The sequence below is a fragment of the Topomyia yanbarensis genome, chromosome 3, assembly GCF_030247195.1.
Source record: "Topomyia yanbarensis strain Yona2022 chromosome 3, ASM3024719v1, whole genome shotgun sequence".
Taxonomy (NCBI): Eukaryota; Metazoa; Arthropoda; class Insecta; order Diptera; family Culicidae; genus Topomyia; species Topomyia yanbarensis.
The window spans coordinates 39307111-39378334 of NC_080672.1; the positions used below are offsets into that span (position 1 = coordinate 39307111).

The window sequence follows — 71224 nt, forward strand, 5'->3', positions numbered from 1 at the left end:
TTGTTTTTTACCGTGTGCATGGGACTAGCTCAGGGAAGCGGCAGCTGATAGATAGTTATTTAATATGACTTTTACTCAACCAATTAGGATCTTGGAAATATTGACCGCCTTCTTTAGTCTGTGTGATCTTTTCGAGTCTCACCAGATGGACATTCGGATCCAGCACATTTTCTGAAGATTCGTTGATAAATATTACTCTTTTTATGAAGAGATATTTTTATGGAAGTGTAAAATGCCTAGTCTAGTTATTCAGCGTAATGGTTACAGAAAATCATGTTGAGGATCTGCCTTATCCACATCCTAGCAACTACTAACAGCACAGCAATATAAATAAAAATGAACCGAGCAAGGTTTTGAACCACTAGAATTATTTTTCACGCGGAATATAATATGGATGTATTTGCATTAGTATACAAGCTGGAGAATCGTTATTAACTAACTCGACACGCGATTTGCGGTGTGCGCTAAACTATTATAAACTATCATTTAGTTCCCAACTATGCTTACGATCTACTGAGATAGCCCCGGCGACGACTCTATTCTGCTTCGACGACTTTTCTCCAGATACAACATTTCACCGACTTTTTGGTGCTCTTTAGAGTAATTGCGTTCTTGTCTATTACTGCAAGCTAGCCCAAGCGGGACTTCCCACCTCAGTGTCGACCATAAAACATTAGCCAGAAGATGACTTTTGCTTCTTTTTGGCCCAGCGTTGTTCGGTATAATTCTAGCTAAAACGTTTGGTCGCCATAGCGCAGGTATAGGCGATGTGAATGTTAGAGTTCAGTCAGTTATCGATCATCACCCTCACTGCCCATAATCGCAAGTCAGTGCCATGTTCTATGAGATTCCCTATCTACATGCGACTGACTTGCGATTATAGGCAGCTCAGTTGTTTCAGCGCGCATTTCGAAACTATGTCACGTTCTCCGCCAGTGATTTCTGCCCGTTGTAGTACTTAGCACCAGCTGACCAGTAGCATTTCAGTTTTGTAGTTGTAGTTATCTGCAACTTCACGCCTTGTATTGTCGATCGCCTCCATCGTCAGCATTTCCACCTCAACCGGCCTCTCTCCCAGCACCCAGTATTATGACATCGTCCGCAAACCCGACCTCTAGGCAGTTATCCCGGCACAATATTTATTTCTCTACTTTGTTTGAATTCACCGCCCGAGTGGAATTCTCTTTCCGGATACAAAAGACTTCCCGTTCCAAAATCCGAACTAATTCTGACAAACAGTGATCGCCCTCCGTAAGTGTTGTGAATTGAATGCTTGATAGCATGCTTTGGAAAAAAATGCGTTCAACTTTGTCACAGGTTTATTCTTATATAGCATTCATTGAACTCTAAAAGAAGAAAATCAGTCGATTTATTAGATTATCACGTGACGTACCGTCATCCGATACTAAAATATCCGGTGACCCGAATCGAGCAAAAAAAATTACTAAGCATTTCAAAACATTGCTGTAGTCCGTTCCTCTCTTGATACATTCTACTTCAACCCATTTGGAGAAGCTATCCACCACCAGCAGAAAAATGTGATGCGTAAAATAAAAAATTTCAATGTGTATGCGACTGAACGGTTTAGTCATTGGAATCCATTTGAAAGTGATTTGATTCCTTACACCCTTTATTCATCTAGCCACTTTAAACGACTAACCACACACACGCGCATTGCCACATGGTGATGAAATCCCTTAATAATATGAATTAATCAAAGATACCAATCCTTTTTCTTATTGGTATCTTTGTCTGTATGTATTGAACAGATCAAACCTTGCTTGATCGACATAGGGTTGCCATCATAAGAGGTTCATCTTGCGCGGCCGTTTTTGCAGCCTCCAGACAAAAATGATACTTCTTATTATATCTGGTCTTTAAATACTGTAAGCTGTATCACACCAACAAATCGCTAATAAACAAGTAATGATTCAGTTTGTATAATGTTAGTACGATAAAATTTCGATTTTGTTTATGTTCAAGGGACAGGATTAGTCACTTTGTTTTGGAAAGTCAGATTCATCCCCAAAAGTACTAGTAACCCTGTCTTAACCCCTGTTGATCTCTACAGAAATGATCGTGGACAAACATTTGTAATGAGTCAACCGAATTTTTCACCAGTAATTGCGTTTTGATATTTAGCTACTTATATAGACGCATAAGAGATACAATATCTTATCAGTAGCCACAGAATACGTATATATTGTCACAATCCACGGAGTGAAGGCGGCACACGACAAATTTTAATATTAGTCATCGGCATCGCAAGCTACCGAAACATGGAAGTAAGTGCCCTATACCTGGCGATTATAATCACCGTCCTGGTGTTGATCTATCGTCGGATAACTAGAGACAATGATTACTTCCACGATAAACCCATTCCATCGTTGGCCGTAAAACCACTTCTGGGCAGCACCGGTGATCTGCTGGTAAAAAAGTATTCATTCAATGACTATATCAAGAAGATTTACGACCAGTTCGCAGGGGTCAAGTGAGTACCACCTGTTGAATTAGATAGAAAAAAAAAACTTGTAAACCATACGATCTTCTGTTGCAGAGTGTTTGGATTGTTCGACACTAATGTGCGCTTTTTCGTTGTTCGGGATCCAGAGTTGATCAAGAAGATCGCGGTTAAAGATTTCGACTATTTTGTTGATCGACGGCCAGTGTTTGGCGATGCCGCTAATGATAACCCGAATGTGCTCTTCAGCAAGACACTTGTTGGAATGAGGGATCAGAAATGGCGCGATATGAGAGCTATTCTGAGTCCGGCATTCACGGGAAGTAAAATGCGCACAATGTTCCAGCTGGTCACTGAATACAGTGAGCGCATGATACGGGTTCTCAAGGGTGAAGCTGCTGGAACGGGATACGTTGAGTATGAAATGAAAGACCTATTTTCTCGGATTTCTAATGATATCATCGCAACCTGTGCATTTGGGCTGGAAGTAGATTCGCTGAAAAATCGAGAGAATGAATTTTACATGTCGGGCAAGAAAATGATTAACTTCAATAGAACGATAATATTGCTCCGAATGATGGCATTTCGGTTCTTTCCTCGCTTGATGTCCAAACTGGCGATTGATATTATCGATGGAGACCTGATCCAGTATTTTTCCGAAATTATTCGAGAAGCGGTGCGAACACGAGATGCTCATGGGATTGTTCGCCCAGATATGATCCATTTGCTGATGCAAGCGAAGAAGGGTATCTTGAAGCATCAAAATGAAGCACCGGAAACCGGTGAAGGGTTTGCAACAGTAGAAGAATCCGAAGTGGGAAAGGCATCTACTAACAAAGCAATGACTGAACCGGAATTTATAGCACAGTGTTTGATTTTCTTCTTGGCTGGATTTGACACGGTATCTACTGGAATGATGTTCCTGGCCTACGAGCTAGCTCTGAATCCCTATATTCAAGAGAAACTGTACGAAGAAATAGCAAAAACGGATCAGCTACTGGATGGGAAATCTGTTACGTATGATACTATCCAATCGATGAAGTACATGGATATGGTCGTATCGGAGTCTCTACGAATGTGGCCGGTAGCAGCAGTCGACCGTCTGTGCGTACGGGACTACCTACTAGATGACGGTGAAGGTCTGAAGTTCACCATCGATAAAGGCGCTTGCGTGTGGTTTCCGATTTATGGTATCCACCATGACCCGAAGTTCTATCCAAACCCGCAGAAATTTGATCCGGAACGGTTCAGCGAAGCAAACCGGGCAAATATTAATCTTTCCACGTATTTGCCATTTGGAATCGGCCCAAGAAACTGTATCGGCTCACGTTTTGCACTGATGGAATTAAAGGCTATCACGTATCAATTGCTGTTGCATTTTACTTTTGAGCGGACCGAGCAGACACAGGTTCCGATTACGCTAACTAAGGGATTTACAGCCTTGAGTACCGAGAAGGGGGTCCATTTGCGGCTGAAGCTGAGAAAGTGAAAATAATTCATTCGTAATAAACATTTATTTCTTGATTATCGCCAGAGTATTATTTAACTTTATTTTTTTGAATATGGCAATGTCATGTGTTATTTACTGCTATGTTAAATATTCGAAAGGTTCCGAAATTCTCGCCTGGATGGAGAACCGTGAATTAAAAATTTGTCCGGACGCCAGTTGTCTGATACTGTCTCCAGTGAATAAGTTCCTCCGTACTGTTAGCTGTCGTATAAAAATAGTTACCCACGGGCTGTTGGGGTGTAATTCCTGACCTTCATCCCATTTGATTACCAGACCCGCCACATTCCATCTCGTCGAAACCAGCTTAGTCAAGCTAAGAATTTCACCAATGTGAAAACCGATTAACCCTCTAGTTCCCAACACCGTCTCTAGGCGGTCTCTATAAAAATCTAAATAAAACTACTAGAACATGATTGTATGTTGTCATCCGCACTAGCATTTCTTCCCAACGCTCACACCCTTCATACACACACACACACACACACACACACACACACACACACACACACACACACACACACACACACACACACACACACACACACACACACACACACACACACACACACACACACACATTATTTTAATATTCGTAGCTTTCTGTCGAAGGCATTTGAAGCTCAAAGTTGAAAATTTGAGGAAAACGTGTAAAAAAACTATTTTGTGTTTAGTGGTAACCTTCATTAATTAAATTTTAACTGTTTTTGGAAATTTCAATAATTAAAAAAAATATTTTTGAGTAGCCTGTTACTAGCATTTCACTGTAGATATGAATTAGTTTAGTGGAATAATTGGGAAGTTTAGGTTTTTTGGTAAAATACTTTGCCCGCCTAGAGGCGGTGTTGGGCACCTGAGCGAAAAAAATTTGCTGGCAGTTGGCAGAATCTGTTTTTCTCCTTTTGTATTAGACATATGGCGCTGTCTCTAGTTCTGCACTTCAAGTACTATTTAATCCATTCTCCAATGTGTTTATGTTGCATTAAATTCTGTTTCGTACACGTTGTAAGTGATATTGAGTTTTCGAGCGTATCAGAGTGAAGAGCCTACTTTAGTCGTATTAGGAAGGGCGCCTCACAATTTCATTAATTACTCGGAATACAATTGATGCAATGCGTATGAATTGGCATCAATATCTTTGCTTTCTTCTTATGAACCATTATGATATCAAAAATCTCCATTTGAACCAATACGTTGAATAAAGATGGCTAACGCCGCTCTAACCAACGGTTTTATATTGTTATGACGAAAATAGGCTCATTACCCTAGGTAATGTTCTTAAATTTCAGCATTTTTATTTATTTAGTTATTTAGGGCTAGTTCAAAGCTATTCCACGAATGACTAGATTTTTCGATAGCGCGGGAAAAGAACTTTCCTTGGCCGTATATGTAATATACGTAACCACAAGTAAAATGTGTTTTTTTGTTTGTTTACTTCGGAATTTCACCTGAAAATTTTCGAAAATTTAGCTTTTGAATACAGATTGTGCGCCGAAATTAAAATGCAGGAGCCTTGAGGCTAAAAAATAATAACATGTATCATTGATTTGCAGTTTTATTCAAAAAACATCTCACGCGATCCATACTTTAGCATCAAAAGTGGCCAGGTGGCATCATTGTGCGTATAGTCGTAAATTGGGGAGATTTCCGCGTCACATATTTAAAATTCTGTAATGCAGATAACAGTCCGCTCTTTTATGCAACGTATTCACTTTTACACGATCTTCTTAAATTAAAAACATAAAACATGATAAGGAAACCATCGCCAGCAGACCCTGGACTCCCCTACTATAAATTATAAGTCAATAATTAAACAACCAAAGCACTAGAGAAATACTCCTTACAGTTTAGATATTTTGCGTTCTGATGAAGTCCAAAATATAAGAAACCATCTGTATTCGCTTATGTTAAAGTAACTAGAAGAAAAAAAAGTTTTTGTTTTTTATTCGCCCAGGTGCCCAACACCGCCTCTAGGCGGCCTACTTATTTTAAGGCCTTAATGAAAAGCCCATTACTTCCAAGAATTTTCAACATTATTTTCGTTTTTCTCATCACGAGACCCATCTCCAAAAGTTTTTTCAAGCCAAAAAAAAATTTGGGCACTAGAGGGTTAATTGATTATAGCGGCGCTGATCCGACCGAATCCAAGACAGCACTACTTCTGCGTCCATCCAGAACACCACTTTACTGATCGGAATGTTGTGATTCTCCTCGATAGCCCGTGACAATTTCACCACAAGAACCGCTGCCAGGAGTTCTAGGCGCGGAATCGACATCTACTTCAACGGTGCTACCTTCGCTCGACAAATCACTAGTGAACACACCATCTTACCACGCACGATTGCACGGAAGTACGCCACGAATCTGTAGGCCGTCTCGCTGGCATGTGAAGCTAGACTTCTTTGACCTCGTCTAATCTCGCATATCCGAAATAACTTCGAGATAGCTTAAACGCCGGTACGTACGTCTGCGAGAATGTTGGTTCCACCGTAATCACTTCCTGAACGACAGCTCATCGATCGCATCATCCCAGTCGCAGCCTGTCCGCCAAAGATCCTGAACCAGGATTTTTCCAAGAAATGTAACTGGAGCGAGAAATTCTGCTGGATTGAATTGTGCCATCACAATGCTGAGAACGATTCTTTTCGTAGTTGCAGCATTCCAAACCAGGCGCACCTTACCCGGCTTCTTCGAATTCACCACGACATTCAGTGGTAGGTACCACGCAGCGGTTTGTCGCGTATCCTTCAATTCGGCATCACTCGTCTTGAGCGCGTAGCACTTGACTCGATTTGCTGGCACAGGTTTTTTTTTAAGTCTAAATTCCTGTACAGCTTACAGTTCAGAGCTTTCATCCAGCGTACAGCCATCGGATAGCTCTCAGGGAATCGTAGCGCGTCTTTACGACACTACAACCAACGTTGCTACAACCCCGTTTCAAAGTGAGTGGGTGATCACTTCGTCGTCGTCTCGAGCTCTTTTTTCCTCCACGGGCTTCGGTACAGCGAACGTCGTAATCGCTGTCTCATCCAGCATGTATTGTTCTCGCATCATATCATGGAGACGTACGTTCCGCTTCGGCAGCACCAGCTCTGATACTGCTTGAACAGCGGAAACTTCGAACCCTTCGCCGATATCATCAATTCCACCTTCCTCGAATCGTTCTCAAAGCGGTTGATATTTCCCGTCCACATTACTATCAACGGCTCTAGACTATCTTCTACTTTCATCCACCCATGTAGCCGACGACGCTTCGTTGAAAATCCAGTTGTATCGAACTACCGTTTGCCTATAAAGTATCACCGACATCATGCGGGAAATCACCACACTATCTGCCTTTTCGGTAGCATCGCTCATTGCACTCTGCCTTCTGCATACGCACCGATTCCTCCACTCGATGCAAAAGAGGATGATGGCCTCCACGACAGTTTTGCATCAAGCATCGAATCTTCGAGGTGCATCTACCGTTTCCGTGCCTGTTCAAACAAAGCCCACACTGGTTTTGTCGCTCAACCTCTCTCAACTTGGCGGCAATGTTCATTCGCTTAAGATCCTCACAGCACCTGATGAGACGATCCGTTCGTTTATATGAGCGACCGAAAATAAAAGTCGTAAGAATAGAACATGCTTCACAAAACCCGTTTCAAACATATTAGAATATAAAAATCGGAAATAAACTTCTAGCATAAAAATAGGACAGAAATCCTTCAGCCTAAGAATCGCCTAAAAAGTTCTCACCCGTAAAACTCGGCAAGGATGAAACTCCAGTATAAAAATCGTTTAAAAATAAATAAATCGCTCGTAGGAGCATCCGTATATCTTGATGTTCAAGATTAAAAGTCGGCTAACAAGATTTACTTTGTAAGAATCGAAAGTATTTCTTTCCGGTTTTTTTACTGAAGGTTTTTTTTACCCGACTCTTACAAAGGAATGCCCCAGTCCGATTTTTATGCTTGAAGTTTATATCCGGTTTTTATATTCTAATATATTTGAAACGGGTTTTACGAAGCATGTTCTGTCCTTGCGACTTTTATTTTCGATCGCGCATATATCCTACGCTGCTTGGTTACTGTCGCTCTTTGAATTTCATCAAAATTCAACTGGGCCGCGTCATGAAGATGGACAAACTCCTTCTTTTGGGAGCTTCCTTTCCCCATCCGCGAAGGCTCTCGTTCGCTTAGCGATAACGTCACTTCGTCACCTTCGACACATCCGAAACGATATCATTTATGAAGCTCGTGAACATCCACAACGGACTTCCCGCACTTATACCGGACCCAATCTAGTTTGTAGCTAGGTGGCAACTTGTCAACCAACTCCAGCACCAGCATCGCTTCAAGATGTTCGCATAGCAGTAGCACGAGCCGACTCCTGACCGCCTCAAGTGCGTCACCCTGTAGACAGTCCTGCAAACGCTGGGTTTGAGAACCCACAGGCAGCAGTCGTGTACTCCAAGTTGCTGATAAACAACGTCAAATTTTTGCTTCCCATTTAAATATAGGAAGGTTCTGTGAAACCGCTTTGCCAACAGATAGCTGTTCTCTTGTAATGTGACCAACGATACACCCCGGCCCGTTTCCTTCTCCGCAGATTTGAAGACTATTGCGACTGGCTTTACTCGGCAGACACCTCCAAAATTTCACCCTCACTCACATATTCGTCGTTTCGATCGGATTTGACGGCTTCGACAACGAACGACTTATCTAACGGCATCTGATAGCCGACCTGCTTCGTACACGCGAATTTATCAGCCGTCTGCCAATATCCTTGCTTTGGATAGGTCCCGCGGTAATTCAGCATCCAGTCTTCCAGTTTCTGTTCCGGTTTGGAGGCAGAAGTACCGTCGACAGCTCCATGTTGGCTCTTCAACGCAATGACCTTATTAATGCTATCAGCGAGCTGTTTCCGAATAGCATCCTGCTTCTTTCACGTTCTGCGGCCAATTGGCAGTCAAGTATTTTCTGTTCATACTCTAGCTGCCGCTGCTCTATTTCATGCTGGACTTGTAGCTCCTGCTCGTGCATTTCCCACTCTAGCTTCATCCGCCCCGCCTTCCAGGACAGCTGCCTAGCAAGATTCTGCTTCAGCAATTCCATCAGTTATGCAAAGGCCATCTGCTAGCTGTTCCTCTTCCAACTGCTGCTCAGTCAGGTCTAAGACGGAACCAGCTCCACGATCGGACCCTGTATCGCTATTCGGGGCGGACTTCTTCCCCGCTTCTTAGCCGCGTAGTCTCTGGAACTTTAAGACGCCGAACGCTTTGCGGAGAGCATCGCGGACAACGCCAAGCAACGTTCGCCACCTCTCGGTTGACACCTGCCATTTTTCTCTTGTTCAGTGCTTCTCAATCGTTTTTTCTCTTGTTCAGTCTAATTTGCATCAAATTAGAAAAAAATGCATTTAATTTCAATTTTTGCAACAACTTTGCACTCTCTCGTAGAAAATTTTGTTTAACGAACGTCCTACGCCGATTCACTTTGTTCGACGTTTTGTTGAATGTAGGGCTAATTTTTTGTAGGGTTTTGACGTCTTACACGCAACGCAAAATACATTGCACGCAACGCAAAATACGTTACGAATTTCTATTTTGATGGAAAGAAATGCATTTAATTTAGCTGATTTTTTAAAATCTGCCCCATAGTGTTCAGTGCTTCTCAATCGTTTTTTCTCTTGTTCAGTGCAAATCCACGACGTCGGAAGTAGTGCGCATTATAGCGCATCATTATACGAAAAATGCACTCAGAACCAGAGAAAATACGATTGCCGCTAGTTGGTTTTTCAGCTTTCAACTGCTACCAAACAATACTAAATGGTGTTCTGTTCAATGTTATTAAATATGAAAAATTATGCCAAAGGTCCGTTATGCAAAACGCTTTTATGCCAAATGACTCAGACCGCGCTTGAACGTCATAACATATATACATATACACGGTTAAATAAAACAACCTGCAGAAAAGTTCTTTTAACTTACTTTTGAGTTGTGCGTCGCTTTCGCACTTATTAGTGTTGTCAAAAACAAAAAGAGAGATTCGACTCAGTCGAGGTCTTCCGTGGAGGAAGGTACTTTTGAGTTGTTTGGGGTGAACTCAAAATTAGGTAAATTCAACTTAAATTTGAGTATAAAAAACCTATCAATGAGTTGTAATTTTTGCCGTGGTTAAATGGAAACTACCTTCAACACGGTTTACCTAATTTTAAGTTCCCCCACGATACCACGAGATTGAGTCAAAGGAACTCAATTTTAGGTAGTTTTTCGTTTCCGTGTACATACGCATGTGTATTTATGAATTTATGTAATGTAAACAGCGCAAGAACTGTCAAATTCTCCCATAGTCACTACCAAATACATTCACGGTCTACGAATTTTATTATTTTATATTATCGTGAAGAGTTACATTTATTTTCATTTTGTGTCTGTTAAACAAGTGATTATTCGTTTCGTAGCCATCTTTATCAATCGCTAATCCTCTTTCTTACTCTGAGCCGGCGAGCATTTCGAAACTCTAATCACCGGCTGGAGTGTGATGAGTAAGAAATTGAATGGGACAAGCGTATCATCCCACTTTACCTAGTTACTTTCTTCGTTTTTTTGTCAATCAAGATTAATCCAGTGGGTGACGAGTTGTAAGGTTTCAATTATACCGGAAGTTACTGGTCATGGATGAAATTGATAATATTATTTTTCACTCGCTACGGCAAATTGGTTGGTAAGTGATGAATTATTGATTGCTTTTAAAATGCGAATGAAAAGCATCGGATCTATTGCAGCAATCTTGACGAGGAGGTTAGCAGTTTTGATGAAATTAGTCCCTCGCAACTGGTTCCCATTGTATCAAAATGTATCGCACTGATAGACCCCAGTTTAGATCTGCCAAAGTCATTACCTCCAGGAATGGCTCAACGCTTTACGACTACCGCGAGTTTAGCGGAAGCATGTCGGGTAAAACATTCGCATTAACATATCAGAAAATAAATTAATCAATTCGTTCCACAGACAATCGGTTACCGAAGGGAAATTGGCTATCAGACGTTTCTTTACTCGAACGTGACTGAGGTACGTCGCGTGATGATGTTTTTGATCGAGCGGCTTCCCAAAGATTCCTCGGACAAAACCGGAGGATCGGGTCAACCAGTAGATTGCACAACAGAGTTGGAAACTCAAATCACTGCTAGTTTACAAAGCCAGCTGCAAGCACCCTGGATGCCGGAATTCTGTCGATTTGGAGCTCTGGAAAGTTTACCCAGCACAAGCACCAATGCATCACAAGCACGAGTTGCGTTCCGGCAGTTTGTCCCGAAAAAAATCAATATCCCGTTTGTGACCCATAGCGACGTGGTGGATGGTTCGTACACTTGTTTGATAAAAGTCTGGTAAAATGTCATAATTTACTCTTTGTATCGGTAGAACTTAAACAATTTTGGTCTCTTCACAAACTGGAGTCTCTAGACGATGACAACATGATTCCCACGGTGATTGCAGCTAACGATGGAGCGATCAAATCTAACGTGTCTGGCGGAACTGATGAAGTGGATCGTCATGTTGAAATGTCGACAGCATCCGAAAAGTTACTTGAATATTACGGCTCAACCAATAAGTCAACTCAACGAAAATCTCCCCAGAAAATTTCTTCCGCCAGTCCTTCGAACACAACAGGTCCTACACAGCTCGTTGCATCAGCAACAGCCAGTTCAAAAACAGGAATAAGTCCACTAGAGTCACTGCATACAGAAATGGATCAGATACAAGTGGAAATTGAACGAATTGTGGCACAGTGCGATGAACTTGAAGTGAGTCGCCAACAGCTCAACGACACGATAGAAGAACACCGGAGAGCATTAGCCACACTGAGAGATGAAAAAAAGTTCAAAGAACGCACTCATATTTTACTCGAAGATCCGGAGGTGAACGTTAGAAAATTGGAAGGGATTATAGCGGCAGGTGGCGAGCGAATGCGTAAACTGCAGGATCAGTGGAATGCACACCGAACACCGCTGTTGGAAACTCTGGACGCCTATCGGGCGAGGGATTCCAATAAACAGGTAAGCTTGAAATTGCTAAACACTAATAATTAACATTGCCTACTATTTAAATTACAGTCGAAAGTTCAGCCGCTCTTGGATCAGATCGAAGCGACCCGATTGAAATGCGAGCAAGTGGTCACCGACCTGCAAACCAAAAGTGCCATGCATCTGCGCCTTCAGCAAGAGTTTGAAAAACTGAACAAAACGGTCAGTCGTACAGCGTACACCAGCCGCATCCTGGAGATCGTTGGTAATATTCGTAAGCAGAAGACTGGCATCGATATGATTCTGCAGGATACGCGAACATTACAGAAGGACCTCAACACCATCACGGGGCAACTTGATCGTCAGTTCACCGTGACGGATGATCTAATTTTCCGAAATGCAAAGAAAGATGAACATTCGAAGCGAGCATACAAATTGTTGGTCACACTGCATTCGGACTGTGCGGAGTTGATCGGATTAGTGCAGGAAACGGGATCGATAAAGCGGGAAATCCGCGATCTTGAAGATCAAATCGAAAACGAAAAGGGCAGGAATACGGCAGCAAATCTTGCCCAGATAACAAACGATTTAACCGAAATGCAAAACGAGAGCCATCGTTTGGAGGAAAGCATACGTAGACTGGAGGAAGCCTCACGTGAACAAGTACAGTGAGTAGTTTTTATCTTAGCAAGTATAATTTTTTAAAACAATATTCACACGTAAGACAACAATTTTACGAAAAGCGTTACGTAAAAGAACGAATTGTGATTAGGGCTAGATTTAAAATCGATCAAAATAGATTAATTGTTTGCGCGGAACCTTCCAAACACACATACATTCGGTACGAGATACTCAAAAACACTAAAGTGCCCATTAAAGCCAGCTTTATTCATTTTTGCACTTGGATTGACTGTTGAAAGAACTACATGGCAGTAGTAAGCACTACTGTTGACCTTGTCGTTGGCGTACCTCTGGCGGAATGTAACCCTCGTCAACGACCCGTGGCTTCTTCTTCTTGCCGAACCACCGCTTCGGATAGAACACTTTCTTGCTATCGATTTGCAGGTCAAGTTTGTCCTCATTTTCAAAGAACCACAACTTTTGCTCTTCTTGCTCCATCTCGCGGCTCATTTTTTCCATTTCTTGTATACGCTTAGCGCGTTGCAATCGGGCCAACTCTTCCTCAAGACGATGCTGTCTTAGCTCGCACCATTGGATGTAGATCTGAGAAAATACAAAAATATAACTGAAACCATCTGATTCAAATGTGTCAAACTCACAGATTTTTGTTCCTCTATTTGCCGCTCTTCATTGTCCTCCACACTCCGATTTATCCCATCAATCAGTAACTTCTCGAAACTGCCACCGTCCACCTTCATCCCAAAGTTTGCAGTTCCTAGTAGATCAACTAACTTTACATAGTGTTCATCATCCTTATGCTCATGCTTCCCTAAAAAGGTTTTCACTAAACCTAGAACCTCTTCATTGATTTCGGTTCCTGCACTGGTTTGAACAAATTCGACAGCTTTGGAATACTTTTCGTATAGAACCAAACCGAGCAGTTTGGAACTGTTACCGACAGCTCCCTCGCTGTTCAAGCCTAGCAGGAAGAACGTTTTACCCAGCAACAGTTTTGTGTCTTTTATATCGAAATGGTCATCAAAGAACTCGTTACGGATGAAATTAACTCGTACTTTAATTTCGTCCTTCTTTTTCTTTTTACCTTCGGTCGGTTCTTGCGGTGGCGGAGGAATCAAATCATCAAAATGATCGATTTCACCGGACTTCACATACCGGTAGCAAGCGTATAATGCAAGCGAGCGGGTAATTGGGTTTGTGAAGTCTTCCTGCAGCCCCAAGAGAGTGACGATCCGAGCTGCCCACTTGAACTCATTAGTGGTTATCAATCGATCAAGTGTAAGATTTGAAGTAAAATCGTCTAGAAAAACGCCGTATCCAAGCCTATTATTCAGTAATTCGATCAACTCCGAGTAGTGACTGTGTTCGACATAATTCCGGACAATTGCGTGATGCGTGGAATCTAGGGTGTTGGAAGTTTCTTCGGTGAGACGGAATTTGTGCATCAGGTCGGCCACTTCTTCAATGTGGGAATCATCTACCATTTTGTTGGCGTAGATATCGATGTCGATTGCGGACACTTTGGCTTTTTGGTGTAACTTTTGTTCCAGTTCGTAGTATAGAGAATCGTGGTTAACTTGTGCTAGAACCGGTGTAGTCAGTCGAGCCTGCCATGCCTCCCGACAGGAATATGCATCCGATAGGAAGGTACGATGTAGGATGCCGAGCCTTCTCAGGGAAAATCTGGACATCAGCACCTGTTTTAACATTTTTTATCGGAATTGTCTAAACTTTAATCAGCTTTAACCATGTAACTCCTCGATATTAAATTGTGGAAAACTTTGAAAGAATAATGCGGATTTAAGTGGTTTTGTTATGATTTGACAGCGTTGATGGGAATATGACACAGGCAGTGCAACCAGATACTCGATTAGTAACTCGGGACCGAGGGGATCCACAATTCATACATGATTTGCTATTGAAATCCCGACAAACATATGATTAGGGCGCATAACTGTGAAAATCCACTTTGAAGAGAAATTCCGCATAAACCGTTACGCTGTTCGCAACGCTGACTTATTATACATGGGCTGTTCTATTTTACATTACCGACTAAAACAGATCGATCGCAATGCTGAGATGCAATTTTATTTTCCGAGCACTTTTTTGAATTAGATTTAGAACAGCTCGACTATTCTGTTTTAAATTTGTCACAATTAAAAACACGAATAGAACATTGTTTTAAATATTTTTCATTAGTATGTGAGACAACTGACAGCAGAAAAAACAATATGTATCACATAAGTGACAAACAATAACAAAATCAAATAAACAGGTGGCTAAATCATCGCATTGGCAACCCGGTGTTGTAGATGTATTTTGACAGATCCAAATTATACGATGGCTTGTCATTTTCAGTTCAGAAAACCTGTTAGGGGACTTGTGTCACTGTGTATTTTAAATGGAGCTCGGGACTTTAAATCTCGTGGTGGGAAATGAGTCCACACAAAAATGACAGTTTTCATTAAGTGTTAACCCAACCGCGGAAAACATCACGGAATTTTAAAACTCTCCATACAAAAATCCGCCCGGGAACAATTCAAACTAAATTGTTTCCTACGGGAAAATAGTTTTTTTATAAGACTTGAAATTCGGTGCAAGTTTGATACTGATATTTTTTAGAAGCAGCAGAGTTTTTGGTTTGACAATTTGAAGAGATCTCGGCGGAAAATTTTCCCTGATCAAATCGCGACACAAACCCCGGGCGAAACCCGCATAAATCTGTACCATATGCATACCATTGCATTAAACGTCTCAAAACCGTTTTCAATATGGTTCGTACAACAATAGATTAACCATTGCTTGGTACAATATCGAACATAACCAGTATCGTTTTTCCATACTCGACCATACAAACAACGGGTTGTTAAGAACAGTCATCTTTTGGAGAAAGCTTCGTTGACACTAAGTGGACTGACGTTTTGTCCATTTGAGCTATCGCCTATTGGAAGACGAGGATTTTTGACCATGTTAAACTACAGATTTTTGAAGTAGTGTAAGCAGATATACGAATAACAAAGACCACCTAGAGCAATATTAACCTCTGGCACAAAAGTATAATGTAGTAGACAAATCTCCAATATAGTATACGTGGAAGGTATTGGAAATGGTAACTAAATAAGTATGGTAGTATAATAGTTGAATTACAATGATGGAATGAATCAGAAGTATGGTGGGTATTATATGAATAGTTATATAATGGTGAGTATTATATGAATAGTTAGGAAATGGTTCCGAAGTTTTCTGGAATGGTATTTATTTATACGGGAATCCCGTGACCCATTTCCCGAACCACAGAGAACAGCCGTCCATCTTCAGCATTCAACTTGTGTAAAATCTCTAACGGTTTGAAGGTAGTTGGGATATCCAAACCAGGTGCGCTACTGTCGTCATGTTTTTTGTGGCTGAGTTCGACAGAATTGACAGCGGTTATTCCTCTACCCAGTCAGACCCTAGTCCGGAACCGGTTGGGACTTCCAGCATGAATTCCAGCTCAAATGCAGAGCATCCAGCATGAATTCCAGCTCAAATGACGTTTGTCAAACAAACTTTTCTGCGAGGGAGTGCATAGTTGTTGCAAAAATGGAAATAAAATGCATTTTTCTAATTTGATGCTAATTTGTTGTACATTTCTAGAATGATCTGCCCCTAGGTATAAAGTGTTTGTAGTTTGGGACATCCATAGACTTTTCTACGGTTCATGCAACGACACGACTAGACACTGGTATTCCAAAATTGTATCGCAAATATGACTACCCCTCAGTGACTCAGGTAACTGGTACTGTCAAATATGACATATCGTTACAAAATGCATGAAACTAGCAGCACTGAATAATCTGTTACTTTTTTCAAACAACCTGTAGCAACCCCTGGTTACGCAGGAAAGAATTTGTCAACAAAATAAACGATAAGTTTTTCAAAACTTTTCGCAAATTCTCTGTGATTGGCAAATTAAATTTTCTATTGCGCAGTATGGATACAACATTTAATTCATGGGTAATCCCGTGTAGCAGACTACCGTCTTCATCATCGCAAACTGGTTATCTGTTCCCAAAATCATAAAAACTATCTCGGTCGTATTAATGCGTAAGCAACTCATCCTGGCTACCACACAACCCAACCATTTACGATGATATCACTCCAGTTGAAACATACTTCGCCAGTACGACCAGTGTTGCCACAATTAAATCTGTACCGGGAGTTGAAAAATCTTTTCTATCTGTACTCTTCTATAGAAAAATCTGTACCGGATTCTGTACCCAAACAATAACAAGGTTGTAAGAAAAATCATTTATCTTGTACATATTTTTCATTCGGGGAAATCAAACCAGACATTTTGACTGGGTTGTTTTATTTGAGCTGGAATTCCACAAGAAACCAGTTAGAATTCCGGATGATGAGTTTGACTAAGTAATGTAAATATCAGCTCCTGCTCAAATTCTCGTTGCCACTTTGTTTGCAAACAACAGAGTGGTGGCGAGAAGCTGAGATGGGGCTGGTAATATCAATAGGATGCGAGAAACTTGCTTGCAGGAATTCAAATGGAGCAGGTCAGAGTAAACGTATGCACTTCGAGAAGATTCGTTCGCCTTTCACTTAGACATCATCCCTTTGATTTGCTAGAAGCAGGTATCTCGCATTCTATTGTCAGCTTCAGCTCAAGCTCAATAAGTATCAGCTCCACTTCAGATTCTTGCTATCACTGCTGCCTGACTCAACGTTTACCTGCTGTTTAGTGGGATGCATCGCAGGGTTAAATTATTTTAATTTGCTGTCTTGTAAAAAATCTGTACCAATCTGTACTTTTTTACAAAAATCTGTAATCTGTACCGTACAGAATCTATACCAAGAATGCTTCAAAAATCTGTACCTTTCTAGATAAATCTGTACTTGTGGCATCACTGAGTACGACATCGATTTGTTTGTTTTCCGAGAAAACGATCGACGATCTTGGTAGAAGCTGAATTGTGCCCTAGTTCAGCCGAAGGAAGACACTGCCTTTCAGAATATAGATGGTGCAAAGTTGCATCCGAATCACTCAACTCGACGCTGTGTTTCTCAATGAGTGCAGTAGTGCTATAGAACCTGCTACGGGTTTAGCACGTTTGGAAAAGATTCCTACCAGTGTGATCGCTGCTGGTGAACTCTATCGGATGACAGTATATTACGACAGCTTCCTAAAAGAAACAATGTGTTCCCCATTATTATTGTTATAAAATGAGAGTGATAAATTTGGAATGATATCACTATAAACCGCAAGCACAACCGCTACGTCAAATGAGTCTACGTGAACTAGCCCTCGGTCGAGATCAGGCCCGTTTAACATGCGGAAAATGTCATGATAAGCTCAGTCGCTCCAAAAGGTGTACCTGTTACAGCAATTCGATGTCCTGCGTTATCCTGGAGAAGAATGCGGTCTAGGTGATGTTTTGTTGCTCAAGAATCATACAACTTGCCAATTGGGTCATTAAGCTATATATAGTTTTCCGTTCCATTCGATAAATTTTAGGTTCAATATACATAATATAACATTACTTCAAAAAAAATTCGTTGTAATACGTAAAAACGATTTTTTGTTTTTTTTTTAAATAAATCTTATGTAAACTTGGCAACCATACATAGGAAAACTGCGGTTGTTTACATCGCCTATCAGGACAACACCCAAAATGAAAAAAAACTATATGCAATGGATGGTGTTTATGTCAAATAACAATAACCCTCCGGGAAAACCGAGAAAACAAGCCCTATTTTTTTCTGCCAGGGCATCATTTGTTGTGAAACTCGATATGTCAAATCCTTCCTATAGTGTCAAATCCAGACTGTCAACATATTCCTTTATTTTAAATTTTAATATTATTTTCACGTTTCCTGAGTTGGAAAAAAACATTGTTGCAAACACGAAAATCAGCTTTATCGATGTAAGTAATAAAAAACGACTTTTTTTTCTCATTTAATGACCCAATTGCGTGTAGGACTACAGAGGGCTCTCAGCAGCAAAAATGCTTCGTTAGCGTTTCCCACAAGGCTAACAAACAGCGATTAATTATATCTGATTCGGCGCTTTCATCCGGATTTTTTCGCTCGAAAGCATTGAGCATTGCCGTCATTTGATATCCTGTTTCATCTCTTACACTTTCATTTAATGGACCAGTGTATAACAGATGTGTTACTGCCTGCAAAGCCAGCGCTAGAAAAAGAGCATGTGCGTAACCTCATCACAATAGAGCTACTCAAGAATTACTTAGTTCGCTGGATGACACGGAACTACTTGGAATCACTTAGAATATCAACCAAATATACCAATTTGAACAGGTTATGTGTACAACACGAGAATTACGCAATATGCTAGCATTAGAATTATACATATCCAGATATTACAATAAAATTGCATTTTTGAAAGGAATTTGCAATGGTTTATAATTTTTCAAAAGCAATATTCTCTGACGACAAAAAAACTAAGCCAACGCGGCGCATACTATTTTCAACACATAACATCAATTAGATGTGTCATACATTTTGTTTCGAATGTATCATAATGAAAAGGAAAAGCAATTCATATTGTAAGGGCATTTAAAACGAAATACATTCATAACATTTTTATTTTGTTTTATTATTTTCTGTTGCATCTTCACAAAAAGATCCAGTTGCGATCAATTGGAACAAACCATCATCAATTGCGTGGGTTATTGCCGTTTGCAGCACCAGGTAGATGAATCAGCTGTTTGTTTTCTTCATTCTCGTCCAAATAATCACGAAGGATTGCGTCCAGAAAAAAGAATTGAGCTTACTGTTATAATTAAAAAATATGCCTATACTAACATTTTTATCCATCTTCGTTCTATTGTTGAAATGAAACAATAGGATTGCATCTTGAATCAGCAGCGCTGACTTGTATATGAATAACATTTTGTTATCGTTTAAAACCTGGTGATAATGCGTCGAGTAACCAAAAAGGACATCTGTTCACTTTGGCAATGACGATCTGTCAAAAAATGAAGACAAGATATATTTTTGCTTCAATACCAATATGGTTTCGTTTACCTTCACCGATCGCATTAGCACCTTATTTGGTCAGTTGGTTTAATTTTTCCGGGTACCAACGCGAGCGGGACTGTGTGTCATCAGATACTCCTGCAGAAGGAATGTTATGTTTCAAATCACGAGTACAGATTGATCCACTGAGAAAATGTATTCTAACCAACCGATGCTTGCTTTTCCAGCACCTCGTGCTCCAATGTCATCTTTTAACCAACATGAGCGAGTTTTGATCTCAGTCCAGGTGTTACTAACATGACAAACAAACCAATATTTAACAGATCACAGCTTTCCGATAGTAACTTATTTTATGATACAAATCCAAGAGCATTGCTTCGTTGAAATTCACTCATGCCCATGCGTTAGAGTTCCTAGATGGAAAACTGAGGTAACCAACACTGAAATTTTCGTTTAAAGATTTCAGTAGGAGTAATTATTGTTCGCCAAGGAGGCCAAAATACTTTATTATAGGCTCTAGATGATAGCCCCTCTCTTTGTATTCTAACTGACCGTTTTGTAGTTTTTCACAGCCTGGTCCAAACTAGTTAGTTTATATTGCAATAAAATTACCAATATTATCAGGGCCAACAGAAAATTCCACCAATCACATTCTATTATTGCTGAAAAAAATCTGCTTCATAAAAAAATTTTGAAATTAGGATTAGGCAATCAAGCATTGTTATGAGTTTACCTTGAATTTCTAAGTTGTTGATCTGCTGAATATGGTCAAAATACCACAACAGTGGCCAATCATTTTTGCCATCACCGGTAAATCCGACTAGAAGTTACTGTGAAAAACAAAACATCGTTGCTACATAGCAACTGAAAATCAAAACAAGAAAGTGTTGCTGGAGAACCTTTTTTATGTCTACTTCGAGGGGTCACTAATGTCGTTTTCGCTTGAAGCAGAAACTAACTCAGTTTCGGATCTAACTGCTGTCAAACCGTTTGTTTGAAGCCAGTTTCCAACCTAGGTTATGCGCCAGTGAACTGAAAACCGGGTTGGGTTCCAACCTGAAATATATTTCGGGTTTGCTCACACCACCGCTGTTTGGCGAGAACCCAACTCAGTTTCATTAAAAACGTTCGTTTGAAGCAACTAACCTGGGTTAGTTTCTAGGTTCTCAATCGAAAACGACATAAATGTATTGGTAACTGGCAAGCAATAACACGCACACCTTTTCTTCGGGAGATTTCACTAAGTTTCAGGTCGTGTCGTTGGTTCATGTACGTACACGTCACGTAACACAAATACTACATCACTAGATGGTGGAAAATAATAAAAAAGACGGCAAAGCAAATGGGATTGTTTTCAACCAAGAAACTAGAAACCGGAATAGAAATGCACAACAGTATTACAGCGTTTTTTATTGTTACATTACAACGAAAAACAATATTATTCTGGAAAATTTACAATGTAAATATAATATAATTTGTTGTTTCTACATTCAATTTCATTGTAAACTCGATTTTTACATCGAAGGAATGTAACAATGAAGAAAATGATCTTTTCCCATACATTCTGAAATCAAAAACATCGATTTACATTGTTTTTCCGTTATAGATTTTGGAGGCATGAAAGACTGCATCATAAGTACATTGATGTTACAAGAAAAGTTGTTGTTAACAAATAAAACTGTTGTAAATTCAACGTTTCTACGATCAATTTCGATATTACTTTCTGTTCGGGTAGTGTTCGTGAGACCGGCCGAAAAGAACTCAATGTACTTTTTATCCGTGTATACATTTGCCGACTAAATTCAATCCATCGACAGCCCCCTCGGTTAAATGTTTGTTTCGTAAAAAACATCGCAGCAGACTGCTGAACTAAAAACAGATGAGTGTGAAAACGGGTGCAAATGTTTGTCCGACTACGGAAGAACGGTCCGGGAATGTCCGTGAGGTTGGATCTCAGGCGGTTTGGAGTCTTTCATCTTGCAAACCTGGTATGCTCCTCTCACTATATCATCTGGCTATTGCATCGGCTTCAACAGTGTTGCTTATTTCCGCAGGCTTTGGCGTCGAACAGCTTCGTGACAATTCCATGGAAACGTATTGGCAGTCGGACGGCCAGTTACCCCACCTCGTGAACATCCAGTTCCCACGAAAAACTACGGTAAGCCAGATCTTTATCTATTCCGATTACAAGCTTGACGAGAGTTATACTCCAAGTCGAATCTCGATTCGCTGCGGAACACACTTCAACGACTTACAGGAAGTTGAAGTTGTTGATCTATGCGAACCTTCCGGGTGGGTTTGTATACCTATCAAGGAGGTGCGGGACATTCCGATGCGTACGTTTATGATACAAATCGCAGTTATTAGTAATCACCAGAACGGGAGAGATACGCACATGCGACAAATTCGCGTTCATTCACCTACGGAAGGGACTACTTATCCGTTGGAACAGTATGGACCTTTTAGTACAATAGAGTTCCAACAGTTTAGAACAATACGATAGACAGATTATTCGTTAGATTAAATAAGTTGTTTATTCTTTAAGATGGAATTTAAAACATCCGAATAGTCCTTGTACGTATTATCTATGAATACAATTTTAACACATATCTTAAAATAAGTTGGAGTGAAACACGATCGTACCAGTGACCGGTCGGTCGACGCCGTTGTAATTGATTTTCTTAGGCATCAACTCCATGACGACTTTGGCAAACGTTTGTGCATAGCTATCCGGGTCTATGTTCAGTGCTTCTGCATTTTTCCGATTCTCCGGGTTTGATTTGATGATGATTTTTGCTCCAACCGGTTTTTCTTTGGTAGATGTTTCTGGAGTTGAATCAATAACTGTTGCCTGGGGTTTTGAAATGGTGCTAGGTACAGGAACTTCTACAGGTCGCTTCCTGGCTGGTATATTTAAATTCGGGGTAGCCCAACTCTGAATGAATTTGCCACCAGCAAAAAATCCATTCTTGGGGAAATGCCGGCTACAGCTATAGATGTCTGTATTTTTATACTGTTCTATATCCAAACCGGCTGCAGACATCCATTTACGGTAGATCTTGGGAATTTTACGAGGAAAAATATACAGCTTGCAGGATGGATTCTTACTTTCATTATCATCGCATAATATGCAGTATTTTCCATCGGCCGGTGGACTCAGGTCGTCGAACGGATCCGGTATGCCTTCGTCGGCATCGGGAGCTTCCGTTTTGACTTCATTCTCATCACAAATGATTCCTTCCTCTATAATTTCCTCTATAGGTTCAGGCTTTGGAACGAGGAAAGTCTCAACCGAGGGACGATCGTCAGCATCATCATCATCTAGCGTTAGATCAACGGATATTTCCGTCTCCATTTTGGTCTGCTTAATATTAAACAACGGCATGTACTCATCCAGAATCTGAAAATCTTCGTCCACATAAGCCTCGATTTCGATCCGCTCCATGTTCAAACTGGGCATGGCTCCTTCTTTCAAGACAATTTCTTCCGCAGAGCTTTCCTCGAAGCAGTGTGGCTCAAAATGGGTCGAACAAATGTACAGCAAATTTCCGTCACCGGGGAGGCATGATTCGTCCAGGTCGCATGCCGTTAAATATTTTTGATACTCTACCGGTTGTTCATCTTTGTCCGGGAGAGAGAATAGTGTGCAATCCGGTCTCCTATCCGGCGAATTGTTGCAGATGATGCAGGCGGCAGCCATGGCAATACTGAGAAACAAAACTCTTTGAAATTTCGTATACAAAGTTGGTGTATATTCTGAATGAATAATTAGAATTTATAAAGTGAATACCTGTACGATATCAGCAACAATAGTTATTATTCTTTACGGATCGGACGAACGTTCAAATTTACTTTTGATACATTTCTAGAGTGCACATTTAAAAGGTACTAAAAATGACACTCTCTTCACCTCTCGCCGAGAAGTTGCGTGCAAGATCCCAGTCAAAAAAGGCGGACGAACTTTGCCAAATGTGTTCACATGTTGACGGTTGCCTGTGCTAATTGCCGCTACAATTTGTGAATGTTATTAAAGGGCGATTTCAGACACATTTTCTGGCAGCTTTATTTGGGCAGCGAATGAAGATTTGTGGAATTCTCGACAAACATATGATTACGGCCTAAAAGCCAACTGTCACAATCCACTTTGAATGGAAATTCCGGACAAACCGTTACACGCCAATCACAGATGTTGGCAGTAAACGAAAGAGACAAGTTTTCTCTTTCATAAACTGTTGTGAACTGTGTTCGACTAGTAACGGTTTGTCTGGAATTTTCATTCAAAGTGGATTTTGACAGTTGGCTTTTAGGCCGTAATCATATGTCTGTCGAGAATTGTTCTGTGTAAATATAGTACAATGATATCACTTACCTAAAGTCTTAGCGAACATCAGATTTGGCAGTTTGAATGGTGGCTACCTAATATGCTGATTAGTTTATTTGGGTGCACAGTGATTTTTTTTGCCAAAAACACGATTAATTATTTACACAAAAACGGTCAAGTTTAGATCAATAATATCTTCTGAAGGTTTTATCAGTATTTAAAGACCTTTCCTCTGGTTTAGTACATTCAGTGATTAATCTCCCTAAAAGAGATATTTTTCTTAATTTTTTAAAATGTATAGATAATGAAATCATATGTTCTGCAATATTCTACTACTTTTTGCGAACAACTTTGCTTAAGAGTCCAAGTCTGCCTTTTCAATACTTGTGATGTTGTAGTGCCTTGTTTTGTGGATGACCAATTAAAATCCTTTTTTTTAATATAACTTTTTTTGGTATCGTACCTATGAATTTGAAATGTTCTACAATGTTATTTACGTGAATGCCACCCGCAACTGTTTAGAGGAACGTTTTGTTCTAGCTCTTCTATTTTCGAAGTTATTGAGCAATTTCGGTGTGGTGAATACACAAACAATCACCGTTTTCAATTAGCATATAGTTATGCATCTTGGGGGCTGATTAGATACCATACGATTAAAAAATTCGATGCTTTGTAACCAAATGCAGCATTTAATGATTCGATGAGAGTTGTTTTGATTTTCTTGGCAGTGATGCTGACTGTACAGCCTTTTCATAACAGGGGGCTGCTACTAAACGGCACCTTCTAGGGGGAACTGGCGGTAAACTACTGGTTTTTCGATCTGCATTCATCCGGTGAAAAATACCTGTGTGAAAGTGTTGCCGGTGGAAGCTGAAATGTTTGATGGAGATGTAGTCGGTGTTTCAAGTAATCCGAAGTATTTGCCTGAGAATATAGGCCTCCCGCACCAACAATGCAAAAGGGTGTATGTATACAGGTTTCGTTTTTAGATTTCCTATCCCCCTTTTAATTTGTGACATCTATTTGGTCCAGGGCATCGCAATTTGGTATGACCACAGATAAGAGACGTTTAGGCTCGATTCAAAATATGTGTAAATACCCGATACTGAAATTCCGAATAAAATAGACGTCTGGAATGCATTTGGCAAACGTTTGAAGGTGGCGCAGTGATCGATGCAATGCAATTGGAGTGCAGCTGTCAAACACGTGTAGCAAACAGTTGCGTAGATGACAATAGTGAAACATTGATTTTTAACGTTAACTTATCAATTTGAAAGTTTACACAGGTTTTTAAAGAAATTTCGTTCTAGTCTAAATGTCTGTTATCTGTGGTATGACTATACTTAAAACATGAGTAGCCATGAAACTAGATTGGGATGGAATAGCTGGGTGCTAGCACGCACAGATCAATCTTCACGTGTTTTGGATAGATGGTTTGATGAATGTTAGAATCAGTGCTGGCGTATTTAATGGTTTTTCGTTGTCGTAACGCGTTATTTGATTGACATCAAACACCTTTTCGTTGCTCAGTTTATCCAACGCATATACTTATATTAACACGGGGGTGCCCGGGTAATCGAGATTTGGTTTCTGTCTAGTAGAGTAGTTGTTTTGAGCAGTTTTTCTACCTGGACTTGGACGTATATGAAGAGTGTAACGTGACCCTTGCTCTTCGAATTTTGCCGATTCGATTGCGCCTTCGCCTATTACTGATTCAATGCTCTTTTTTAAGTTAGTTAGAAGCGCTGCACACCTTTGTAATTTAAAATACCGTCAGTCTAACAGATTCATTTCGAGGGTCCATAAAGCTTGAAAGATTTGGACCCCAAGTTAAGACAACCCCAATGCTTGCGCCTTACACACTTATAGTTGAGTAGTGTTTGTGAGATCGGTCGACAAGAACTCAATGGGATTTTAGAAAAATCGATTTTATCAGATCAAAATTCAACAAAATTGGCCTGAAAAGATCGATTTTAAAAAATCGCATAGCCATCGCCCAACATTACTGCACTCGGTGAGGCTGCTGTGGATACAAATCGTACGCATGTTGAAGATATTTGCAATCAATCGAAATTCTGCAATTACAGTGCCGGAGATATGCGGTAACTAATATAGTCGTTCACTGAACCACAGACTAACAGACAACACTATGAGGGAATTCCCTCAAAGAACATCGATCCAACAATTTTCCCAGAACACTAGTTCCACCTTTTATTCACGGTCCCAAACACTCATTTACTGGTGGGTTACCCCTCAGGTTTGGGAACATATTTTCACTAATAGTCTATCCCCAATATGCTTGTTCATATTTCAGTGAAGTCATAATTTCAAATGTGGTCACAGTCCCAACTACAAATATATTTAAAATGACCGTTAAAGCGGACGAAGCTTTGTTTTTGAATGTTATGTCTGTTAGTCTGTGACTGAACTATATGCCAAGTTTGTAAGAGTCTATGAAACACAACAAAACGCTATAGTTTGATTTAAGTGTGTTGAAGGGAGAAGCCCGCGAGGTGTTTACTACCATATCTATTCACAAACTTAACTTCAAAAATGGGCGAATGCAAACAGATTTCATTTATTTATTTATTTATTTATTTATTTATTTATTTATTTATTTATTTATACTGGTCTTCGATTTTCTCGTACAGACAGTTCCTTAATTAATAATAATTCTATGTTTAAAGGTAGTCTTAGTAATGTTAAAATCATACTTGTCAGCTACATCATTAAAATTACGACAGCATACATTGAACGGATTGTTTTGTGAAAAAAGAGTACGATACATCGGTAACCGAAAGAAATCAGTTCGTCTGGTGGGTCTAGGTGGTACGTTGAATCGGAGCTGGCTCAGCAACTCCGGGCTATCTATATTGTTTTCCAGAAGATCGAACACGAAGAGCCGTTGCAGCATTATCCTCCGACTTGCAAGAGTTGGCAAACGTAGAAGATTGCATCGATGTTCATAGGGCGGTAGACGAATAGGATCAGTCCAAGGTAGTAACCGCAGAGCGTAACGAACAAAGTGACGCTGAATTCGTTCGATGCGATTAATTTGAACAGCATGATAGGGTGCCCACACAAGCACGCCGTACTCCAGGATGCTACGCACGAGTGCACAAAATAGCGTTTTTAGGCAATAAATATCGCTGAATTGCTGCGTGTTTCGTTTAATGAACCCCAGCACGGCATAGGCCTTGGCTGTAGTCATTGCAATGTGCTGCGCGAAATTTAGTTTGTTATCGATGAGAATGCCTAGGTCCTTTATCGTATTAACTCGGTTGATACTGCTTTCTGTCATTCTATAATCAAATGTCAGGACGTGCCTGTTTCGACAGAACGATATCACATTGCACTTTTGCACATTTACTTCCATCCCGTTATGAGTACACCAATTTAGCAGCATATCAATATCAGCTTGAATAGCACAGCAATCGACTGCCGACGCAATCACACGGAAAAATTTCAGATCATCAGCAAACATATACTTAGGAGACTGTATAGCGGAGCACAAATCGTTTACGAATAAAATAAACAGTAGCGGGCCCAAATGACTACCCTGAGGCACACCCGACTCTATCACAAACGGAGATGATCTCGTTTCATCTATGCGCACAAATGCACTACGCTCGGTGAGATATGACATTATCCACCGTGTCAACCACTCAGGAAGTCCCATGCGCTCAAATTTGGCCACGATTAACAAATGAGGCACCCTATCGAACGCTTTTGCAAAATCAACGTAAACGGTATCAACCTGCTGACGTTTTCCAAGCGCGCTACTAAGTGACGAAACGTACGCCATAAGATTAGTACTCGTCGAACGTTTTTTCACAAATCCATGCTGCCACTCGGAAATGATGTGGTGAACCTTCGGGTACAGCAAATCATGAACGAGGCTTTCAAAAATTTTCGGTAAGCAGCTCAAAATTGAAATTGGCCTTAGATGTTCTTAACTGGTGCTCAGGTGGTAAAATCGTCTGGATTTTATGGTAAAAAGCGTGATTTTTCACATCTTGTTGATGATTAATTATTTTAATGTGTTTTAACGTTCCGGCAGTCAGGCTAGTGCACTGAGTGCAGGCTGCTCTGAAAATCTAACGAAATTGTCTGAGGGCACCAGCTCGTTCAGTGAGGTATTAGCGCTACTTCCGGACGGTTAAGACTCGTTAGCGACAGTACACGGAAAAATAAAACAACCCACAAAATAAGTTCTTTTAACTTAAATTTGAGTACTTTTGAGTTTTGCATCGCTTTTGCACTTATTAGTGTTGCCAAAAACAAAACGAGAGATTCGATTCAGTCGAGGTCTTCCGTGGAATAAGCTACTTTTGAGTGGTTTGAGGTATACTCAAAATTAAGTAGATTCAACTTAAATTTAAACATATTTAACTCAAGGTTGAGTATAAAAGACCTATCAATGAGTTGTGATTTTTGTCGTGGTTAAAGCAAAGATGAACTCAAGATTACTAGGTCCTATACCAACCATTAATAAAAGATGGTTCAGTAACCGTGAACCGGTGAACTCAACAATAGTATGCTTTTGTTGCCCCCTCGTTATTAGGCGTCGATAATATTTAGAATGCGTCGAGAAAATGCTATGGTTACGAATCAAAACAATGTTTACTACATTGATTCTCAACAGTTTTACTGTTTTTTCTCTCCGCTAGTCTGTTATATAAAGTGTCTGTAGGATTCAATGAGATTTATATAGGTGTGGCAGAACACACGGTTTGCTAGTGTTGGCAACCAAAAATATGTAAACAATCCAGAAGCACACGGGTCGACGTCATAGCGCTCACACGATTCAATGGGAGCGGAACGACCGCTATGACGAAAGCAAGCTGATTTATACTGTGATCACTCACACCACTCATGTAAGATTCATCTCACGAATGCCAAAGTGCCATCTTCGCCAGACCTGTATATACGACATTGTGTAGGATTGAGCACGGCTCACAGAAAAAAGGCTTGCTATTCCGCGAATTGACAGTTTTCGGTGACGTCAGAGAAATCGTTGAGATAAACGGATTTCTCTAAAGTCGTTAATTGACAATATTCGAGCTCTTACGGTGGAAAAAAATAGTGTGCAATGGATTTTTGACCTAAATTACGCCATAATTACACTAGACACAGTGGATAATCAGTCCATCTATGTGATTATTAGCGTAAATCGGGAATTTGGATGCATGACATAGAAAACATATCCCACCGTAATTTTCTGATCTTAGCAAAGGTTTTGGACATCCGCATAGCTTCCTTGTGATTTACCAGGTGCCGATCATTCGTTAGCAGCAAACAATATATGAATTTCATGTAATTGTTTTCGCCGACGATTTCTATGACGCGCTCTCGTCAAATGTTTACACTATAACGAACTAGCCTAGTATATGTAAGCCGTGGGATTGACTACACGGAAACGAAAAACTACCTAAAATTGAGTTCCTTTGACTCAATCTCGTGGTATCGTGGGGGAACTTAAAATTAGGTAAACCGTGTTGAAGGTAGTTTCCATCCCGTATAAATAAATACCATTCCAGAAATCTTCGGAACCATTTCCTTACTATTCATATAATACTCACCATATTGGGAATATTACTGATACATTCCACCATTATAATTCAACTATTATACTACCATACCCATTTTAGTTACTATTTCCAATACCGTCCGTGTATCCTATATTAGAGATTTGTATACTACATTGTACTTTTGCGCTAGAGGTTAATATTGCTCTGGTGGCCTTTGTTATTCGCATATTTATTCACGCTGCTCCAAAAACCTGTAGCTTAACATGATCAAAAATGCTCGTCTTGCAATATTACGGCGATAGCTCAGTTGGATAAACCGACAGTCCAGTTAATCTCTACCGCCAAGCTTCCCTCATCAGAAGTTGCGTGTAACAAAATGAAATTTAATCAATCGATAGAATGTGAAAGGCAAGACGTTTTTTTTTCTGCGCCAAATATTTTATACATCGCTAGATCTAAAATATGCATGCCACCATAATCTGTATAGTTCTTGAATGGTATGTTGTCAAAATGTATATGGAAAATCGAATATTTTGGTATGGTGACTGTTCTTAACAACCCGTTGTTTGTATGGTCGAGCATGGAAAAACGACACTGGTTATGTTCGATATTATACCAGGCAATGGTTAATCTATTGTTGAACGAACCATATTGAAAATGGTTTTTCGACGTTTGATACAATGGTTGGCACATGGTACAGATTTATGCGGGATTTAACCACGGCAAAAATTACAACTCATTGATAGGTTTCTTATTCTCAAATGTAAGTTGAATTTACCTAATTTTGAGTATACCCCAAACAACTCAAAAGTACCTTCCTCCACGGAAGACCTCGACTGAGTCGAATCTCTCGTTTTGTTTTTGACAACACTAATAAGCACGAAAGCGACGCACAACTCAAAAGTAAGTTAAAAGAACTTATGCTGCAGGTTGTTTTGTTTAACCGTGTAGTTATGAGCCCCTCGGCAAATTTGACATTAACCATGTTCACAAATCTCACTGCGTGCACAAATTGGTTTGTAAACAATACTCTCGTAGGAACGTTTGAATAATATCAAATTTAATTTAGAGTTGATAGCCTATCAGAGACCGTTGCAGTTTTAAAGAGATTTTTCAGTACCATCGAACGAACTGTGCAAAATCATGAAAATAAACAAGAATCAACAACGGAATCCTGGCAAAATGAATCTGCACGAAGGAAAACCGAAAAATGATCGCTTCTTCCACAAGCGTGATTTTAAGCCGAAAAATGGAAGCGGTAATGGTCCCTTTAAACCGTTCAAACGCTTTGATAAAAATAATCCCCCCGGACCACGTGGAGGCAAACCATTCACTAATAATCAACCTCGCAATGGTGGACAGGAAGATCACAACAGGAATAAAGCTCAAAACGTTGCTCCTACCAATGTTCCTTTCAGACGGGTTGGCGAAAATAACCAAACAGGACCAGGTAAGGGCAAGCCATTCAACAAAAATCAGCGTGGTCGTAGTGGAAATACAGACGGCAATTGGGCAAAAAATAAAAACGTAGCACATTCGGGTGCTTCAACCAATCAGAAGCCACAATATCATCAACGGAACCAACAGCGCAAGCAACGGAACCAACAAAAGCATCAGAAACAGAACCAGCAACGGCAGCACCAGCAATTGAACCAAAAGGATCAGCAACGGAATCTATCAAACCAACAACAGAACCAAAATCTGGATACTCTGTTCACCGCCAAACCAGCTAAATTGGACTATTGCCTGGCACCGGAACGGTTGGACGCTCAAGCCCGGGCACTGAAAAGGTTCGAACAGCAGGAACAGGAAGCTAATCAGCAGCAGCGCCGTAGCGAGAAAGAACGTCGTCACAAGCTGATGACGGCTAAAACACGAAAGGGACAACCGGTGATGCAAGGCCGCATGGAGCTGCTCTATGAGCAGGTACAGAAGATGGTGGCCAAATAAGTGCAATAATAAGTAAGCCGGCGTGTGTTTATCTAATAATACTTTATTACCTAATATTAAGAGCAGTTGCAGGCTGCCTCTTCGCTTATTGAATTGTTTGAAATACAACAGTATATAGTTACGATGAACTTAAAACGTGCACGTTGATTTTGATGAGATAAAATAGTTTATCAATAAAAAAATTGAAAGAATCAATTTTGAGGTTCCCAATTGGTTCACCTTGGGTGGTTTTTGTTTTCAGGCACAAGCGACATCTTCGTAGTTGATCATTAGTTCATTTCCGGACGGGTTGCAGAAAGTACCATCAGTTATGGGGCATAAGTCGTTCAGCATCTCCCTGAAAATCGAAATAAAATGTTGGTTATAGTAGGTCGGTAGGTCAAGATGTAGATAAAAACCTACCATGTGTCCTTGTTAATATAGCAGTAGATCTTCGGCAGTGGAAATCCATTGAATGGACTAGCCACCGGAATCGTGTAGGCTCCCATGTTTTCGAACAGAACCCAATCGTCGATCTGTAGTTCTGGCATGCGAATGTTTTCAATAAGTTGATCCAGTGCATCACATGTTGGTCCCCATACGGTGCTATTGTATACCTTTCCATTGTTTTGTCCGAGCAGCATTGGCTTGGGCACTTGATGATCGTATAAAATGCAGTTGAACGACGCATAAACTCCATCGTTTAGGTAGTACATCATACGGTCGATTGAACCCGTTTGGAAATCCAGGCATACACGTTTGGACTGTACAGCAGTTACTAGTGTAAATGCCGCTGAGACGTAGTACCGACCGGGTTCGGAAATCACGCGAATTGATTTATCTGGGAAGAATTGGTCTAAAGCACTGTTGATGATCGGCGCAACTTCGTCGATTGTTGTTCCCTTATCACCGGGGAAACCACCACCAACATCCAGCAAATTCATTTCATATCCGCATGTTCTGGCGTAATCGAACAGATCTCGGGCATAAGAGATGGCCTTGTAGTAGATCGGGAAGTCAGCACAGCCCGACCCGACGTGGAAACTGATGCCGACCAGTTCCAAATCGAGACTGCGTGCGATCTTAATAAGGCGTGGAGCTTCCTCCACCGGATCGCAACCGAATTTCTTACCCAATGGACAAAGAGCTTTCTCCGCTTCGCAGCGGATACGCAGCACTAGTTTAGCATCCGGGCTGATCTTTCTGATCTTGTGCAGCTCGGTGTCACTATCGAAGGTCATCGTTTTAACGTTGTTGGCGTCGGCATAGCGCAGATGGGAGTTCGGTTTCATCGGGTTCGCAAAGATGATGCGATCCGGACTGACACCAAGTCCAAGAATCTTGGATATTTCCCCCTTGGAAGCACAATCGAAGCTAGCGCCAAGAGCGGCCAGCGTTGCGCAAACCACGTCGTTGTCGTTACACTTGACGGCATAATGCGGCACAACGCGGGGCATCTTCTCGATCCAGTTCTGGTGCTTGCGGACAATCTCACCGATGTCCATCACGTAGAAGGGCTCCTCGGTGGACAGCTGATTGGTCAGCTGGTTGATCAGCACCGGCACGTTAACCGGTCCATCCAAGATCTGGATACGTTCGTTGTCGCGCTCAAAGAATTTCATCTTGTCTTTTTTTTTTGTTTGTTTAGAAATATAAACTTGGAATGCTTGTTTTCGAGTGGTTCAAACGGAATTCAGAAATCGTAAACCGAAAGAGCGTGCAGGTCCGTGTATTGTAATTTCAAATATTTCAATAAAAGCGAACTGGGGGAACAGTGGAAAAGAGTTCAATTAGTGGATATTCTTTTAGGATTTTTTTTAATAAATGCGCTTCGATTACTTACGAGGCAGCCTGTGGCGTTTAGCCAACGAAAGCTCGTGTCACCAGGGCGGTTTGCCGCGGAAGTTTATCAGTCCGATGTCAAGCTTGCAGCTATGGTCAGAGCCCGATAGAAGGGCTAACTGACCTTTGATTATGTCCTGTAAGTGGAGGAAAATAGGATGGTTTAATACGTGATTCAGGAACTGGTTTTCAGGGTTGGTAAAATTATCGGCCTTTATTTTGCCCGAAGTTGGAAATAAGAATAGACTGATGAGAATCGCACGCCATGATAGACGTATCTGTCGGTACAAGGCGATGTGACGTGATAGTAAAATTAAACCGGTGTCGAAATCTTTTGTTTGTGGCGTGTGGACTGTTACATCGTCTGTGGTTAACTTAAAGATGCTCTGTCGAACTTTTACTTTTTGTATAAAAATTAAAAATAAAATTTTCTTTTCATTTTTTTTAAATTTTAAAATTGAATAACAGGACATCACTGCCCATAACAGCATAAGAGTCCCATGTTGAAAAACAGCAAGCCAAGAAAAACGCTGTTCAAGATTGTCCCATCCATTGAGCCAAATGGATGGGACAACCATGTTTTGGTATTTTTTTTATATTTTCTGAACAAACCCGGTAATCTTACTTGTGCAGTGGGACTCAGTGGTGATACAGAATACAATCCAACGGATAACTCATTTTCGACAAAAATCCACATGGGACTCTTATGCGTTTATGGGCAGATCAGCTTATATTCAGCCAACTTGACCGGTATTTTTGTTGGTTTATCTGTCAAAGACTCCCAACACCTGTGGCGGCAACTATTGTCTAGTAAGCCCGATAGTGTCGAAGAGTGTGGATTCTGAAACTGTACATTGTAGAATTTAGAAAGTTTTGCCCTACAGATGTTATAGCATACGACTTTTAGTCGTAATTTAATGACCCAGTTGAGGACATAGGTTATCCTAGTATGCCTGATCTTCTCACACTCTTTATGACATGAAGATTTTCTAATCGAAATTTGAATTCAAACGTACAGAAATAGGTCACAATTCAATCCTGCTTCCCAGGTAGCGTGTCTAAAAGTATGCTTAAAGAAAGATATAGGTAAAAATTTTAAATTAAAAAAAACGGATTTGAACGTTAAGTTGGCTGTCTTACCCTCGGTTCCTTCTATTAAGCAATATCTGTTTCATCAAAGAAGACAACGTGATTCGGCGTCAGTTTCCGTCATTTTGAAATTTTTCCGATGGAGCAATCTCGATCTATCAGATTGTTTAACATTACGATGAAGATCTTTTTTAAACGGCATCAGTGGAATGAATGGTTAATTCCCATATGTTCAGTTGAGAGTAATAAATAACAATTAACTCGTTGACCGTTGTTTGTTAATAGGAAGTTCAATACATAGTTGCCATTGGCGAATTCTTACACGTTTTTGTGTATGTATTAACTTTTTCAAGGTCTTCCGTCTCTTTCCTCCTTCTATGTTATGGAATTATACTAGGAAAAGTGAACGACCCAACTACGATACACAGATCGATTAAGCGCTTTGAAGGCTGAGCACAAACAACAGCTGATTGATTCCCGTTAGAGCATGTACGGTTTGTAAGCACACTTTATACGTCATATTATGTACAATTGATTTTGATAACGTTTAGTACAAGGTACGAGCAACGAATCAACGCAGCAGCCGGGGGATAATGTTGTTGACTGTTCTGTTCTGGGCAGACGCCGTGAATCAAACAGCGACATTACATACGTCCTACGGTAGCCTTGGTAACACAGTTATGTTCCGAATATTTCAAGCGAGTAGACAAGCTCCTTATCGTTTATGTCGCCATCGCACAGGCACTGTTTATTTAGCACGTGGAGGCGTTGAGTTCATTCACGTAGGTTAGTATCTCTCTCTCTCGTGAGATAACTGGTGAGCAGTAGAATTGCTTCGTCATATGCATGCTTTATAATGAATATTGCGCTGTTCATCAGTATGTAGTACAGCTTGGGGACAGTGCGCAGTCTCGCCAATGAAATTGGAAATCCCATAACGCACCTAACGAGCACAGCAGCGTTGTTTGTTGCCAAGGCGGTGATCAAGAAAAAAATGTAACCCAACCGGAGTGAACTGGAAACTTTAGCTTTTCCGCAGCAGTGATGCTAGTTTTGTCGATTTCTTCATTTGTTATTCAGTTTTAGTATGTATATTTAATACGACGCCCTGTGTTAGCTTGTAATGTGCTGAACTTGAAAAATTGCCCCCTATCTGTGCTTTGAACTCGTGACCTTCGAAATGATGATCGAACCAATTAACCGTTTCTGATTATTTAGTAAAAATTGCCCTTAAAGGGGTCTTCCAACGCAAAATGTAAAAAAAATTTTTTTGCATATTTTGCATCTTTAAGTTAAGAAAAATATGCTTAAAAAGGATTTACTAGAATTTGACTTGGCTCGATAACAAATCGGGGGCTGACAAAATCGGGTCTTCACTGTATTACCCCTTCATGCCCATGCTATTTACAAACAACGTTTAGACACACCCTTCACTCTTGGTTTATGTGTGTTTAGTTTATTCAAACTAGCTAGACTGATAACAAGAGAACTATTACACGTTGCCACAAAAAAAAATCATTAAATGAACTTTTCAGTGACCTAAATAGGTTGTAGGACTAGTCAAATGCAGCAGAAAACTTCGTTTGACCAGTTTAATACATCCTCTGAATCTTGATCTATAGCAAGAAATCTATTTTCAGAAACTTCGGCGCTAGAAAATTAGCTACGCTGCAATTCGGCCGATTTTCGATTTATTAACAATTATAAAAATAAGACTTTTCCAACGGTACTGCGCACTTCCCACCAACCTGGACTCCGCACTTTCAAAGTGCGAGTGATCTCAAAACTGCGAGCTATCAAAACATATGTATTTCAAGTGATAGAGATGGTACTTTCATAGACAGACCAGTCGAACTAGTCAGTCTACGAGGAGAATTTGAAGGAAGAATGGTAAGTGCGCAGTGCCGTTAGAATCCAGTTTTTAGTGTCACAAGCAATATGCTATATTCAGAGCCGTAGCGTGGGGTTCTGGCGCTCTTGGGGGAGTCTCAATTTGGCACCTCTTTGGTGTTTATATTGGATTTCATTTATGTTCAACTTTCGAACAATAACAATAACAATAACTATATCATTCGAACAATAATTAAGTGTTCACTTAGAAATTGTATTTACATTTATCCCGACTTACTTTTTTTACTTATCTACTTTACTTGTTTTTGGGCAACTAAAGATTTCAGCGTCCGAAATATTCCGATGCAAAATTGAGCCAAATTAATACACAGATCAAATTTTATATTCAAAGTATGTATGATTTTTATAATAAAACATGAACACTAATTTTGAAAAAATCTCCCGAAAAAATCGAAAATATCAGTAGTTGGTTCTCCGTCAGAGAAACTAAAATTTAAAAAAAAGATAAGCTCACAACAGATTTGTTTGCAATATCATTCGAAGTCAGCTGTTAGAAGGCGACTGATGGATCATTTTTGCGGAAGATCAGTTCACTGAGCATCGTAATTCACCAAATAATTCAACCGAAGCTCGTTCATGTTTGACTGTCGCTCATTTAATGTAAACATCAGTCGCGAATTTTAAACTGTGAATTCGTGAAATCAATTGACACTATGTGTTTGACGGCAGCTAGATTTCGGAAGAACTGGCGCAGATATATTCTGTCGTGGTAAATATTTCGAAAGTTCGCCCAGATAAGCTAAGAAGAATTGTGATATCCTGTCCAAATCAAGCGAATGGCATTACTGACGACAAGTGTTTTATAAGGGACTACCGCGTCTACATGTCCGTCCACATAGTTGAGATCGATGGTGCAGTCACCGATTTGAGTTGGTCATGCGCGTGGTGAAGAGGTTGGCCGTTTTAAGGATCCCTTTTTCCATTGAGTGAAGATTTTGAATGATAATCGCGCAGGACGGGACAAAATTGTATGTCTCTTCAAACACGTATCGGATGACCCGTTTAGCTCGTTAGAACGGGACATTCCTTTGTGGTACGAATAGCCGAAAAAGCAGGCGCTCCTTCGACATGGTTTGCACTAAATACAACCAACTGGGCCTTTGTAGCAATAAGGACCGGCGGGGCGAGTGCGCAGAAAATAATGGGGAGGATATCCCTTGAAAGACGCTCTATTCACTTTTTTTATAGAAATACTAAAGAGAGCTTCCTCACTCACCACAAACCATGCTCTCTTGACTCGCTAAAAGTGCGACTATGACGTTCCCCATGTGCGAACATGTGTTACCGTCCAGGCGGATAAAATTCCATGTAACGGCTACAATTTGTCTCTTGAAGGGACACCAAATATAACAGCTCGAGGCAGCGCTAAAACAAAGTCCAAAAAATCAGCTCCTGGTATTGAAATTTGAGATCAAACAAGCAGTTTGCATCTCTTACAGGAATACTTAAAATCCCAAGGGGCTCAACATTTCAACCAGTGATGTTTATGATCAAAATGTCGATGGACGCGGAATGTTGTCTCGAGGCATAACGCGGAGTTCTTGACAATCATATGATCAGGGCTCAAAAGCCAAATGTCAAAATTCACTTTGAGGAGGGATTCTCGAGAAACCGTTATTACTCAAGCCCGGTGCAGTCAACGAAACAGAAAACTTTTTTTTGTTTTCTATCAACAGCTGGGCTGGATTTTGATAGTTGGAAGTGAATTTTGATAGTTGGTTTTTCTGCCCTAATAACATGTTTGTCCAGAATTGAACGTTCTGTCATTAGAACTAGGACGTGCCTTAGGAAAATATTGAACCATTTACATATTTTTCATGAAAAAATCTAAAAAAATGGAAATTTTCATGTTGTTCCCAAATCGCACTACAGTTATTCTGATTGTACTCCGTGAATTGAGCAATGCTGCCAGATATATTTTCAGTTAACGATTTAATTTCATTTTTTCGATAGGGGTACCCGAAGCTATAAGGACCGTGGGGATAATTCGGACACCATCGTACTTTTTGACTATCGTACATATTCGTGTAATAGCTATTCTAAAACATTATTTTGACAGCTGAATCTAATTTTTGTTTTTTTAGGGAAAGAAGATACAACGTGTTACATTTTTTTTGCTCAAAACCAAAACCATTACATGGTTAGACCGTGATTGAAACAACAAATAAAAGTGAAAAAATAACAGGTAAGTGTTTTAGAAAGCTGTATGGGTCCTGTTTAGTGGAATAATTTTTGTTTGGGGGAAAATACAGAGATTTTCAAGACGCTCACCCATTTTGTGCTAAATGAGCATACGGGGCTATTCGGACCCCCTAGTCCATCAACCACCGTTCAGCGGCTTGCGACTTGCGGCTACGCACACGATTGCAGCAGCAAAGAAAATACATGATGCGCCAATCACAGCTGTGACTAACCAGAATTTATTTTTTTTGCTTAAGAAGTTTCTCCAATAAATATTTCATAGGTAAATATAATACCATCGTAAAAAATAAAAACGGTCTGAATTGGCCTGTAGGGAGGTCCGAATTACCCCTACATTGTAAAAAGATGGAAAAACGGAAAAACGCAGTATTTTGCAGATCGTCGCCTGGCGCTGCCACGTAGTGGTTCAAATCAACTTGTATAGCATCAAAATGTAGCTAAGGTTTCAAACTAACAATTAGGAGCTTTGATCGCTAAATTCTTTCACTTATATTCACCTGAAAGGGCGATTTGCTTAAGTAAGTCCGCATAGTCCCGGGTATCTCTATATCTTTGTCGTCTTGAAATATTATCGAAAAACGATAAAATCAATCAAGTTAGCTTGCCTAAGACAACCTGTTTCATGCATTTGGACTATTGAATATATTGTAGGAGAATAGTATTGAGAACCAGAAGATATTAATTAGACCCGATAGACCGGGAAAAATATAACTTTGGGTTCAGTCACGTCAGCGACATGACGTGACATAAATTTTAAATGAAATAGAACTTCCGACGAACCGAAATGACAGAGGCATCCCAAAAGTGTCCCACACAAAATAATGATTGTTTTGAAACGAAGTGCTCGCTTCTATCAATCTACGACAGATCGCTCCGCCATGTTTTCATTAGTGCATAGGCTTCTCGAAAAGCATTTTGAACAGAAGGTGTGTAATTCGCTTAGCTGCGTAGTGGTTATATGCATCAACATAGTAATCAGAATTTCTTCTTTTAACGTACATTATTGTAAAATAGTATCTACAAAAGATAATGAAAAACTGGAAAAACGATCTTTAATATGAATAAAAGAAAATTTGTCGATTCTAGCACACCTGGTACACCGTCCATGCACTTTGCATATTGTGTACACTGCTAAAAATTCACACTATAAAACCAAATAAAATTTAACATCATTTTTTTAGCACGATGAAAATCAAATCAAATGATTTCCCTTCGAATTTCACATGAAAATCTATTAAAACGTGGTATTTCAAATTATATTCGTACAACTTTCACATGAATACGACATGTTTTACCATTGAATATTGGTTCCCGTATAAATAATTATTACATTGGATAGTTCTTCAACGTATTTTAATTTAAGGAAGGAAGGATGCAAGGCTTAAAACTATCTACTGGTTAGATAGCAAAATTGAAATTATAAAACAACACGGAAAAACAGTTTATCATAATTTCAACTAAAAAATTAGTAGATATTTTGATTTTAACTACAGTAATCATTCGGTAATTGGGCGCTCTTTAACTGGCAGTACCCTCTCAGAATCTTATGGAACCTTGTGGTGGGAGTAGATATGTTTGTCTTGGATTTTTTTCAACATTTGGTTTAAATCTGAGAGTTTTATTGTTATTACCAAACTAATCTAGCTCTGTAGCATGATAAGATTAGAAAGTTCGGAGCTGGAAGTCACAGCCACTAGTTAAAAAAATCACAAATGAAGTTCTCAGCATTTTAAAACGATTCCAAATTGCGTGGTTAGACAAAGTTTTCACACCCACCCACAATACTCATTTAGATTCTGAGAGGGTGCTACCGGGTGACGAATTGGCATCAAAGGATCCAGTACCATGAGATCTTGAACTTTAATAACTTATGATGCACTGAACGGAACTACGACGTGATTTGAACGTCTAGTTTCTGTGCTAGCAGTAATAAACATTTTATATCATTTCTGTTAAGTTATTTTAAATAACAGTTACTGATTGTTTATCCAATCCCAAAAAGTAAATCAACGAAGCATTGTTAACCCTTAAAGGAACAAATCATTTTTTTTTTCGAATTTTGTGAAAATTGTCTCAGCTATTCACGTTAACGCGATAATTTTTAAACGATTTTCAGAATGTTGGTTCAAAACAACATTGCCCATTTAAGCTTTGCTATTCTTTTTGCCCCTGGTCTGTAAAGCTATTTTTTAAATTGTATTTTAATAACATATTATTTCAAATAACTGCTGCCAAGATGGAGCTTTTACCAAAATCCGAGTCGATTCATGTAATTGAATGGGATTTTTTTTTCTGGGTAAACGTACCACGGCCGAACAACTGGCATCCGTTTTCGACCATTACGTATGTACAATACACGCATTCACGTTTTCGTCTAGGTAGGCAGACATGCCGAAAAGTACGAAGACTGGATGGCAATGGCGATAACATAAACTCAATAATAGTGACTAATGTATTTTCTGAATGCTAAATTTTTGACCGTTCCTGACATCTAACAAGCTCAAGCTAGTTTATGCTGGATCACTAGAGTATAGTCGTTGCATCGGCTCTAGGAATTGTTAGTGAATTTTGGACAGACTACATTCGAGCTTTTTTTTTTAGTCTCCAACATTGGGATTTTTCTTTTCCACCAATCGAAACACGAATGTTTGTTTAGTGTCTGATCAGAATGCACTTACCTGTAGTGAAATTCTCGAAATTTTACGTCAATAAGAAATAATTATGAAGCTTATGGGGAAATCACTTAATTCTTTTATGTGTCACCATACAATAAGCTTATTTTCAAGGTACGAGATTTAAACAATGATTCAAAGTTCAAGAACGATATTGGTTTACACTTTGCACGCTTGGCACTTTTCTCACTTTTTAGGTAATTTCAGGCGAAAATACCCAGAACAGACAAATATGGCACGCAAACTGACGTTTGAAACTGATTGGACCTTCTTCGGAGCAGGTCTTTTTATATACGACCAAGCCGGAGCTGGCTGGTTACAGTGGGATTTGAGAGCGCACGGTAGCTTTCTCTCTTTTTCTCAATTGCTTCCTTGACTTTCTCTCTGTCATCGGTGATTGTAGAGTACCTATAGTACAAACAACGGCATACATGCTACCAAGCAGCTCACCTACACCAGTGTGTAATTGTTTGGGATTAAACAGGATTGGTAAAGGAAATCGGCAGTAAGTTCTTGGAGAGGGCTTAGACTGCATTGGCAGTTGAAAAGCATGTTAAGAAGCATGTTTCATTTGGTTTTGTGGACAGAACGAATAGGTTCATTTTTTACCCAATGTAAAGTGTTTTTGTGTATTGTATAAACGCAGGGGGTTTACAATTTGGACCAAGATAAATTATTCTTGGTAGAATGCGTGTAGGATTATCAAGCTTTAAGTTCTGCTACCAGACTGTAACCCATTCTATAACCTTAAACATAAGCTGGTTGCTTTTATTTAGAAACTTTTCAGTTAAGTTTGTGTGTTTTTTAAGACCTTGAGGTCGAATGCTTGATAAGAAAGTGTGAGCAACAGTGCAATAAATTTCCTTATTTGAGATTAATTGAAATTAATTGAGTTCAGCGCGTAAAGCACTTTAGAAGATCGAGGAAAAAGAGAGATTAACTTTGAGAATATACCAAAAATCATAATTAACAAAAATAAATTTCATCTGTTGCATAAACTTTACGCAAAATCCACTGTGTATCGCATTGATAAGTACAAATGAATTTAATTTTGTTTTAATATCACAGTTTTAGTTATTAAATTTATTGGGTTGTGCAAAAACATAAGATTTTCTAAACCTTAAATGCGTACTGTTACCATTTGACAAAATTCCGAGTTTTGTGATATAAATTCTCAACAAAAGTTACAGATCGTATCCGTGATGAGAAATGAGTATGAAGGAAAATTGAAACTCATGCATTTAAGGGATACAAATAAGGATTTTTTTATTTCGATACTATTAGGATTTTACATTCCTAAAAACTCTAGTTAACCAGATTACATTTTATTTACTAATTTTCTTATTTTTCGAAAGGAATTTAGGAGACTGGAACTATTTATTCATCAACCTCAGAATTGATTAAAACATTATTAATTGGGAGAAATTAAAGCACGCACACATGGCGAAGCTGTGCTCTCCTCCCGCTTCACTGCTCTTCTCGTTTATTTTCATTCTCTCGCTCTCTTTTGCTGCTAGAGCCGGTTGGCTGGTTTGAAGTGGTTTAAATTTGTTTACAACAAAATGCTGCTGTATCCAGCGGCGAGCAATACGGCATGATTCAGTAGGGGTGAGAACGCAGCTGAAGTTTCCCCAGTTTTTGACGGGTGGTAGTAGTAAGAATAATTGAGCTTTCTGCAGGTAGAATATCTCTAGTTGCTATTTTAGCTTTGGGAGGAAAGGTGTCGTTAGTTTTTTGTTTCCCGTTTTATGTTCGACCGAAAAATCGTTATATTTTGAAAATAAAGTCAATGCGTTAGGATTGTGCACGATGATTACTGCTAAAAACTATTGCTGACTGTACAAAACATACAAGATAACAAGAGGGAGAATGATACCTACGTAATTTCACTATTTTTAAATCAGTTTGCATAAATCAGTGCGAATTGCACTGTCAATATTATTTGCTGAATCCATCGAGTGATCGAAATTTTATTTTCTAAAATTCGTTTAGGTATGGTGTGACTAGAGGTCGAAAAACATTTATTTTTGTAGTGTTGTTTGTTTTTAATAGATAGTACAGACTGTAGCGCTATTCGAGTAAAGTAGAGCAGTTACCTTGCTATATGATATTCAAAAAATATTGTTTCGTCGATGAGGACATACATTGGTGAGAATCTGTTAAAAAGGTGTAAAAAATATGAACTCTGAAAAAAAATCTCCCGAGCAAAAGTTAAAAAATCACAATTGCGCAAAACAATGCTTAACTCGGTGACTCTTAAATTAATGGCAATCAGAATTATCTTGCTTCGATTTTCTCTTTAAAAAGAATACTTTTTCCTGATATAAGAGAACTAACCATGCTTTTGCTCGAATATGAGTCCACAAACTGTTTAATATATTTTCCCCTTGATTTTATTTCGGATATCATGTGGAAAAAGTCGCTCGCAAAAGTAGTTTCAGTTTCGTTTGAGATTTGCTTGAGTCTATTTAGGTGGATGACCCAAGTAGCAATTTGTGTTTTATAGAACGCTATAAGTGCAATCTAAATTTTATGAGTGGCTATAAAACTGTCATAAAACTTGCATTGTTACTAGGGTAGGATATTCTTAGTCACATATTCACTGGATATCGACCCTTAAGTCGCCCTATTTTCAGGGGATCATTAAGTCATTTGATGATTTTAGGTTTTCCCGATGCACTTTAAAGATACACTTTTTCTCTTTTTTGTACGCAAAATAACAAACAAAAATTATTTAAAAAAAAATTATTGCGACCACACCATCCATTGAACTATCCTATCTTTTTATTGAGTTAACTATTAAAAACGCTAAGCCATGTGGCTAAATTTACTGTCAAGAAAGACAGATAGTATCAAACGAGGATGTATTTACATTTTTGAAGAAAATCAATTAAAAATCATTCTAGAATTTTAAAGGTATCTTTTTTTATCTTTGAGATCCGAAATATCCAAAAAAAAAAATTTTTTTTAATTTTTTTTAAATTTTGCTCTGTTGGACCCTCTTAAGGGAAGTTTAAGCTAAATAATCAAGAAAGGTTATGAGACTATATCTAGACACCAAAGAAGAATATTTTAAGAGCTTCGGTTTCTTAAAAAGAAAGAAAAATATATGTCCCGATTTCGGGTCTTGGTCTTTCGGGACTTCGCCATTCAAACAATTTCAACGCGGTCATTTTTCAACCGATTTAAAATTTTTCGAGTGTTCTAGAAAGAAGAAGACCTTTCCAACGGTATGCTATGTTATGTACTTTTGTCAAAGATACTTAGAGCTAAATATAACGAAGTAAAGAAAAAATAGCAGACTTTTTTCATTGGATCTACATGCATTGGAAATATTCGGTCTATCCACTCATTGAATGCTTACTAGAGGTATATGCATAAGAATCACAGCAGCAGAAAAGAGACGGGAATAGAAAGTATGCTAACTATGCATATTTTTGTTTCTCAGTGTAATCTGAAAATGAGTCTCTTTGTTTGCTATCTCTTTCTATTATTACTGTATAAAGCCAAACTATAAAACTTTCTAAATATTTATTATTATATTTCGAAAGACTAAGGTTTTTACTAGTTTATTATGTGAAAAGTTTGGGGGAAATCGGAAATGCAACCGAGTATTTCGCGGAAGAGAAAGTAAGCTAAAAGCGGCGCTCTTTTGTAGATTGAACCTATTGAAAAGTCTTCAATGAAACAAAAGAGAATAGCGGTGCTTTAAATGAATAGTGAAAAGAGCATTTTTATTCTTATCCTTATTTCTAGACCACCATGTGAAAAGGGCGTAAGTGCAAATGAGAGTCTCTATTTGTTTACTTTCTCTTCCGTCAATTACTCGGCCGTTTTTTCCTTTGCTGCTTAACTCTTAGCATAATACGCTAGACGAAATCAGAGTCTTTCGTTATATACTGAAAAAATGTTGGGAAGTTTTGTGATGAAGCCATAATAATTGAAAGAGAAAGTAAACACAGAAAGGCTCTCATTTGCACTTACGCCCTTTTCATGCGTTGATCTAGATTTGCTCTGAGGTGGATGCCAATTCCTGCACGCAGAAAAAATATTTGTAGGTTCTATAAAATATGGTCTAAATTCAATAAATAAAATTGTTGGTCGGGAGACAAATTTATTTATTGAATTGGTATTTATTATTTCAATAAAAAAAAATATCGTTCCCTTTTTTAATAATTTTTTTAATGAAATTAAAATAAAAATTAGAAAATTATTAAAAATAAAAATGTTTTTATTGAAAGCAAACATTTATTGTTGCACTAATAAAAAATATTTTCAAGCCAATAATTTTCTTGTTTAAAGTGATAAACAATAAATGATTGGGTTCAAAAACACATATTTTTGGTTTAGATATGCCAATTGTTTCTGCGTTCTTCTTATTGTTCTGCGTTATTATTGCAGATTAACAGTAGCCGTGATACTATTATTTTAAATGTTAAATGATTAATTTGATAGCATTGTAAGGGAAAACGTATCCGCCGGGTGATGCCAATCTAGCTGACATTTCTTTAGACTGAGCAAATTAATTTCTATGTTTGTTTAGTGTTTATTTGACCAACTAGGAACTAATTCACAACGCATTAAGTATGCATGGGGGGAAACGCATGGTCTTGACTGAGTGGAATAATGACATTCAATCGTGTATAAGGTTTGAAAATTGACAAACCGCGAGAATCATCAAAAACCAGTTACCAATTTCTTTCAGTCGTATCAGCATGAAGAATAAATGTTTTATTGTCATGTGCATCGGTTTGTTTTCAGTTCAATAAATCATGTTCATACATATTTCTTCTCATTATATTAATTAAGTTAATTTAGTTTAAGTTTAAGTAGGGGAATTGGGGGTAAGACGGGTATATTATGGATGTACTTGAATAAAACACAGAAGAAGCGCGTTTTTGTTAATAAGCATTACTTTATGTTGTTTCGACTGTCCAGAGAGATTATGTTACAAAAATCATTAGCATCAATTTTAAATACATAAAATTCTAAGCAATATCTGCACGGACACATGGTTGGGGTAAAACGGACATGTTGGGAATATGATTATCGCAACACAAAATATCATAATTTACTGTTTCTAACGGATGTTTTTGAATAGATTGTAGTATTTCGTAACATATTTGTTCAATTCGAGGCGAAAAATGAAGTTATGGAGTCCAATTTATAGTTGAAGCATATTTGAGAACTATGCAATCATTTCCAATGATCACTTATTATACAAAACTGGGAAGTTATATATTAAAATTGCCATTCATAACATCAGTTCCTCGATTGCACACAGCCAGAGTATGGGACTTGCATAAAGTCGTCTACCTTTTCCATATTCTAGGAATTTTTCTTTCAGCATCGAATTTACGTTGAATTAACGCTCATCCTGCAGTCTACTGCATGTCAGACTTAAGCTGACTGGACGGTTCTCTAATTTCGAAGGTTAGATCTTCCTTTCTATACGCCAGTCATTCTTATGCGGATTAATTAGTCGAATTAATCAAGACTGTCCCTCATGTTCCACCAGTATACATATTTTTTAAACGTTTGCACTTATTCATTTAAAAATCTACTTATCTGTTATTTTCAATGAAGATGTCACTTAAGAGTTACATTATCAAAATAAGGGAAAAATCCGCGACAAAATTATTTTTTCCATAATAAACCCTTTAAAATCAGAGTTTTGAAAATTACATCTGCATGAAGATGTACTACTGATAACATCAGTTTACAAAATAAAAATAAAAATCTGAACTTCAATATTCGAATACCATTTCTGAAGTAAAATTGCGTGCTGAATCCAAAAATGAGGCTCAAAAAATTTACAGTAGAACAATTTTCGAGTTACAATAAACAAATGAGTTTTACCTTTAAAATAAAAAGTGTGTTCAGTAAAATCCAAATACCTTCGGTTGTAGTGAATCGATATGAAATATTATTATGTTGAATTAAATATAATAGAATTTACTTTCGGTCGTTAGAACATTTTGTTTTAATGCGACTACTGGTTCTGACATTATTTACGATTTCTTTTTTTTTCCTTTTTTATTTCGACTATGTTAGTCACATTTTCTTTTTTACGTTTTAACGACATTCTATTAGCTAGAGATTACTGGGTAGGGCAAGTTATGAAACTTAGAGCCATAGTACTCAAGTGAGAGCAAGGATGTGAAGTAAACAGATCGGAAAACTAGAAGTGGCAGGGTCATTATAACAGGCTTAATATCGTACGGGCTTAATCTTTGCCTTCTGTTACTGAGGGTCGAGCTTAGGCAGAATAACTACGAATCACCCGAGTTCACTAACATGTGTCCTGATAAAGGTAGACGTATCTATCTTTACCGTGACAACCGGCCGGTACTATGGCTCTAAGTTTCATAACTTTCCCTACCCAGTAATCTCTAGCTAATTGAATGTCGTTAAAACGTAAAAAATAAAAAATTATTTACGATTTTAGTGTATTTTTTCTTAATTTTTCCTTATTTTATTAAAGAAAAATGAGTGTTTAGTCGAGATTTTCGGCTAAATAAAGCAATCTTAAAAATTATATTTTTTGGAAACTTTAAGCCTGCTAATAACCAATGAAAATAAGCACTTGTTAGTTTGAATTCAACGAAAATTGCGAAAGTTGTTCAATTTTTTGTAAAATGGCAATTTTCGTGTTTCTCTGGGTCAACTTATTGAACGGTTTCGATTCCAATTTTTTTCTATGAGTGACTCGCTGTCAAAATTCTGTTAAACAAGTAAATAGGAGAATTTTGAAGGAATTTAATGTGGGGTAATATTCGAACTCGTTTACCCAAATGATTCTGATGACAATAATTTCAGGCTCGAATGATTGGTATGCAATACTGCGTGTAATATTTACACGTGCTTTACATAAAATAACACTCTTATGATACGAAATTAGTTGTAAACTAAACCCTCACACGTCATAAAATTCATATTTTGAAACGCTAGTTGCTCAACTGGGTTTTGTACAATGTTAATACAAACTATACGAATCCGTAAAAATATATGATACTACATACGTCAAGTACTAAAAAATTAATAATTTGGAAACTTTTAATTTGTTTTCTTTCCTAGAACATCCATAAGTTCGTGGTTTGAAATTATGTAGGACTCGAACAAGAATTATTTTTGGTTTTAAATCTTAAAATCTGAACTCTGTTTTACGTAATATAGTAGTACATTGAAGTTTTGTGAATCAATACATCAAAATCGGTACATCGTAGAAACCAATGTGAATCCAATATAATTTAAAATTAGAAACATCCAGACCTTTTAATAACGTAAAATAAATTGTTAGTAGAACAAACCATAACGAAATAGGTAGATAAGTCATCATTCGTGAAACTAGTGCCAGCATTTAACATTTTGCCCCGTCATAAGTTTCCGATATGTGTATCAGGGCGTTGTGGAGCATGTAGATTACATTTACTGTTATTTTGTACATATACGATTCTGTATGACACATGTAAATATTATGGGTATTTTTTAATGCCAAATTTTTGACGTCATTACTCCACTGAGCCTGAAATTATTGTTATAAGAAGTCTTTTATCGTTTTGATAAACGGGTTCGAACATTACCCCATATTAAATTCTCTCAAAATTCTGACAGAGAATCCTTCATATATTATGAAACAAACTCTAGAAAAATTGGAATCGAGACGGTTCGATAAGTTGACCCAGAGAAACTCAAAAAATCCCGATTCTACAAAAAATTGAATAATTTTCACAATTTCCATCCGATTTAAACTAACATGTGCTTATTTTCATTGGTTATAAGCAGGCCTTAAGGTTCAAGTTACCTTTTTTAAGCATGTGTTAGAATTGAACGCTTGGTAGTGTGCGTAGGAAAATTTGTGTTCAGCTTTGCCACCGGATTATCCATTTAAACCTTTTTAAAACTCTAAAAGAAGAATATCAGTCGATTTATTAGATCATCACGATTCAATTCATGCAAAATACATGCTGGAAAAACCATCGGCTTAGCTAAATGGTGCTTTAGAAAAAGTGGCTGTGGTTTTTTCATTGCGCAGTTGTGTTGCGTACCCCAGCTCGGTGTGATAGTGTGATAAAAAATCACAGCCACTTTTTCAAAAGCACCATCCAGCTAAGCCGATGGTTTTTCCAGCAGGTATTTTGCATGAATTGAATCGTGATGATCTAATAAATCGACTGATATTCTTCTTTTAGAGTTTTGAAAAGGTTTAAATGGATAATCTGGTGGCAAAGCTGAACACAATTTTTCTTACGCATACTACCAAGCCTTGAGGTAACTTGAGCCTTAATTTCCAATAAAAATATAATTTTTAGGATTGCTTTATCCTGCCCAAAATATTGACCAAATATTAATTTTTCTTCAAAAAATGATAAAAAATTAAGAAAAAGTTCAATAGATTCGTAAATAACATCAGAACCAGCAGTCGCACTAAAACAAAATGTTCTAACGATCCAAAGTGCATTCAGTTACCTTTAACTCAACATAATAATATTTCATATCAATGAACTACAACCGAAGATATTTGGATTTTACTGAACGTACCTTTAATTATAAAGGTGAAGTTCATTTTTTTACTGTAACTCGTAAACTGTTCTACTGTAAATTTTTTGGACTTCATTTTCGGATTCAGCACACGATTTTTAATTGAAAATAACCACCAACTTATTTAGTTTAGAAATGCTGTAAACTAGTGTAATCAATATTTACTTAAATTGTACACGTTTAACGGTATTCAAGGCCTACTGAGTGATTCATAATTCAAGGTTATCAACAATTATAGAGTACACATACAATTCATATCAATTTCAAGAGTTATATGCCATGTGTCCGTCTTCCCCACAGTTCCCCTAATATATATCATTACCGACAAACACTTTTTGCCCCTCATTGGCAAAGACAATTTTAGATGAAATACATTAAGGAAAAATATAGCACGTATGGAAATCGACCCTTAAATTTAGGTGCTTTGACCGGCCCGGCCTCACACTGATTAGGGAAGGTTAATATGCCCAAGGACCAAAGATCCAACGCATTGAACTGACGCAGATCCAGACACTCTTACAGAGCAGATAGCGTAAACGAGTACTGTAAAAATAAAGGTTGTTGACGTCCTATGTAATACTAATAATAATTGATGTTGGTTGCTATTATGACACGTGACCGCTAGCTGCTTGGAATCGCTTCATGCATACAGTCGAAATTCGCTGATTGAGTCACCATCCCACATGAACTGACGAATACGATTTGTTAATTGAGTCGGCTGATAAATTACACTAGGATACAAAAAAAAAATGTTTCCTGTCATAGCTCGCTATGATTTCCTTATGGATTTGGACCGGATGAAAACGAAGTTTGAAAACAGATTTGTGTATTATATGGACATGGTATTTTTTGTTGACTTTTGGACCTCCGCTTTTGACAGGGGCGGATCCAGAAAAAAATTTCGGAGGGGGTCCGAAATTTCGATTTCGAAATGTTCATTGTACAATAAGTAATATGTAATAACCTCATTTAATTGAAATCATTTTTGGTAATCGAATCTGGTTTGGAATGATTTTAAGTTCAGAATTGATTAAAATAGAAACTATTTTAAAATTTCTCAACAACTTGAAAAATTTCGGGAGGGGTCCGGACCCCCAGGACCCTCCCCCTGGATCCGCCACTGGCTTTTGAGTATGTATGTCTTTATTTCGAAATTAGGCCAATCGAACATTCACAAAATAATGTCCAGTGTCTAAATTTAATCGTAAAACTTATACTATCTCAGCAAATCTATCGACAGATAGCTTTATTAGTGAAAGACTAATTGAAACTAAAAATAGAAAACCCAAAACTCCAAAACGCTTCTATAAACAAACATATATCTTTCATGTTCCGTATGGAAATATTAGTGAGATATCCAATGAATTATTTTTTTGTCAACTGGTGTTATTAAAATTTGTTGACCGGTTATCAATTGATTGCACCTTGGTCGATTTGCGCTGTTTGTGTTGTTTTTTGGTTGGGCCATGGACAAAACGCAAGCTTCGGTTGCGAATCTTCACAGCTCATTACAATTTTTTTTGAGGTTGGAAATCCTGATCGATTAATTCCGTTTTTGTTTGACTCCAAAACTGAGTCCGGCTCTACTCATAACCGCGTCAGTTTACGCATTTTAACAGTTGAATGTTGGAATCTGATTTTTTTGCCTCAAGCAAAAATCACATTAAACAGTCTAATTTGCAACCGTTGAGAAATTTGAAAATGATACATCAGTTCTTGTTTGACAAATCTAGAGCATACAAACTTTCAGTGGAGTTTTCTTCAGTAGTTTCCTAGTTTTGATTATAACGCAAGTTGAACGACTTGACTTGTTCGACCTAACATAACTCGGTTTATGGTGTAGGTACTCAATGTAAATTGACTGTTATTCTGTTTAGGGATGAAATTTGAAAAAAATCAAAACTCAACTATGTACAGTTATCTTTTCTTCAACTCCACCAGCAACATGAGTAGCTAGTATAGTATGTGTGGGAACGATGAATCTCCGTTTGAACTTGCAACTCGTACACCAATCATCGTCATCATCAGGGTCGTCAGCGCCACGCGTGTCGTGCTGCCGAGGACCAGATGATACACTGCCAAACGGATGCAGGCAGGTGGCCGGAGAATGTGTACAATGGTAAACTACCCGATCGCTGTGAGGGCTGATAACGTGGCGGTAAAGTCCCAATAGGCTGGGTGGCCGATCGTGAGAGGGATAGTTTCAGAGAGGAACGCTCTCGTAAACACGCAGCAAAGAGGCCAATGATGAATGACGACAAATTTAGTGTACAGTCTAGACAACACAAACGGCAGACATCAGGTCTGGCGAGAAGAAGAGTAAGAATCCTAGACTGATTGGATTTCTAGGGTGCTGTTCTATTAATGGGATTGAAATTTCAGTCTTCTCGTTGGATTGAAGAAGGTTCGATTGTGTTATCACTGTTTTTTTTTATTCTCCAAACTAGAACCGTAAGGCAGGACTAGGAATCTTTTGGGAAAAATAAAATCTATTTTAGAGCCATCCCAGCCGGATTTAGCTCATTTTTATTCCTATTATTTTATATTTGATGCTTTCTAATTTATGAAGTCATTCTATAATTGCTCAGAATCGAAACAATTTTTGGTTTGAAATCCGCCATTCGCTAGCAAGCATATACTAACGGTTAATTTATTCGCTGGATGGAAGCCGGTTTCAGTGATAACCGGTTTTTGGATATCTTGTTTGTATGAAAAATTCGTTCGAAAACCAGTTTCCGGTGATAACCGGTTTGCAACCTAGTTAAGAAATTTGGCGCGCGACGAATGGGGTTATACATTGTCGGACAAAACAAAAACAGCACCTAATGCAAAATGGAAAATTATTCATTTTCTATTTTTCTTTCGTTGCTTATTTTTATTTTTTACAAATCAACTAATTTGTTGATTTGTGAAAAATAAAACTGATTTTTATGAATAACATGAAAATAGTACATATTCACCGCCTTTATGTTGAAATTAAAAGAAATTATGTTTGATTATTTTTTTCAAAAACTCAAAAGGAGTTGTTAAAAGTATGAATGCATCGTTTCACATCTCTAATTATTGTCAGATTGGGATTTTGACTTTCAGATGCTTTTAGTTGGACAATGGTCCAACTAGCGGAGGTCCAACTAAAAAGTGGTCCAGTTAACCCTTTCGTGCCCAACATTTTTCTAGTGCATGTAAGGTTTCAGAACTATTTTCCTTTAAAACGGTGAGATCAAGAAACACGAAAAGTCTATTGTCATAAAGATAGGTGCTTCCCTTATAGTGCTAGAAGCTGCTCAATTTTCTCCTTCCAATGCTCAATACAATTCTCCAAGAATATTTACAATAGTCCAATTGCATGGAAAATGTAGCCAAAGACAGTCTAAATTGATAAGTTTTTAATCAGTTTTCAATAGTATTGCACCATAACGAAGATATATGAAAAAATCATTTTCCGTTGTTAGCGTAAACTCCTCCTGGCAGCATTGCTCCATCAGAATCCAATCAGACTAATTGCGATAACTTCGCTTCTAGAGCTGATCCTTGTATGTAAATGTTATTACTCAAATGAAAGGCAATAGTCACATTCATTAGCCTTACTTGTTTTTGTGAGCAAATCTTGCCTCAATCAAAAGTTATCGCTATTTAAAAACGTTGTTGTCCACAAACAATATGGGCATGAATGGGTTAATACTGTTGATCCGGCAAATTGGACCAACTCCGTACCAAAACAAACAATCCACAAGAATAATATTATCTCCTCCATTTTTGAATGTATTGTGACTAACATTCAGAATTTCCTTGGTTTCGTACCATGGTTCCCCTAGCCATAAGACGAGAGTTTGTTTTCGCTTTCTCGGCAGTAAACCAGAGCTTCTGAATTTGCTTCCCGGGACATCACTCAGGACAAGTCAGTTGCTTTTAACGTTCATATATGTCGTGTGAACTGTTTGGATTTTTTGGTGTCTAACTAGTGCTAATTCGGGTATTAGTTTAGATGCATCGTCCTGGACACCTAGATGGTGCTAGTTACTGACGAGATGAATTCGAAACACAAAAAAATCAAACTTAATTTTTAGTAGGTTTTTTGGCCCTTAATGCACAAATTGGGTTAATCGAATTTTCCCTTTTGGAAATTAATACTGCATACATCAGTACAGTTTCGACCCGTTTTTATAAACTCCCGGTTTTATGCACCCCCGATTTTATAAACTTTTCGTACCCGATTTTATCAACCTCATAACATTAAAGGTTTTTGCTCACACTTAAGATGTATAATCTTGTAATAGTAGAGTGTTGAGTGAATGAGTACATAAACTGTTAGAATGTGGTAAATATCTCATTTTGTAAGATAACTTATCTAAAATTGGTTCTTTTAAAGAGAGTTTTTTATTAGATGCCCAGTATCTGGAGATTCATTTTCATGTTTATGTGCTAGTCACCAGATGGCCTGTGTATGTGTGTTGTGTATTCCTTTGTTCTGCCTGAGTTTCGGAGACTAAGATTAAAGCTGCACACAGAATGACAGTTGCTCTTGTGTTTCGTGGCAATCCATGATATAAACTACTCGTGTCCTAAAAATATTTGTTCTAAATTTGTTGATACATTCATTATTGGAAACTGAAGTGTTGTCATATGTCAAAGAAGCTAATAATTAACTTGCATTCTAGAGTAAGCCAAGTAGGAGCATTGAGAAGAGACAGCGTAAATCGCTGACATTGCACGACAAGTTAAACATCCTGAACTCCCTGAAGAATCCAGAGGTAAGAAAAATTGATTTAGCTAGACAGTACGGCGTCAATAAGTCAACTATTCGTGCTATCGAAAAGAATGCTGCGTCGATCTTATCTGCCGTTACGAGTAACCCTGGTAAAAAGTTTAAGTACGCTTCTTCTGGGAAGTACCGGATGTTGGAGGACGCTTTATTTCTTTGGTTTTTGAATCAAAGACAACTGAATCACGCTATATCAACATCTTTTTTGATCGAAAAAGCCAAAAACTTGCTACAAAATGCTCTGTTCCTGACACATTCGCTTTCTCACTTCATTGGGCACACAATTTTCAAGTGCGCTATGGAACCAGGCGGCTAAAACAATGTGGGGAAATTTTGTCTTGTCCAATGAACTGTATTGGTGAATTTCGCGAAAAATTCCTCGAAGAAATTGCAGTGAGGGAATTTACAATTGACATAATTTACAACGCTGATTAGTCCGGATTGTTGTATAAAATAACACCAAGTCATACATTAGTAGGTCCTAGCGAGCGAAGTGCAGCAGGACGTATGGTGTCCAAAGATCGCGTGACGTTTATGCCATGTTGCAATGTGCCGGGAACTCATTGGCCATGGTTGTTATAGGAAAATCTAAAAATCCACGTGCCCTCAAAAACGTTAATATACCAGTTATCTACATGTCATCCAAAAAAGCTTGGATGACCAGAGAATTGTTTCGAAGCTGGTTTTTTGAAGACTTTGTACCAGAAGTTCGAGAGTTTGCTTCGCAAAATAACATCGCACCAAGGGCGATTTTACTGCTGGATAACTGTTCGTTATCCAGTGCAGATGGGCAAATACAAGTCTTCTTTCTTCCGCCGAATGTTACAGCCGCTATACAACCAATGGACCAGAACGTTATTCAAAATATGAAGTTGAAGTATCAACAAAAATTAATGCTGGAGCTGATGGCTAATGACGATGATACGAAAATACAAGAACGACTCTCAAAAATTAACATGAAAGATATATGCTTTTGGATTCATCAAGCTTGGCAAAATATCGAACCAAAGGTCATACGTCAGTCATGGAGAAACATTGGATATATCAATGAAAACAAGCTAATTGACATCGATGACACTGGCAAAACTATTGAACGCAGTACCGAATGAACCCATTATACCGCATAACAGAAGACTGTTATAGTTGCAAGGTTTTGACAGAAGAAGATATTTTGAAGCTTGTCACAGAAGCAACAGTTATGTGGTTTTCGTTTGAGGCGAAACTGAATCAGTTCCTAACCCCAACTGCTGTCAAAATGTATGAACTGACAGCGGTTCGGGTTAGAACCTGACTCAGTTTCAGGTTCAAGCGAAATCGCCATTAGTGACGACATGGAACCTGACGAATCAGCTGAAGAACAACAATCTGTTGAATCTGAACGAGCAGATATACTACTCAAAAATCCTGGCAGCTTTACGGTAATAGAACATTTCGATAAAGTGATCGAATGGGCCGAAGAGGGTTCTTAACCCATAGGTGATATTTTGTTTCTGCGTCGTCTCAGGGAAAGAGCTCTTATGGAGATTGTCAATAAGAATCCAGTTTCACTGTAAAGTTGATTGCAATTAATTTTTATTTTTATGTATCTACTATGTTGACATGTACAAATGTATTGGTGTACTTTAAAGCAAAAGGCTGTTCGCACTGACAGGTGATTCGGAATAGTATTTAAATAACCAGTCAGCTTAATATCGTTGCCCGTTTGTTTTAAACCATTATAAAAGAGAAATGCCATAAAAAAATTTCCCGATTTTATCAACTTCCCTGTTTTATAAACCAAAATTTTCCGGTTGGTTGATAAAAATGGGTCATTACTGTATTTGCTGTGATTGCCCACTATTGGGCATGGTTACTCGTTTATCAATATAGACTAACATTACCTGAGTAGAAATTTTTATAACTGAACCCCAGTATTGGAGTATTCTACTTAAAATATTGCGCTGAAAGCCATTCGATGAAAAACACAAACGAAACCAATTCTTGTTTTCCTAAATAGTTGATTTTAACAAAAGAAATAAAATATGTAATTAAAATGTCCTTTATTTTTGCGAGATTCTCAAATAATAGTTATTGAAAATTATTTTTGATTTTGATTCATGACGTACATCATTCCATAAGACCGAAAATTAGCCTAGATGCACACTTACTGAAATACATTGAATTACATACAGCAACTATGTTCCTATTGGCGATTTGCAGCAAAACTGAAATTAGTCATGCGACATCTATGCTTCAGCTCATGTACTGACAAAGAGATACAGTTTGTTTTTTTTCACTCGTAAGTGAGTCGTAACTTCCAACAAAAACTTCGTTTCGGAAAAAGCTTACCAGTGCCAAAATATGAATGAAACGAGTAAGAAATTTAGCTATATTTGAAATTTTTCAACAAATTACATTTCCACTATGTTTTACACCCTTTTCGCATTCTTATAAAATGACGATTTTCCTCCATTTTTATAAAATCACCATAAACTGTATGGTTCTTGAATAGTGTGTTGCATTCTATAGGTATATGGAAAAAAGCAATTATCAATTACGTTAAGATTATTACTTACATGCATCCGAAATGCGCACAAAAAGAAATATTCGTACTAGATGGACGGATTAGTTGATATGGCTCTTAAGATTTTTGCAGTTGCTTGGGGTCCTTTGGTCGGTTTAGATTTATCTTAAACTAATTTATAATATATTAGTTTTTACACTACCTATTCACATTCATCAGCACAACAAATTTTAACCTAAAACACATTTTCGAACATGCCGGTATGTGGCCAATTTGATCAGCTCGGTATTGCTGGTAATACCCTACTGCCAAAAGAGTTCATTTCGCCTGGTAATCAAGGTTTCGCTAATTTTTCAGAATATCGCGATCATCCCAAGGACATGTGATTTTCACCTGAGTCCAAATTCCAAACCCTCAAAGATAATGAAGTAGCTCGGAAGCACGTTCTGATAATGGCTCCCGCGTTACGTTCGTTTTCGGCACTTGTAAAATTGAGATTATTTGTAGCATGTGATTGCCAGAGCCCATTAAAATTCATTCTCCTGCCTATCTAAATTTAATCCTCAGTGCACTAGTGGACTGAAAACTATTTTTATAGTACTGGATAGATGTGTATAAGTACAAAAAGGCTCGAATTTTATTCTTGTCTATATACGTCTATTAAATATGATTTATCAGATACATCAGGTCTCGTCAACGTAATGGATAGGTACCATTCCGTCATAATAAGAGACCATTCATAAATAACGTAACGTAAAAAGTTTTTTTTTCTTCAGTAAAACATGTTACGTCGCGTTCTAGTTTATTCTTCCTCCTCCATATGTAACATAATCTAACAATTAGTCAAACCCTCTCTTCCGCATAATAGTGTTACGTAATGTATGGATTCAACACGCATATCATGCACGCACTCCGCATTCTCCTGTTCTGTTTGTCATATATCCCTTTACTTCCAATGTTGTATGTGAACGTCTCTATATGTATATAAACTGCAAGGAATTAATTGTGACGTTCTTTTAACGGAGACCGACGGGTCTTGCAAACGACACTTCATTATTCTTCGTCAGCACACCCGGCAGCTCCGGTTATCATAGAAAATTATTTGATTGGCAGCTTTTATCTGTAGAAAGAAGTGATCTTAGCACCATCCGGTAATAGCCTATTCAGAAAATACCTAGCCTATTCTATTTTGGGCACATTGTCTGATCATTATCTGTACGGTGCAGTAGGCAGCCGGAAAATGGATTGATATGACAGTTTTATCGTCGGGTACAATTAAAGTTGTTCATCACTCTCACCTACCGCTGTCATCCTATGTCTGGCTAATTTCGAGCACCGCCATTATTTAAAAAAAAACGTCGATCTCAAGAAGAGTTGAAACTCACCAAGGATTTTGTTGTGGAAAATGCATGTGAATTATGCGTATATGGACGGAAATCATGTAAATTATTATTTGTGACTTAGTAATTTGAATGCATGACTTCGAATTAGTGCCTGTAGATGACGACTCATGTCGACTTGTTTTTTATTCAAAATCTGTTTGTTTTTGTTGATTCTTTGATGGAACCAGGATCTACGAATGCATGCCAAGGCCACTACTGCAGTGACTGTCAATTACCAAATATTCCCCAGGCACAATTGGTGTGATATTCGTCTTGCATTGTTTGTACTAATTGAAATTTATTGAATGGCACTGCAAACAGCCGTAAAGCCTAGATCCGTGTCGGGGTGTCATGAGAAGATAGAAAGTTGATATATTGTTTATTACAATCAATTTTGCAATACGTTGACAGATTGTCTGGCTTTCACTTGTTTTCCTTTAGTATGATTTAATTATTTCACTTCAAAAAGTTGGATTGACATCTGGTCACAAAGTGATAATGCTAATTATGCTCGATAGTAGCGACTACTTTTTGCAAGCTATTATACTATTGTGATTACGCCAGGACATTTGGCGGCTTCTAGTAACGCGAGGGAAGCGCCTATTTTGATGAAAATAAGTTTTTCATTTGGGGATGGGCGTAGTGTAGTTGGTAAATCGATTGCCTTGTACCTGGTGGGTTCGAGTCCCGACCACGCACATAGGGTTAGAAATTTTTCATGAGAGATTTTTCTAACCCCAAGAGGCGAATGACCTTTAGGTTAAAACCTCTGTAATCGAAATAAAATTAAATTATTTTTTTTTCATTTTTCTTGGCACGAATTGGTTTGAGAAATTTCTTCTAATTAATGTCTTCAAATGGATAGAGTGGTAATAGTGTTATGTTAAGAATGGGTACAACACCATGTATGATGAATACCCGATCAGAAACAAATAACAGACATATTTCAAAACTATATTTTGCGTTGTTACTTGTTATAAATTTATGTTATTTTAACTAATAACGAGACCTAATTTATAACACAATGTGTTACAAAATTTGTGTTCTGTTATAATCTTTTTATTTCATTCTGATCGGGTACCCGATAAGAAGAGTATAACAAAACAATAACACTATTATAACTATGGTTGATATTCATCACAACTGGAGTTATATTTAGATAACGGAATTGAAAGTGGATTGCGGACAGTTTTCGTTACTATCAATATTTATAACATAATCTATTATGAGACCATCAATTTATGAATTTATCGTTTGTTACTAGGTCACTGTCATTAGATGATTATATCTAATACAGTTCTCTCACAGAGGACGTATATACTTTTGGAAAAAAATATATCTCATTTAGTTTTAACTTTGATAAAATCATATCAAATTTTGTTACAAATTTGTTACCATTAGCCAGGTTTTTGTTTTACTTTTTGTTATTTTAACAACTAACCAGCCGGATTTATAACATGTTCTGTTTCAAAATATTTTTGAAATAAATAACTCCAGGTGTTATAAATCAGTTATGCCCTTCTGATCGGGATAGTGGCTGATTGTTTTTCTCCAGTCTACTAGCTGACGAGGTGAAAAAAATTTTGCTTTTCATGTTCACATGATGGATTTATCAAAAAAGCTAACTTTCATATTAATTTCTTATCATTTCATCGTCTCAGTTTCATAGTGTAGTGTTTTAAGTGATTTGTTTTGACGTTCCTCCAAGTGCGTCTTCCTCCTGTCTATTACATCGCATTGTTGTCTGGGAAGTCAAGATTAGATTTCTTTGCAATAATAATGTGGGTCCGGTTCCTGGTTTGGACAGTCATTCATTAGTACATCGATTCATTATTGTATGCCCGACTAAACACTTGCATAATTCAGGTATAGTTTAATATACACTCAAATTTTGTGTTTTATGGGACACGTTACTTACACAATCAGTATACAAGAACAAAATTATAAAATAATGCAATTATCGTAACAAATTGTGTTATAAATTAGGTCTCGTTAGTAGTTAAAATAATAAAAATTTATAATAAGTATCAACATGAGATATAGTTTTGATAGTTTTCCGTTTTGAACCTCAGATCGGGTATCTATGCCGATTCTATTCCTCGAGTTCGCCAAGTGGCTCTATGTACGAGTATGTATGTATTCTTGTGCGTCTGTGTGTGTACGTGACCAAAAATGCCACATGCCCCGGTGCAACTATCCCCTTTTAAGACTAACAGTCACATCGACTAAACTTAGTCTCAAATGATAGGTGTCACGTCCCCATAAACTGCTATTAAATTTCATCCAAATTCGACTTCCAGTTTCAGAGCTGCAGATTGATGAGCGCGGACACATCCGAAATACCGATTTAAACCGATACCGTGATGAATGTATAAGAAAGACCATTGCATATAAACCAAAACGTTTGTTATAGTAAAGATTATCAAAAAAGGCCGCACCGTCGTGAATTACATTTATACAGCGAAAAAACTTCATACGCAGATTAATTATACATTCAATCTTAGGCGAAAAACAACTTAGTTTTTAGAGATCATCCATAAATGACGTAGCATGTTTTGAGTGATTTTTAACACCCCCCTCCCCCATCGTAGCATTTCGTCATAAACCTCTAAATACCCCCCCTGGTAATTACGTAGCTTGACGGTAGCCCTGCCCCCCCTTGTCACCGCAATTTTTTTTTTAAATTCTATTCTATTCCCCTTTAAAAAAGCTACGTAGCATGACATGACCCCCTACCCCCCTGTCGTCACACATCATCACAAAATACAAAACTCCCCCCTCCCCCATATAATGCTACGTCATTTATGGATGATCCCTTAAATGAATAATAAATTCATATTCGAAAATATTGTCTTTTCTTTTTTCTACATTTGGTGTCAATGCCAGTAAGGGCCATCAAAAAGTGTTGATATGTTATTCGGATGAAGTGTAGCAATGTCCAGTTACGGTGTATCTCGTCAGCCACAATTTGTTCAATTGACTTGATTATTTAATTAATGTGAGCACATTAAATCGAAACTGTAAACAAGACGTAAGCGAATCGATTACATACATAAATGGGTCACTCTATTTACAGTCGATCTACGTTACTCTAAGACCTCTAACCTCCCAATTAATTATTACAGTCGAATATGCTTCTTCATGCAGAGTGCCTGTATTTAGATGCGATCGTAATCTACTTTTTCCAAAAAAATAGAGAAAAGACAACATGAGCGCTCTCAGTATTTTGTGGTCTCAGAGGACAGAGTGTATTTCACCTGTTACAAAAACGTTTTCTAATATCTTAACGCTTACTTTTAGATTACCACTAGCTATAAAACAACAACCAAGACTACACCTATTAAAATAATAGGGGAGAGCAGAGCAATTGAATCCCTTAAATGAGCAATTTATTTTATTTTAAAACCACACTACAAAACTCCTCAAATAATCTTAGTAACGTATTAAAGCTGTTAGTAAAATTTTCACAACATTCGAAAAAAAAATTTTTTTGCGCCTTTAAGGGTTGTCAGTTGACTTGATAGTAATCTTATTATTGCATGGTTAAGAAGAACATATATGTATCTTTCTAACTGAGTGTGAACATTGAATAAAACTGGATCATACTGGTCAAATCAAAATAAATTGGAAGTTTTTACCATTTGTTTAGATTGGGAAAAAGAATCTGGACTACTCCAGTTTAAGGCGGAATGCATGTGTTCAAAAGAGATGTCCCACCATGTAGTCCTGCTCTAGTATATTGCTACTAGGGTTCGTCGCGGTGCGGATGTGGGCGGTAAATGGATAGTCCGCACCGCAACCGCAAAAACATATTAAAACCGCACCGCTTACCGCAACCGCATTGCATTTACCGCACCGCACCGCGCGGTAATGCGGTATTTAAAAAATTGTGCTGAAAAAATTTTCATTTGTTTTGTTTAGCCATATATAGTAAAATGTTATTCTTATTTACACGAAAATTAGCTTTGACGGACTCCTCAGAATGGAACATTTATGAAAATATTCAACTTTGCAAGTTTTATTAAGAGGGGTAATGATTTTGGCGTGAAAAAAAAAACACTTATTCTCAATTTTTTTAAACTTTGCGTGAAGCGAACTGATCAAAACTTTTGTACATTATAGTGTATCATTTCAATAACATATGTAATTTTTCCATGAAAATATATCGACAAACGACTAGGTAACGAAGCTTTTCGTATAACGTCACTGGAAAAACATGATTTTCGGTGTTACCTGCCATTCAAAAACTACTTAAATGATTTCCAAACTATGCAAAATTTAGCATCTGGGCTAACTTTGACACTTGTCACAATATGAAGGAAGACTTCGAGAAACACAAAAAAATCGCAATGCCCTACACTAACTTCGAAAGCTTTACTTTCAAAAAGTTACAAAATACTCTTAACTGAAAAATATTATTTGTTAATTTGGTAGAATATATTCCCAGTTGGACGAACAATGGACGCACGCGAAAAAAAATCCTCCAGATTCGTTTTGGTTTGATGTCGTTGGTTTGATTATGGTAATTACATTCTTTGGATTGTTTTTATGTCTTAGTATGATTATTTCATCTTTAAGTTCTCCAAATTAATCAAAATTCACAGTTGAGAAAATGTCATCGAAAACGAGTCATTATTCCACGATTGCCAAGAGGAATAAGGAGAAGCGATGCATTTTGTAACTGGATTTGACAGTTTTTCAATAATTGGATTTTGCGTTTTATGTATTTAAGGTTCGTTTCTTTAAAGTATAAAATAAATAGTTTTCAAATTAAGTCGTAAAAATAATGGTGCCAAATTAGTTTGGACACAGTTTATAGATTTTATTCTTAGTAACAGTATGTTTTATCACATTATAATGACCAGAATGTAAAAAATCAAGTAGCGATAGGTCGATTATAGATTATATTCAAATTTCTTTTAAAATCATTGTCAAGTCGATGGAAATTAGAGCAATTAAATATTTATCATGTTTCTCTATTGTGGGGTAATAAATAAAACTCCAACGTTCTGACAGAGAGATGTTCCTAATAATGACATTGCTAAGCATTCGTTCAGAAAATAAATCTAATTGCGTCCTTCTCAAATGGTAAAAGTCATAGTTTTAATTCACTTTTTAATGCAGACTGCAGACTTTATCAATTATTTTTTGAAGCGCGGTTGCGGTAATACCGCGCGGTAAAAGCTCATTTCCCGCACCGCAACCGCGGGAAAAAGTGTCTCACCGCACCGCAGTTTTTGCGGTGCGGGTGCGGTAAATACCGCGCGGTTGCGGTAATTACCGCAACCGCGACGAACCCTAATTGCTACTCACTACGGAGACATGTATGTGTCCGGGACAGTAAATGTCAAACTTATAGAGCATATGTTAGAATCAGAGAGTATCCCATTAGTGCATGCGTAGCGCACTATGGTAGCTATAATCTCTTTACCTTTGCATTTTTGACTAGTATCTGCTTGATTGTCACAATCAATTCGCGATATAACGCTGGATGTCGATCGCCAGATGGCACGAGAGTGCAATGATGATGTTTTTTTTTTCATCTGTCAAAACGCATCGAAAAGTAAAATTTTGAATTTTATAAACTCAATCAATTTTATAAGTAAATGTTATTTCTTCTAATGAAAAGTAATTTTGATAAAGACAATGTTTCCTACCTGTGAAAAATAAATAGATGGTAAATTTCTTGTTACATTACTAAGAATTCGTTCTTTCGGATTTAGTTTATACTAAAATGAAATATAGAGATTGAAATCTGGATTGAAAACACGATAGTGAACAAAAGACACTATCCAGTGCAGGTGTTGACAGTCGAGGTTATCCATTGAAATTTTCCCTATCTAAAACAATCAACCTAACCAACCTTAGGCATTCTTGTAACGGTAAGTAGGACCTAAGACGGTAGGACAGACCTAACCTCAGTAACTCGGCAATAGGCAACTGATATTCCTATCCCTACGTACAGAGTTTGACAATAGGCAACATCGTTTTTACACCGATCGATGGGGGTCAGTTTGATAACGTCAAAATCGCTTGAAATAGGGTGACCAGACGGCCTGGTTTTCCAGGTTTTTAACTGACTGTCCTGATGTCCTGGTACTTCAAGTAAAATGCCTAATATGTCCAGGGTTTACCCCTGTAAGCAAAAATAATTTTTTGTCGAGTCTTCGATTGAAACATTCTGGTCGCAACGTAAACAAATCGAACCAGTTCCGGTTGTGGACAAAATTCTAACGCTATCGATCTTGATGAAACAATAATTACCAGAACTTTTTCTTGGTTTAAATCGACTTTCAATTCTGGATCCAGCGGATTACATTCACAACTTTTGAAAAGTCATATCGACATTTTGGTGTTTTATTTATTATTAAGAGGTCGTTCGCCTAATTGAAAATAATATACATTCTGTCTAGGGTATGAGGTGCTTTGTATATAATTAACATCTGGAGATAATCTGCCCTCGAAATTCAAATAACAACGTATAGGTTGATCTTTATTTGCTCTGAGGTGCATTACATCCTTGACTGGTAGTATTTTTTGATTGCGTGCTGTTTACAAGCGGCGCGTTTTTTGACTTCTGGTCTGTACGAATGACACAACCGATTCTAGTTAGAATCGGTTGTGTCAATGGAGCCGGAATGCGAACTGGAACCAGCCAGAATTCCAGTTCATTTCCGGCTGAACTTTACTGGGTGACTGAGTAGCACATAAAAAACAAAAATAAGCGAGACGCCAAAAACTATCGTGGAAGAAATCTATTGAGTGCTGTCTCCAAGTTTTTCAAGCTGGTAGATATCAAGCTTTTTACGTTCCATAATGGTGGTTAAATTGTTTCCATAATGGCGGTTAAATTGTTTACTGGTATAGAAAGAACCGTATGTATGTAAATCTGAATAAATGCTCATTCACACGAAAGAAAGACACGGTTGGTATTGACTATCTGCAGCAATTGGACGCGATTTTTTTTCAATATCGAAATCTGTCATATTTAGAACAAATTTCGTTCATTTTGTTACAAAACGCTTTTTAGTTGGACCTCCGCTAGCTGGACCATTGTCCAACTAAAAAGCCTCTGAACATCAAAATCTCATGTCAAATTTACTTTGACAATCAATCTGACAATATTTAGAGATGTGAATAGATGCATTTAAACTGCCAACATCTCCTTTGTAGAGTTTTTGACATTTCGTCGCTGTTGTGCTATCTTATGACAAGCGCCATTTAGCACATTTCGAGAAAAACGATTTTTAAAGTTTGAGATTGAATATCTTGAAACTTATAAATGGTAAAAACAATTCAAAGAAGACAATTAATGCTTCAATCTATTCTGTATTAAACTCTCAAATATCACGAAGTTCGGTTGACTATGTTGCGAGTTTTCACTATAAATGTAAACAAAAGTCGCACTCACACGTGTCGTAGGCGTGTATTGATGACAAAATTTGTGTGGCGTGTCATAATTGTACATGGAAAATTTTCCATAGAAAAAAAGCATCAATTATTAACTTTTATTAATATCTTCGGCTTTATTCGGTCTAGAAACAATCGATGAGATGCATTTTGAAGGAAATTGAGCAAGCAATCTAGAAAAAATAGTAATTTTTAATTACAGGGTTGCCAAACATGAAATATTGCCAATTTAAAAGTAAAACTGCATATTTCTCGCAATACATGTATTTTTATTTTAAAAATTATTATGCCTTTGTGTTCCTCAGACATTTTTACATATAAAAACATCTATTACTTCTATATTACTTAAGCGAATCCCAAGATACAATGATTTAAAGCAAAAAACTGACAATTTCTCATCACTTTTTTCGCTATACCTCAGTAACCAAGCAAAATTTCAAAATTCTGAAAACGCCATTTTGTAGAGAATTTTCAGTTTAGTAATGTTGCATATCTAACTCAGTTTACCCCAAAATGGCGTTTGTCATAAGATAGCACAACAGCGACGATTTGTCAGTCGATCCAAGTCGAATCAAATTCGTTAGTTGGACAAGGCTGTGGCCCAACCAGCGAATCACGACTGTATTGACAACCTTAATCAAGCACAAAAAATGTTTCCACCTTTCTTTCTGCATCATAGGTGAACATTTTAACTATTGTTGGTATTTTGCTGCAAAACTCCATTACCTGCTGCGACATCTACAGATTAATAGAGCAAACAAGATCAGGTGGATGTTTGTGTGTTTTTCATAACTACGCTAAGGAATTTGATATATTTTTTGTTGTTTATCCTTAAATGAATAATGGATTCAAAAGGGACAAAAACGATTTGGAAGTTTATGATAACAGTTTTTGTTAAACATAGGAAATCTTCACAACTTTTATTACTGTACTTCTATATTAGTGTCCATAGCCGTCCAATAAAAGAATATTTAAACAACCCATCTAAGTGTAACAGACATAAATTCACTTTTGGCAGGAATTGGCTCTCATTTCGAGCATACACGACGTTCTACGATGCGGTTTTATACCAGTTCTGAAAGAGAGAAAGAAATATATTCTACAGTATCTCTCTTTTGCAGACAAAGTCTATTGCCATTTTGAACGAAATTCTTCCACATTATTTTCAGTTTTTTATACGGATATTTCACAGCTCTCTTAAAAAATTACATAAACTTGACAATTTTCTATTAATTTGCCAATCCATACGCTAAACATCCACCTCAAGCATGTAGCGCCCCCTATATATTTTTTTTGCGTAAAGATGCCAATCGTGATGACAAATTTATCTATCGAATTTTCAAATTTAACCCTGATATAGAAAAGGGTTATTTTGCAAATAACGTTTGAACTGCCAGATTTAAACCGAAAGTAAAACAATCGTTTGGTATGCAATATATATGTATTGATTTGAAATTGTTCATGAGTTTTAAAATATTTTTTTCTAGCCTATACTAGCTATCCGTATAACTATCCCATGTGTTATGGAATTCCCCATTCACATAGGACTGTTATGCAAAGAGTGGAAGTAAAGGTATGTGTCCGAAAGAATGAAGAAATAATAACGAAAAAATCATTTATGATTTCATTAATGTAACATAAAAGCTGACAACATGAGCCTTCATTCCATTCTCGAGATGGTAGCCGGATTCTAAATGAAGCATACTTTATATCCTCAATTAGTCAAATCCGTCAGCAAGAGTTCTTTGCCAAATTCTGTAACGTGTGCCTGTAATAGTTAAGATATTAGAATAGTAAATGCACCTTAACCTATCGTAACTCACCACGTACTCTCCCGGATGTATGCTTCAACCCTCGGCAAGGGGAAACCGTTGAACTGATTAGCTATGACAATTGAGTATGCGCCTGCATTCTCGAATAATATGAAATCACCGAAATCTAGCTCCGGTAGTGGAATACTTTTGCAGATCAAGTCCAGGGGATCACAGGAGGGACCCCAAATAGCGGATTGTTTTATTCGACCTTCTTTCTTCAGGGGAACGGGATAAACCGGTTGATTCTCGTGGCCAGCCGAGTAAAATGAACCGAAGATCCCATCGTTCACATAGTAAAACATTAGCTCATGTCCGTCCTTGTATTTCACCAGTCTCTTCGATTGTACATTTGTAACTATTGTGACGGCTGAAGTGGAATAGTAGCGTCCTGGTTCCGCAATAAATTGCACATTTGAGTAGCTTGCAAAATATGTGTCGATAGCTTCGTTGATGTGTTTCGCATACGGATCAAGCGGTTTACCCCTTGCTCCTGGGAACCCACCGCCAATATCTAGCAGTGTGAAGTCATAGCCGATGCTTTTCGCAAAGTCGAAACTCTTCCGAGCTACTCCGAATGCACCCTCGAAACTTTTCCAATCATTACCACCTGAGCCTATATGGAAACTCAGACCGATGACGTTAAGCCCCAGCTGTTTGGCCTGACGCAGTAACTCCGGAGCTTCAGACTCAGCGTCACACCCAAATTTGTCTCCCATCGATGCGAAAGATTTCCCCGAATCGTACCGGAAACGTAGCACTAACAAAGCCTCTGGAAAGTACTTTTTCATTTTATTCAATTCATGCACTCCATCAAAGGTCATCAAATTGACTCCATGCTTCTTTGCATAGATAAGTGAATCAATCGGTTTCGCTGGCTGAGCAAAGATAATCCTATCCGGACTTACTCCTATTCCGAGCACCTTTTCCATTTCACCCTTACTGGCACAGTCGAAACCCGTTCCCAGCATCTCCAGTACTTGCACGATTCCTGGAGTGTCATTGCACTTGATTGCATAGAATGGCTTCACTCGGGGCAACTGTCGCAGCCAGATGTCGTGCTTATTAACAACGTCATCCAAATCTATCACGTGGATTGGTTCCTCGGTGGGACCATCCTCCAGAACGCAACCAATCACATCCCGCAAGTCGGTTTGGTCGGCGATTATGCTAAAGTCGCACTGTTTCTCCATCCGGTACAATCGAGTATTCGCTGGGTACTGTCTGTTGGCACTATCGCTGGTGGCGTTATAAAAAACGATCAGCCTAGCGCCTAGTGTATAGCATCAATCAATGCGACGTAAGAAGCACATACAGAGATTTATTATCAGTTGTTTAGACGACCACACACGGACTGGTTGAACGTAATGCAATATTTAGGCAGTGAGAGTGCATGGAGTGACATTTCTTTGTTTAAACGGTTATCTTGATTTTTGAACAGATGCATCGTTTCCCGTGTGCATGTTAGTATAGCGTGCTGAAGTATTCAAAGTGGTAATATGACATATTGGTATTCGTTTTTTCGGACAGCGTAATAAACGGAATCAGTAAAGCTGATAAGACAATATATTTATATGTTCCCAAATCTCGTCGGCATTGGCCCAGTTGTCTAGTTTGCAAATCTGAATTATCTTGGTTCAACGCAATAGGTATTGTTTAAATATTTTGGTAGATAAAGGGATTGTTCCTTTATTCATCTCAGGCGCTATATCTATCTTATTCTCTGTTGCCTCAACTTCATTGAGAAAACCCAAAAGTATTCTATCTAGCCGTACGATAGGATATTTCTTATTATGTATTTCATATCATAAAATAATTGTCTTTCACATAAGCGGCGATAGGTAGGCTTGCATAGTGCTGAGAATTGTAGCAGTGTAGCAGCTTCCGTTACAAATAAGATCTCGAGAATCGATTTTTCGGTTGTAGCTTGCGCACTAAGAATGACGTGAATGCATTCCGTCCGTACCTTTCCCCTTTTTGTTTTCATGGATTCATTTATCAGATACGCCATCTTCACTTCTTCAGGCAGCTTTATTCACGTACGAAAAGCAGATATCTATGTGTCAATAGTGCAAGCAGACAACAATCTTCAGAACATTTTATGCGAAAGTTACCACTACTTTACTGAAAAATACGAATAACAAAAACTACGGGTTCACACTTGTAACGCACAAGAAATCAAATATTCAAAAATTTCCCTAAATATCTTTAATAAAAAAGTCCGAATTCATTTCAGTTTGAAATTGGCCTTTTTGATACAGTGTTGGCAGAAAGAATGATATTTAGTTTAGAAACAAATCTGAGATGGTGTTTACAGCCCAGTTTTTGCTTGAAGCTGAACTGAATTAGGTTCTAACCCCAACTGCTGTCAAAACGTATGAACTGCCAATGGTTGGGCTTAGGACCTGACTGTGAAAAAAAAAACTACTTTTTTCGTTTTCGATTTTCGTACTATTGTTCATTCGTCATTAACAACAGTTAACGCTAATCTATTCCGACAATAAGATAGTGTCGGTTTCTGATGAGGCGAAGCCGAAACGCAACAGAGTATGAAATAAGGATTTGTGCCCTCCTGTACAAAGACTGGTTTTTACCAACAAATTTTCACCCTAGTGAGAAATATTGGTTTTTACCAAATTTTCCTCCTTAAGCTGAAATATAGCATAGTGCTTAGGCTGAAATATAGCATAGTGCTAGGCTGAAATATAGCATAGTGCTATGCCGATGAGACACAGTGAAGTTTCGGCTTCACTGTGTCTCATCGGCATAAACAGAACTTCTGCTCGAAGGGGACATCACGTTTGATCAGTCGTTCGATTGAAACACAAAGTGTGTTTTAGTTTTAAGGGATTTGCGTCAAGCCGGCGCTAATCTATTCCGACAATAAGTTAGTGTCGGTTTCTGATGAGGCGAAGCCGAAACGCAACAGAGTATGAACAGTTAAGGTTTGTCAAGAGATCGTCAATAGACAAAACAGAAATTTTGTCCTTTTCCTATCTATGCCTGTACCTAACTCTGAAAAAAAAATCGTTCGTTAGCGTCTGGCGCATTTTAGTGACTCCAGCTGTATGACATGGAGAAACATCTAGTCTTAGGGACTGTTTATGTCACCTTCTACGGTATGGGAGCAGAAGTACATTGCGTCAATTGTTAGCTGTGATAATTCAATCCTCCGGCTGCCACACGACTTCGACGTTCATTTAGTCCGAGGAAACTTAGTTGATGGTTATCAATCTCCCAGTCGGGCAAAGCCACAGACTAGCAGCAATAAAATAGTCGTAGTGATGGTATCTTTCCTAGTTCGATTTTTACGTAACCCATGCAGTCAATTTGACCAATCCTCTAATATAGGTTTTCGTGAGCTACTAACTCCAGTGAAAAAAAATCCGCGCAACATTCAGCAGCGAAGTGTTATCATTCACCACGGTCAGGCTCACAGTGCGTATCCAGTGTATGGATGTTTTTTATCAGAGTTTGTCAGCTTATGGATGAATATATGAACAAACACCGTATAATGAGAAAATCATTCGAATCGCATGTGTTATCATATACCAGTTATATTCCAATTATAGCTCATATAGCGATAAGGTAGATGTCAAATGAAATCAATTCGTTGTTTAATTTTGCTGTATAGAATTGTGGGTAAAATGAATGGGGGGGGGGGGTTGTGATTGTAAAATGATCAGGTTTTTAAACAATGGCACTTTTAGT

The 71224-nt window shown here is 38.1% G+C and overlaps 8 protein-coding genes across 12 annotated transcripts; 4 read left to right on the forward strand and 4 right to left on the reverse strand.

Annotated features, from left to right (window-relative positions):
• Positions 1-2034: 2034 nt before the first annotated feature.
• On the forward strand, positions 2035-3994 carry LOC131689821 (probable cytochrome P450 9f2). The gene is made up of 2 exons (XM_058975140.1): positions 2035-2491; positions 2558-3994. Exons 1-2 carry the CDS (start codon positions 2280-2282, stop codon positions 3948-3950), a joined length of 1605 nt encoding a protein of 534 aa, XP_058831123.1. The 5' UTR covers positions 2035-2279; the 3' UTR covers positions 3951-3994.
• Positions 3995-10270: 6276 nt separating this feature from the next.
• LOC131689817 (coiled-coil domain-containing protein 22 homolog) lies at positions 10271-12869 on the forward strand. Of its 2 annotated transcripts, XM_058975129.1 has the most exons (6): positions 10271-10496; positions 10570-10675; positions 10737-10908; positions 10963-11311; positions 11374-12008; positions 12066-12869. In XM_058975129.1, exons 2-6 carry the CDS (start codon positions 10626-10628, stop codon positions 12645-12647), a joined length of 1788 nt encoding a protein of 595 aa, XP_058831112.1. In that variant the 5' UTR covers positions 10271-10496; positions 10570-10625; the 3' UTR covers positions 12648-12869. The 2 variants fall into 2 exon arrangements, with proteins under 2 accessions (XP_058831112.1, XP_058831111.1); XM_058975128.1 differs by having other exon boundaries at positions 10271-10675.
• LOC131689823 (uncharacterized) lies at positions 12843-14457 on the reverse strand. The gene is made up of 2 exons (XM_058975142.1): positions 13256-14457; positions 12843-13199 (listed from the first exon to the last, which is right to left on the reverse strand). Exons 1-2 carry the CDS (start codon positions 14321-14323, stop codon positions 12918-12920), a joined length of 1350 nt encoding a protein of 449 aa, XP_058831125.1. The 5' UTR covers positions 14324-14457; the 3' UTR covers positions 12843-12917.
• A 7001-nt stretch (positions 14458-21458) lies between these two features.
• LOC131689831 (anaphase-promoting complex subunit 10) lies at positions 21459-22135 on the forward strand. Of its 2 annotated transcripts, XM_058975151.1 has the most exons (3): positions 21459-21595; positions 21662-21765; positions 21865-22135. In XM_058975151.1, the coding sequence occupies exons 1-3, from the start codon at positions 21487-21489 to the stop codon at positions 22108-22110; spliced, it is 459 nt and encodes a 152-aa protein (XP_058831134.1). In that variant the 5' UTR covers positions 21459-21486; the 3' UTR covers positions 22111-22135. The 2 variants fall into 2 exon arrangements, with proteins under 2 accessions (XP_058831134.1, XP_058831133.1); XM_058975150.1 differs by having other exon boundaries at positions 21662-22135.
• LOC131689825 (uncharacterized) lies at positions 22122-23491 on the reverse strand. Of its 2 annotated transcripts, none has more exons than XM_058975145.1 (2): positions 23398-23491; positions 22122-23314 (listed from the first exon to the last, which is right to left on the reverse strand). In XM_058975145.1, exon 2 carries the CDS (start codon positions 23305-23307, stop codon positions 22219-22221), a length of 1089 nt encoding a protein of 362 aa, XP_058831128.1. In that variant the 5' UTR covers positions 23308-23314; positions 23398-23491; the 3' UTR covers positions 22122-22218. The 2 variants fall into 2 exon arrangements, with proteins under 2 accessions (XP_058831128.1, XP_058831129.1); XM_058975146.1 differs by having other exon boundaries at positions 22122-23329; positions 23398-23483.
• Positions 23492-30439: 6948 nt separating this feature from the next.
• LOC131689828 (GATA zinc finger domain-containing protein 10-like) lies at positions 30440-31604 on the forward strand. The gene has a single exon (XM_058975148.1). It carries the CDS (start codon positions 30603-30605, stop codon positions 31407-31409), a length of 807 nt encoding a protein of 268 aa, XP_058831131.1. The 5' UTR covers positions 30440-30602; the 3' UTR covers positions 31410-31604.
• Positions 31433-41368, reverse strand: LOC131689824 (ornithine decarboxylase 1-like). Its single transcript, XM_058975144.1, has 4 exons — positions 41111-41368; positions 33232-33367; positions 31812-33151; positions 31433-31746 (listed from the first exon to the last, which is right to left on the reverse strand). The coding sequence occupies exons 3-4, from the start codon at positions 33008-33010 to the stop codon at positions 31647-31649; spliced, it is 1299 nt and encodes a 432-aa protein (XP_058831127.1). The 5' UTR covers positions 33011-33151; positions 33232-33367; positions 41111-41368; the 3' UTR covers positions 31433-31646.
• A 25285-nt stretch (positions 41369-66653) lies between these two features.
• LOC131692690 (antizyme inhibitor 2-like) lies at positions 66654-68784 on the reverse strand. Of its 2 annotated transcripts, none has more exons than XM_058979872.1 (2): positions 67533-68784; positions 66654-67470 (listed from the first exon to the last, which is right to left on the reverse strand). In XM_058979872.1, exons 1-2 carry the CDS (start codon positions 68704-68706, stop codon positions 67421-67423), a joined length of 1224 nt encoding a protein of 407 aa, XP_058835855.1. In that variant the 5' UTR covers positions 68707-68784; the 3' UTR covers positions 66654-67420. The 2 variants fall into 2 exon arrangements, with proteins under 2 accessions (XP_058835855.1, XP_058835856.1); XM_058979873.1 differs by having other exon boundaries at positions 66670-67470; positions 67526-68781.
• Between the last annotated feature and the right edge of the window lie 2440 nt (positions 68785-71224).

Excerpts from the sequence above, each read along its gene's own strand:
- LOC131689821 (XM_058975140.1), top strand. The coding sequence starts at position 2,280 with ATGGAAGTAAGTGCCCTATACCTGGCGATTATAATCACCGTCCTGGTG. Across the intron at positions 2,492-2,557 it reads GACCAGTTCGCAGGGGTCAA|AGTGTTTGGATTGTTCGACA; the intron begins GTGAGTACCACC and ends CTTCTGTTGCAG.
- LOC131689817 (XM_058975128.1), top strand. The coding sequence starts at position 10,626 with ATGGATGAAATTGATAATATTATTTTTCACTCGCTACGGCAAATTGGT. Across the intron at positions 11,312-11,373 it reads CCATAGCGACGTGGTGGATG|AACTTAAACAATTTTGGTCT; the intron begins GTTCGTACACTT and ends TTGTATCGGTAG. Across the intron at positions 12,009-12,065 it reads CGAGGGATTCCAATAAACAG|TCGAAAGTTCAGCCGCTCTT; the intron begins GTAAGCTTGAAA and ends TTTAAATTACAG.
- LOC131689823 (XM_058975142.1), bottom strand. The coding sequence starts at position 14,323 with ATGTTAAAACAGGTGCTGATGTCCAGATTTTCCCTGAGAAGGCTCGGC. Across the intron at positions 13,200-13,255 it reads AAATAGAGGAACAAAAATCT|ATCTACATCCAATGGTGCGA; the intron begins GTGAGTTTGACA and ends GTATTTTCTCAG.
- LOC131689831 (XM_058975150.1), top strand. The coding sequence starts at position 21,487 with ATGAGTGTGAAAACGGGTGCAAATGTTTGTCCGACTACGGAAGAACGG. Across the intron at positions 21,596-21,661 it reads TCTTTCATCTTGCAAACCTG|GCTTTGGCGTCGAACAGCTT; the intron begins GTATGCTCCTCT and ends TTATTTCCGCAG.
- LOC131689825 (XM_058975145.1), bottom strand. The coding sequence starts at position 23,307 with ATGGCTGCCGCCTGCATCATCTGCAACAATTCGCCGGATAGGAGACCG.
- LOC131689828 (XM_058975148.1), top strand. The coding sequence starts at position 30,603 with ATGAAAATAAACAAGAATCAACAACGGAATCCTGGCAAAATGAATCTG.
- LOC131689824 (XM_058975144.1), bottom strand. The coding sequence starts at position 33,010 with ATGAAATTCTTTGAGCGCGACAACGAACGTATCCAGATCTTGGATGGA. Across the intron at positions 31,747-31,811 it reads TATATTAACAAGGACACATG|GGAGATGCTGAACGACTTAT; the intron begins GTAGGTTTTTAT and ends TTCGATTTTCAG.
- LOC131692690 (XM_058979872.1), bottom strand. The coding sequence starts at position 68,706 with ATGGAGAAACAGTGCGACTTTAGCATAATCGCCGACCAAACCGACTTG. Across the intron at positions 67,471-67,532 it reads TGAAGCATACATCCGGGAGA|GCACACGTTACAGAATTTGG; the intron begins GTACGTGGTGAG and ends TAACTATTACAG.